Here is a 72089-nt window from a genome sequence, read left to right as displayed (position 1 = left end):
GTCGTTGAGCTGCAGGACTCCACATATAAACAGTGTACGAACAAAGTATAATGCAATTTATTGCTAATGTTTAATACCACTTAATGTTAACACGACACTAAGAAACCTGCACATGTTCATTGTCAGAAAAACAAGAATATGAATTTGCTAATAATTATAACAATGTAATTAACCCAATGTCCTTTCTTTTCATCTGGGCAAGTTAACAACTTTTTCACATGGTCAGGTTCAGTAACTTCACCAAACTAATGGTGTCATTAATATCCACTTTCAAACAAGCTTTCCAGCCAATCAGCGGAGAAAAAAAACCAAACGATTAATTCAAAAGTTGTCAATGATAATCACAAAATTCTTTGTGTCTGAGTTTTTGCCTTGAAAGGCTGACAGATAACCTTAAATGATGACACGATAAGCAAAATAAAAGCTAGATAAATAAGGCGCGTAGAAAGTGGCATCAGTGTTGTTCAACTACAGTACGTAATGAATTATTAGCAGTGGTTCTGGATTACTGAAGCAGATAAAACAATTTCCATGTACATTAAGTTATTCTAACTGGTATTCCAGATCATCTGTTAATAATGAGGGATTCAAATATTGTAGCTGGATTTCAGCAGTAATACAAGCTGACAGTGGTAATACAACAACAACAGCTTGTGGCATGTATATAGCCCCCCTCACACAGTGTAGCATCCCAGAGCACGTTATACACGGTAATCTTTCGTATAAATCCTGTGGAGTTGAGGTACAGATAAACCATGATCTTATAGAATGGTGGAACAGGATCGAAGGGCTGAATGGTCTCCTCCTGTTCCTGTGTTTCTACTCTGCACCATAGGAAAGGCGTCATATCTCAATTGACCCACGGAAGACTGCGGTGACATTTCTGTATAGGAAAAAAATAGGGTGAAATTTGCAGTGATTCATAAAATGTGATCATTATCGAAAACATTAGGAAACACCACAAATGTATCCCCTAACAAGAATGGTTTACTAAACAAAAGGCCAGAGGTTTACTAACAGTCAGAGGTTTGATACATTCTTCCAATTACTTTTCCACAATCAACATTCGGGTCGTAAAGTATAAGGTTTTGTGGATGAAATGCAGTAGAAATCAGGAGTGTTTCTTCAAATTTGTTGCCCCAACGGTGCTCAATATCCCACTTGTTAATGAAACAAATATCACGCACTGGAATCCAACTATTACTGAGTTCTTTGTTCAAGATTAGTTGAATTAATAATAGTAATAGTAATTATCCTTGCATTTGATATAACGCCTTATCATGTTGTCGAGACGTCTCAAAGCTCTTCACAGGATACACTGTACAGTCAATTGCTGTACATTTTGTGGGCAAAATGTAGCAGCCAATTGCGCACACAAGTGTCCCACAAACGATCGTGGATTGAATGACTAAATTACATCCTGTGAAGTGCATTGAGACGTCCTCCCGACGTGAAAGACATTCTAACTAAATATAAGGATTATTATCAGGATTGAAACAGTGCCTTAGTGTGGAGGGCTTTGTTATCCCTGGACGCTGTGACCCACATTTCATTCAAAGGAAAGATATTTTGTAAAGTGAGAAAAGAAAGAATGCAAAGGACAGAAAGATTGAAAAGGTTTGTATATCATAGCATGAGCAGGTGCTGAACAACACCAGCGACGTGGCACTTTCATTACCTCTAGTCCGTCCTGGTTGAACGTACAATTATTTAAAATATAATCAATCTGATACAGTAAAACTCGCACAAGTCAGATCTGTATAAAAGTCTATAAGTCGTACATCTGCTCAAGAGTTGAAATTCTCTGCAGGTTTGGCCATGTACAAGCCATGTACTGCATATTCATTTCAGAATCAATGGGGTGAGAAACACGATAATTGGCGAAAATGGTGGTCTAACCAGTCAATAATTAAGTCAAGCTGGTGTCCTGTGAAGCCCACATTCAGTTGTTGGGTGAACGTGGAACATCCACAGCTGCCAACAACAATGATGGCTGCCAATGGCTTTGGGCTGACTGTGCACTCAATCGCTCTGCCAAAACCGTAGCCCGGCTCCACTGGAGCCAACGTCACAGTCAATCCAGAGTCTACACAGGAGCCATTGCAGTAACGTCATCATAGCTTTCAAAAGGGAATTGGACAGGTGTTTGAAAAGGAGAAACTTGCAGGGCTATGGGGTAAGAGCAGGAGAGTGGGACTAGTTGGTTGGTCTTTCAAAACGCCAGCACAGGCACAATGGGCCAAATGACCTCCTTCTGTGCTGTGAGATTCTATGATTCTATGATACTTACTTATCACTGGTGATGATTAATGATTATAATAATCCTTGCATTTGATGCAACGCCCTATCACGTCTTCGAGACGTCTCAAAGTGCTTTACAGAATACAATGTGAAGAGATTTGACTGTGTATTTTGTGGGCAAAACCCGGCAGCCAATTGAGCACAGCAGCGTCTCACAAACAGTCGTGGATTGAGTGACCAAATTATTTTTTCTTGAAGAGATTATTACCCCGAAAAAAGCGAACCGTGAATCAACTCACAACCACGTTCCTACTTACTGCTGGTAAACAGAGGCGTGTGGAGTAGGGAAACTTGCCCAAGATTTCGCCCCCTGCCCGGGAATTGAACCCAGGTCCTCTCGCTTGCGAGGCGAGTGCTCTAACCGCTAAGATACAGGACCCCACAATATGAGGTACGAAGCACTGAACAAAATTCTCTGTAGCACTTACTTTATACTGGATTACATCTGGGAATGTTTACCTCAGGGCATCTGTCGTGCTTAATACTGTAGCTACAGAAAAGGAAATGGGGAGGTTAGTCTGTAACTAAAGCAACTTTATAAATCTTTACACAAACTATTAGAGTGAAGCATGTACTTCCCTCTAAGTAACAGTAGTAATAATAATAATCCTTACATTTCGTCTACTTGTAGCACCTTTCACGTCAGGAGAATAACTCAAAGTGCTTCACAGTATGTACTGTAAGCAGAGTAACTATATTTTGTGGTTGAACGCCAATATCCTTAATGTCTTACTTACTGAAGATTGACCTTAATTCTGCTCTGCTTGTTAAAGTAAATAACAAGCTATTTGTTCTCAGACAAGGCTGGTATTCTGTGCTTACACTACATTTAGGGCAAGATGTAACAGATAAATCACACTCCACTGAACTGGAGTGTCCCTTAAATTGACTTGAGTAATTGTCAGAGGCGGCATTATCAGACTTGCATATTGTAATGTTGTTTACTGGAGCAGCAGCAGAAACTATTTTATTGTTGAGTAAGTTAATTTCCCACTTGCGGTAACTTGATATTGCCAAAGCCCAAATTCCACATGGAGATGAGAAAATATTACATGTTTTTTGATCAGTGGCATTATTCAAATCAGGTTGAAGGCAGGGAGATTATTCTCCACTAGTGTGTTAATTTACCAATCCTAGTTGTATACGTATGCTGTTTCACCTGTAGCAGTAAGTAGGAACACGGTTGTTAGTTGATTGGTGAATCGCTTTACCTGGGGGTAATAATCCCTTCAAATATAAATAAATAAATAAAGAGATAAAACTAATAATTCGGTCAGTCAACCCACGACTGTTTGTGGGACAGACGCTGCTGTGCGCAATTGGCTGCTATGTTTCGGCCACAAAATATACAGTCAATTCACTTTGCAGTGTATCCTGTGAAGCGCTTTGAGATGTCTCGAAGACGTGGTAAGGCACTGTATCAAATGCAAGGATTATTATTATTATACGATGGTATTTACAATATGAAATGCACCAAGTTAGTTAAGTTTATCACTAAGCGGAGAACAACGTGAGCCGTTTTCAAGAACAGGAAAATTAACTGACGAGTTCAGAGTCCACCTTCATTCCTGCTCGTGTTTCTCAAATGATTCCTGGACAGTATATCAAGAGTTCAACAAGACGCGTAGTTAATTTGCAGCATGTTTGAAACAAAAAAATGTCCTCTATCTGGGCTCTCTGTAAACACACACTGATTCCAAAATGAGGTTCAGATTGTCTTCATCTGGTAGGCTTTAAACCCTGTTTTCAGGGATCTTAGTTTATTTGAAGCGGTTCCAGAAAGAGCTGGAGTAATTTGGAAATCCTGTCCTATTCCCATTGTCTCTATTGGAAATTATATGGAATATTAATTTCAGAGGTTTTTAACAGCTAGGAAGTATCGTATTTGCCTGTGCCTTTAGACTTCACCTTGTTATACATCGTGGAAAAAGCAGAAAGAATTGAACAGGAAGGAAGGATTTAAATACAGGAAGCCTCGGGGAAGTTTCTCAGCATTTTCCTTTTGCTCCTGAAACTAGACAATGGAATAGTGGCCCATCTGACAGCCCTAACACTGAAAATCCTCACTGAACAATAGAGCAAAGGCTGGCAAACACAACACTCGCTTTTAGCTACTCAAGCACAATTCTGTGTGAACCCAAATAAGGCCAAACTTGCCAAAACTCTACACGATTTTGATTTATCGCACATTATTCTCGCTCTCATTTCCCGCAGTATTAATCGTGTAGTCGTCATGCTCTCTCATTTACTGCGGTACCGGACATTTAGATTCTGAACTTTTAAAAATCCTAAGAGATCACTGTATTTAAAACAAACCATTTTTTTTTCTTTGGTTGAGGGCAAACCTTGATATAAGCTGTGCAAGAAATGGATCTATAGGCACATTATTGCATTTGGGCTTGTAATAAGTGTAGCCTTATAATAATAATAATAATAATCCTTGCATTTGATATAGCGCCTTATCATGTCGCTGAGACGTCTCAAAGCGCTTCACAGAATATACTGTAAAGTGGAGTGATTGTATATTTTGTGGGCGAAACTTTCACTTGATTCTATATTTTAAAAAGCCTAAAAGTAATCTTTTTTCTCTACGGCAGATTAAATGTGATTGTGTTGTTCAAGCAATTTAATAGCTATTGAATTTAGTGCAGCCCGGAGGCTAGGGGAAAAAAATCTGATTGCCATAGCGGATATAATAATATTAATGATAATAATAATAATCTTTGCATTTGATATAGCGCCTCATCATGTCTTCAAAACCTCTCAAAGCGCTTCACAGAATATACTTTAAAGTGAATTGACTGTGTTTTGTGGGCGAAACGCACATTAAACAAGACCTTAAATAATCTGTTGACTAGTTATTGATATACGTTGTATGTTAACATGTGGTCCTTCTGTTTAGGAGTCGTCAAACAAATCAACGATCAGTCCCTTCTGTTTGAAACATAGAAAGATAGGAACAGGAGGAGGCCATTCAAACCCTCAAGCCTGTTCCTCCATTCTATAAGATCACGGCTGCTCTGTACCTCAACTAATTACCTTACTTTGCCCCATAATCCCTCGATATCCTGACCTAACAAATATCTACCCACCTCAGTCGGAAGCAGTTTGGTGTCATAAGCACTTCTTTGTTATTATTGTTACTGAACTTCATCGCAGATTCTTGAGCTTATTTTCTCGTACGTTTAACTTTTGTTTAACTGTTTTTTATGCGAAAAAAAATGAAATCACTTGGATTAATTTGAATAAGCGAGTCGTGGGTAAAAGAAAAGCAGTTTTACTTACATATGTTACGAATCAGCCTTCAAGGTACTGGATTCCAGTGCTCGGTCTGGGAATCAGACAGTAACGCATACTCTACAATTGTACTGCTTGTCTCAGACTGCACCCTAGGGAGTCTTGAGCTCCGATTGCTGAGAAACAGACAGCATTGAGTTCATATGTAATGGCTCCACAGCTCAAAAAGTGGGATAAAAATAGCCAGAGTATTTATGAGGTCTGTACATCTTACATTCATTTCTTTCTAAGAAATAGAAAAGAGCAGAACTTCAGTTCCATGAATCACTGAGGATTTTGGGGCGCTTTAATGTACCTTATGTCTATGCATACCAGTGATCTGATGTTGAATGATCTTGTGCAGTTGCCTGTTCTCTCTCCAGCATTTTGTTGCTTGATACTGGAGTCCTGTGGCTCAGTGGTTAGAGCACTCGCCTCACAAGCGAGAGGACCCCGGTTTGATTCCCGGGCAGGGCGAAACGTTAGGCAAGTTTCCTCACTCCACACGCCTCTGTTCACCCAGCAGTAAGTAGGAACCCGGTTATTAGTCATTTGGCAGATCGCTTTTCCAGGGAAAATAATCCCTTCAAAAAAAAAATTGGTCACTCAATCTGTGGCTTTGTGGGGACGCTGCTGTGCCACATTCTGTCCGCAAAATATAATCAATTCACCTTACAATATATTCTGCGAAGCACTTTGAGACGTCTCGAAGACGTGGATAAGGCGCCATATCACATACAAGGATTATTATTATTACTGTACCTTATTTTTCTTTGATACTGAGCTGTGGATTCGGTACAGTAATACTAACTGTAAGTAATTGACAATTCAATCGGCGCACAGAGACAGGAAATTTGCAATTGTTAGTATTGGCGTAGGGAAAGTGCCCAAGAAGTGTACATTGGGGTGTTAGACGTGTTTGCCCTCACAAAATAAATTCATAATTTGTGTCGCCAACACAAGTGAGCTGGAGGAAGTACTTTACTGAAGAGAACAAACGTTTCCTGAAGGGAAAGCAAACTATAGGGCAAGAAACAGCCGATGCGATTGCCTACGAATACAGTCACTACACTTGACGGGAGTTAACAGGACAGAAATGAACACCAATAGATAGTCAACACAGCACCAGGAAAGCAGCAAAGTACTCGTTCCTGTTGTGGGAACAACAGGATTCTCGTTTTGCAAGAGAACAAGCCAGAGGTTGGGAACAATCTGGCTCTCACCCATTGCTAAAGCAATCCTTCCTGCCAATGCCAGGAACTTCAGGCACGAATGTCTCTGATGTAAGTTCACATCACACCAACCCTGCTGTGCGCAATTGGCTGCTGCATTTCAGCCCACAGTTCACTTTGTAGTGTATTCTGTGAAGCGCTTTGAAACCTCTCAACTATGTGATAAGCCACAGATATCAAATGCCAGGATTATTATTATAACCCTGCAAACCAATAATAATAATAATAATCCTGACAATAATCCTTCCATTTGATGTAGCGCTTTACCGCATCTTCGAGACGTCTCAAAACGTTTCACAGAATATACTGTAAAGTCCAGTGACTGTATATTTTGTCGGTGAAACGTAGCAGCCAATTGCGCACAGCAGCGTCCCACAAACAGTTGTGGATTGAGTGGCTAAATTGTTATTGTTATTGATTTTTTATAATCACCTAACTCTGTCATTCATAAATTATAAAGAATTAGGCTTCAGATCACACGCTTATTTCAAAAGGTGTGTGTGTGTGTGTCTATTTTACATTTGATTTCCCCTCTCCTCTGAGTAATTTGATTGTCTGTGAGACTGATTGGAATATAATTATGAGTCCTGGCAGTGAAATGCTGTGAGGGAGGAAACAAGATTCTGTCCATTCCACAAAGCTTTCAATCAGGACCGTAAAAGAAACATAAACACCAGATTTTGGATGTTCTGCGCATATGTGAGTTGTCTGTTTAATACCATTAAACATTTCTGTCAATGTGCTATGTGAGAGCTTTCACAGGTCTTGAGAATGAGCCCAGTGCAATATACCCCTGACCTGTGTGTCCTGTGACTTGCTGGTTAGATTCCAGCAGTTACCCCAATGCACACTCTAAGGCCTCCAAGCCTTGGTTCTTGCCAACCTGCGCCTAATACTTTCCGGAATTAGGTAAGCAGGATATGTCCCCCAGGCAGAGAGAGAGAGAGAGAGAGAGAGAGCGTTCCAACGATTGTAAAGAGCTCCAATTCCATTCCAACAATCTATCTCTGGGATTTCACTGCCTATTTTGTGACATTATTGCTCTATTACCGATTTCTCCTCCTCACTCAGCCATCTTATTGATATTGGTCCTCGACCATTCAAACATTTGTGCTGACAAGGCTTTTAGAGCATTTATTTCCTCTTAAGTTTCTTCCCTTCTGACAGCACAATCCCGCAATCCCTCCTTCAGCAGATCGCTTTTCTGGTGGTAATAATCCCTTCAAAGAAGTAATAAGAATTTGGTGACTCGTAAATAAGGAAACTTCGGGCTTTATATTATTAGATTTGGTCTTTATATTCTTACTTTTTTATTTTATAATAATTCAGTCACTCCGTCCACGACTGTTTGTGGGACAGACACCGCTGTGCGCAATTGGCTGCCGCGTTTCACCCACAAAATATACAGTCACTTCACTTTACAGAGTATTCTGTGAAGCGCTTTGAGACATCTTGAAGACGTGATAAGGCTCTGTATCAAATGCAAGCATTATTATTATTACTACTGTAAAGATAGTTTGTGTTCTCTATTAAAAGGGCCGAGACTATCCAAATCCTATGTTAATAAAATAAATGCTTTACTCAGTGTTAGTTCATTGGTTTTGGGAAGGATGCTATCCTATGCTGACACCTCGTGGACAAAAGATTGTACACCATCTTGTACTGAGATCGGAAGTGCTGTATTTTGACCACAAAGTTGGCTTTGTATTCTGCTCCCCTTTGGGTGCTGACCTGATTTCTACTACTTGGAATTTTCCTCTGATGTTTATTTGTGGGTGGCAAATGTTTTCACGGCAGGATCCAAACCGATTTGGCTACTTATTCAAGGGCATTTTGATTGACGCGAGTTTAGAAATACTGAAGTCTAAAAATAAGGACTTGGGCTATCTTTCTTGCGATTTTAGATAATTAGGTCATAATTTTTTGGCATTTCTTAACGGGATTCCTTCATAAGGAATTCAGTCAGAACGTTTGTGAAAGTAGATCGCACCAAGTGATGTCCTCCTGACGTGAAAGGCGCTATTAAAATGTAATTTGTTGTTATTGTTGTTATTGTTGTTGTTGTTTCCGCAGATCAGCATGACACATTACCAGAAATAGCCCCAATTTGAGCCACTCAGTTTCCTTATAATAATAATCCTTGCATTTGATATAGCGCCTCATCATATCACTGAGACGTCTCCAAGCACTTCCCAGAATATACTGTAAAGTGTATTATTTTGCCGGTGAAACGCAGCAGCCAATTGCGCACAGCAGCGTCCCCACAAACAGTCATGGATTGAGTGACCAAATTGTTTAAAGAAATTATTAAGAAAACCCATTAAGAAATACCGCAAATTAGACTCCACCCGTATTGGCATAGGATAACTACAGCCAATTTGCGACTGAGAAGGTGCGTGACTAATGTTAGAAAGTGGAGGATGGTGGAGAGGATTAATGACACCCACAAAATTGGGTTTGTTGATCTATTATTTATTCATAATTTTTTTGTGTGTGTGTCCCAATGAAGCTACGTTACCACAAGGGGGCACTTTGACAACATGAAACTAACAGTGAACCCTCAAGAATCTAATAAATATAAGTTTGAGCAACACAGAATCGACGTTTAGTGACTGCGAGCTGATTATAAATTACACACATCCCCCCCATCGCCCTCCTTCCTGCTTGCAGTCAATTCCCCTCATCCCCTCCGCTTCCCCATCGGCAGCCGTGCCCTCAGCCACCATGTCCTAAACGTTACACAGCGCCCTTCACATGGGGCAGTGTCCCGGAGCGCTTGACAGTGGCAGAGTCTGATCCCAAGCCGGGCGGGGGGGGGAGAGGGAGGGCGGGGGGAGGTGACCGGAAGAACGACCAAAAAAGAAGGTCTTTAGGCGAGATTTGAAAGCGGGGAGGAAGGGAGGGAGGGAGGGAGTGGGTGGAGAGGGCAAGTCACAGGGATTGAGAGTTCCAGAGTTTCGGGGTGTAGAGGCTGAAGGCGCTGCCGCTGATGATGGAGCGGAGGGGATGAGGGACAGGCAGGAGGCCGGAGCCAGAATACGGGGCAAGACTGGTCTCATTTAAACGTCATTTATCAATTCAGCTTCAAAACTGTGCACGTTGAGCCAAAATGGTGTGTGTTGTTCCATTGAGTTTGGAGCTACACCCACTACCAGGAAACATCAGCCCCAATGTCATGTACCTTTTAAAAAAGATCCTTGTCTAATCTGCTATCATTGAACACTGACATGTGAGCGACTAAAATACTTACAGTCCCGAAATATAGTTAAAAAAAGCCATGCAGATGAATTTTATTTATTAATCTATTTAATTAACTTTGATTAACACAAGTTATTTGATTAATTTAGGTTAATCAAAACTGGAAAGAAACAGGATTAATCATTTGAAGCATTTATTTCAGAAGCACAATGGCTCCTGCAAAGAATGAGTACATTCAGTCCTCGGACATATATTAGGAACATTACGAAATCAATGACTGCTTTTAGAAAGAGTGGAAGGAGACTCTGTGAACTATAAATGTTTGGAAAGAGGGCTGTGTGGTTGTCATATTGTTCAGATTTATTACTTGTGTAGAAGCTGACATGGGAACAGGATCAAAATGTCAGGGAATGCAATTTGATCTGTTTGTTTTATTTGATCTGTTTGTTTTAAGACACAAACGTTCTCAATGATATGAACTGCAACTAAAACGGTGCAGAAATGTCAGCCTGAAATATTGTGGGGTCCTGGAGCATATTGGTTAGAGCGCTCGCCTCGCAAGAGAGAGGACCTGGGTTCGATTCCTGGGCAAGTTGCCTTACTCCACCCACCTCTGTTTATTAAGCATTAAGTAGGAACCTGGTTGTTAGTCAATTGGCAGATTGCTTTTCCAAAGATAATAATCCCATCAAAAAATTTTATTTTTTAAAAGTAATAATTTGGTCATTCAATCCACGTTTGTTTGTGGGACACTGCTGTGTGCAATTGGCTGCATTTTGAGAAGTCTCAAAGACGTGATATGATGCTCTATCAAATGCAAGAATTATTATTGTTATTATAAATGGCCAGTTCCGCACCAAGATGTTTTCCATCACTTTTATGACTTTCCCAGTACAGCATTTCCCCTCCATGTGAAATCAAATACTAGCAAGGGCGTTGTTCGGGAAATAATAAATGACTCGTGTGTGCAGAACCCTAGTATTTTCCACATCAAAAATGTTAAACTCAATAAATTGGGTAAACGGTGAAACAATAACAATAATCTGTATGTTCGATGCAGCACTTTTTGACGTGGAGAATACATCTCAAAGGCCCTTACAGGGTTTAAGTGGAGCGATTGCAGGCAAACTCCGACAGCTTGCAAATAAATCAGCAAACAGATCAGTATTTCTTTCTCAGCTTGTCTGTTGCCTCTGATCCCTTGCGTTCGTTCGGCTGAGGCCTTTTCTCCTCCCAGCTGATATCAGAGGCAGAACTCTTGTCATTTTTGAGAAGTCCATTTTTTAACCTGTGGTTAAAGCTCACATATCAGTGGCGTGGAGCGTAAAAACTACCTGTCAATATTTCTCCACTCACAAGTCCACAAAGTCAGATAGCTCTATTCAGGATTCCGCTTAGCTTTCAAGGCTTGAGATTCCACCTCGTCTCAGCCTACGAGACCATTTTACCTTCGAATTTGAGATGATGATAATCATAATAATAATCCCAACATTTGACGTAACGCCTGCTCAGTCCATTGAGACGTCTCAAATCGCTTCACAGGATAAACTGTGAACAGATCTACACAGAAGAGTACACAATTCTTAAATTCAGCTTCAGTTTGTCAATAGGTTTTCCACAGTTATTCAAACAGAGGTTCTTTTTAATCAAGACTACATTTAAGAATTTTCTATAAGTTTTTCCACAATCTGACACTTTAAGGCAAAATGGATTGTAAGCTGAGACTGGATGGCATTTTGACTTTAGCAGAGACCCAAAGGACATATTTATGTTTCACGGTTTCTGTTTCTCATATTTCACTAAACATCTTCAATTTCTCTATTTGGTTGTCAAGGAAACTGAATCAATATTTCCTGCCCTGAATTAAAGCAATTATCCACTTTTCCGAGTACAGTGCTTACAATTGTTTAATGGATGTAATATAATCATAAATAAATGTTTAAAAATCTGTAATGAATAGCAAAAGACAGCTCAGATATCCTTTGTAGGCATTCGCATTTATTGATCTCGAAAAATCTTTAGGGTGTCGAGGTCTGAACAAGATATTTTGAATATAAAATAATAATAATAATCCTTGCATTTAATACAGCGCCTCATCACGTCTTCGCGACGTCGCAAAGCACTTCACAGAATATACTGTAAAGTGAACTGACTGTGTATTTTGTGGATGAATATGATGTGATCAGTTACACAGATTTATTCGGGGGGAGAAAACATATACATTATGTGATGTGATAATTCTCATCAGTGATATTTAAGACATTGAATTTTCACGTTACACACATATACAGAAAGTCGTACTGAAGGGACATTTTAATACAGAATTATTTATTTGTCCAGTAGAGACCGTGGGCTGAGCAGCCCCTTTCAGTAGTGAGTTACCCTGGAGCTCAGCTAAAGGAGGAAGTGGTTTCTTTAATAGTTGAATTTTCAGCCCAGAATTAACACTGTGGTAGAACTGCATCACATCCACTCCCAAATAGCACAGCGCTAACATACACTAACGGCTGATTTCACATGGTGCTCGTAGTTATAGCACAAAACTGTCAAAATGAGTCTTATTGGAGTCCTGCAGCATATTGCTTACACCACTCGCCTCTTGAACTTTGTAATAACTGGCTACGATGTATTTACTCTCCCACGGTGGGACGTCAGATACCAACAACACAACAATTTGCATTTATACAGCGCCCTTCGGGCCGGACGGCGTCTTGGAACACTTGACAATGCCGGAGCCCGACGTTGAGCCAGGGGAAGGGGGGGGTGGAAGGTGACCGAAGGCGCGGTCGAGGAAGAGTATGGTCTTCAAGCGGCGCAAACTGAAGATGGAGGGGGAGAAGGTGGGGTGGGGGGGCGCGAGGCGGAGGGAGTGAGGGAGAGAGTTCGACAGATTCGGGGCGTAGTGGCTGAAAGCACAGTTATCAACTGAAAGACAACTCAATCCTGGACATAACCTGATGTCAGTGACATACGCAGCCGTGGAATGATTTTTTTCTGAATTATAACCGACAGTGTTGTTGGTCTTGGATATTAGGAAAATTGCTCTTTTATTAATCCTCCTGATCCGGGAGTGTTCTCTCCTATTTAACCGTCTGAATGCTGTTATCTGCACTGTTGCTGTTATCTGATTAAACGAAAAACTGGCTTTTCAGCAGCTGATGATTTAATTCTGAGCTGTTTCTTTTTTCAGCTGATCAGCACATGTTGGCCTGGAGTTTGGTAAATTGAATAATACTCCAGTTACTGTCTGTCTTTAACAGTACCGTTTGCAGTCAATCAGCACTTAAAATGCTTGGTGAATTGCAGGATTAGCCAGAATGAATTGAATCAGAGCTTTCATCCTGATACCACACTGATCAGAGCAGCTCAATCTGCACCCAGCAATTGGAAGTGGAGTGAACGTGCAAGGTCCCATGTTGGGGCTTTGAGCTCACAGAGTCTCGGCTCACACTCCAGCTCACTGTTGCTGCTCAGACTACATTACCCATGAGGGCTTTAGCTTAGAGACTTAAGGTTTGTGAATATTGTGCAACTAAGACAATATTACACCCACAAAATATACAGTCAATTCATTTTACATTTCATTGAAGCGGTTTGAGACATCTCGAAGACGTGTTAAGGCGCTGTATCAATTGCAAGGATTATTATTTCCGTTTCCAATCTCCAAAACTAATTTTATATTAAGGATTTTTTTGTGTGTAAAAGCTGACTCTGAAAGTTACGGTGAGGTACATTTTCGTTGTTAATGTGGCATTTTATATTTCTCGAAACATGAGAAGCTCGGAGAATATGACCTGTGGTATTTCACACATGATAGGTGAAGCGAGGCGGGTTGATCAGCCATAGCATGGCTCGGTTCCTTCCCAAAGCTAAGAGAACAGTCACAAAAGCCGACAGAGTCAGGAGTAGAACAGTAGCATATTGGCTGATAATTTAAGATGTTCTATACTTTTTATACTTCCTAATTAACCTGGATTAAACATTTCTTGCAGTTGGGTTGCCTGTGAACTGCAGGATGGGGCAATGAGTCAGCCCCTAGGTATGTCTTGTTTTTGAATTTATCGCAGCAGCAGCAATAATAATAATAGTTTGTGAAAATATTACACATCGTGACATTGTGCATCTTGCCTTTTAAAGAAGACAAGCGTTTTATTCCAAGTAACACGTTGTGTAACATTCGCAGCGAAAGTTTCACTTGGTAACTTTGTGCAGAATTTTTACTCGGTCAGGCGAGAGTTAAAATAAATTTTTAATTGAATAGCGCATTGTGATGTTATACAGAGGCTTTCCAGCGCGTACATAAATAATAGGTTACAACATGATTAGTTGCTGCGCTTGAAGTAACATAGAAACCACATAGAACACAGTAGTACCACAGTTATTCTGCACGCTTGGGTCAAAAGGTATACTTTTTGGGACTGCATCAATGACAAACATTGATCATTTAAGACCACAATGGATTTGAGTGGGGAATCATAGGAGATAGCTTTGTATACCAATCTATAATATAATGTGTCAATGCTCCATTAACTTCAATTACATGAATACAACTGAGTCCTTACAAACAACCAAATCTCAAAATGTTATCAGCTGATGACATCTGGAGATAATTATAATAATAATAATAATCCTCGCATTTGATACAGCGCCTTATCACATCTTCGGGACATCTCAAAGCGCTTCACAAAATGTACTGTAAAGTGAATTGACTGTGCAAAACACCAAAGCAAAGTGGAAAGCAGAATAAATCTGCAATGCTTACGTCTGAAATAACCCCTAGGGTGTAATCCATGGCCTCTGTTTCAGGATGCTTGGGGACAGACTGTATCCTGTTGGCACAATATTAGTATTTAGGAAGTTCCAAGTCGGATATCATCAGCAACTGTGTGAAACGCACCGGCTCGAAAATAAATAAAAAAATCAATTCACATTTTGTTAATTTTATTTTTAATTTTAACTCTTAAAAATTCTATTATAATCGTAATATCGCTCAGCCCACTACGTCCATGTTCATTCATTCCCCTGTTGGGAAACTTACAGCATTGATGATGTGTGCTCATAATAGTATTTTTCCCTCTTAGGGAAGGGAAAATGTATCTTTAAGTGAACCGCTCATCCACTGAACGCAAGCAATCATGAGCGTGTGTGTAAAATGTGGAGTTCTTATCACAAACTTATGGTGTCGCGGTTTGGAAACAATTCATACTTACAACAATGTTTTTCAGGATTCTGTCCACACACACTATGTATTAGAAGCAAATCCCTATTTTCTTTTTCTCTTTCTGAGAAGTGTAATTGAATTTCTGCTCCCCAGGAGCCTTGCTATAAGCTATTTATACTCCCCCTGTTTGCTGGGGCTGTCTGATTGTGCAGTTGATATCGAAGTGCTTTAGATTGCAGCTATCAGTTCTTTTTATTCTTCTTTACTGAGGCCGTTTCATTGAGAAGAGCATCGTTAGCCTCATTTTTTTAACCTCATTCCTAGATTCCCCAGGTGTGTGAACCTGACTCAGTCGGTAGCACTCTGGCCTCTGAGTCACAAGGTTGTGGGTTCAAGCCCCAGGTCGGGACTTGGAATCACACAGTCTAAGCTGACGTTCCAATGCAGCGCTGGTGTGTGTGTGTGTGTGTGTGCTGCGTTGTTGGATGAGACGTTAAACTAAGGTTCCATCTACCTGTTCAAGTGGACATTAGAGATCCCAATGGTACAATTCAAAAAACGCAAGCAGTTTTCTTTACGGTGTCCTGGCCATCAATCCTCCTAATAAAATTGCTCATTGACTTCATGGCTGTTTGGGACATTGCTGGGCACAAACTCTTTGCCCATAAAATACAACAACAACAACAACAAGATTCCATTTATTGAGCGCCTTTCACGTTGGGAGGACGTCCCAAGGCGCTGTACAGTTGGGTCAGGACCCGAGCAAGGGGGAAATGGTCAGGGTGAGGGGAGGGAAGGGAGGGAGCGAGGAGGGGTAGAGAGTCGAGAGGGGAGCTGAAGGCTGAAGGTCAAAGAGAAAGGTCTTGAGACCGGCCTTGAAGGAGGAAAGGGAGGAAGCGGCGAAGGCACTGGGGATAGAGTTCCAGAGCCTAAGGGGCTGAGAGGCTGAAGACCACCGATGGTGGGGCGGTTGGGGCGGGGGATGTGGAGCAGACCGGAGCCAGAGGAACGGAGGGTACGGGCAGGTAGGTAGGGGGATAGTAGGTCAGAGAGGTAGGAGGAAGCGAGGCCATGAATGATGCTTCAGAGGATGAGAGAAAGATGTGTGCTGTGCTTTAATATTGCAATCCTTCAGTCCCTCCAAGGCATTTTTGCTGATGTCGTTCTGTTTGACTTCTACTGTAATCTTCTCTCTGTCTACAAATCCCTTCACACCCTGGCACCGCCCTCCCTCTCTGACCTGCTTTCTCCCCACTCCACTACCCGCTGCCTCCGCTCGGCTGGCTCTGGCCTCCTGCTTCTCCCCTCCTGCTCCACTATCGGTGGCCGTGCTTCCAGCCACTAGGCCCCGAAGCTTTGGAACTCTCTCCCCCGGGTCCCTCTACCGTGCCCCCTCCTTCCCTTCTTTTAAATCACAACTGAAGACCCTCCTCTTTTACCGTCCTTACTGTCACTTCCTCCCTCTCTCCCCCAGCTCGGCATCAGGCTCCGCCATGATTAAGCGCTCCAAGACGCTATATAAATGCAAGTTGTTGTTGTTCTCCTGCAACAATGTGCTCTCGACCTCTGGTGCCAAACAAATTGAGTAATTTATTGTAATTTACTTTGTTTTGTTATTTCTCTGGTGGCTTCCATTCCTGATGTAATGAGACACAGGCATAAGGTGTCTCTGGGGCCCAATGCACAGAGAAGGAACTGATCATTGGATTTTCCGAACTATACAGTTTAATGTTGATGTATTGTTACCTACTAAGCCATTGGGGGGAAGTCCTTTACTTTTATTTCTTTTAATAACACAGCAAATGTTTATTATTATTGTTTCCATTCACTTGTTATTGGACATAGGCCGTTAATCCATCTTATGTAATGTAAGAATTTACATAGTCTAGGTGGGGTTTGGTGCAGAAGACAAGTTTATATTGATGTTAAACAAGCTACTTACATTCCTATCACATTATAACTGTATGCAAAACAGAAAACACTCACAACCTCTTTGAGGCATTTACTACAACAAGAGTTAGAGAGGTTTTTTTTTTGCATTTTAACAGCTCTTTGTTGGTCTCCCTTAGATCATTGATTAAATAGCAGCCCAGCTATCTCTCTTTAATATTGGTTTATTGCAGAACGCAATTAAAGATGATCTGGTCCATATTAACATAATGCTTTTCCAGACAATCTCACTCATTCAGGTTACTATTAGCAGTGAAAGCAGTGATGAGTCATGTCTGTTGCCAGTAAAACGACAAACCCTTTCTTTACATGTTAACATTGCTACAGGCGATTTTTTTTTCAACTAACCAGTAATCACAACTGTCAATTTCCCCTTCATTATGTTTGACATTGTGGAATTTCAAAAGCATGGGCTCCGTCTTTCCTTTTGTTCTCTTGCTCCTATCCCAGACACGCAGAAAGTTGAGTCATTTGAACTTTTAGCTTTTAGTGAATCAATCCTTTGATTCACAGAAATGTTTCTTTTGATCGGTAAATCTGGAGTTAGCTGTGTACTTTTGACCTAGCTTTAAGTTTGAAAACTGTGAATAAATAACTAATAATAATAATCCTTGCATTTGATACGGCGTCTCATCATATCTTTGAGACACCTCAAAGCGCTTCACAGGATACACTGTTAAGTGAATTGACTGTATATTTTGAGGGTGAAACGCAGCAGCCAATTGTGCACAGCGGCGTCCCACACACAGCCGTGGACTTTTTCTTGAAGGAATTATTACCCCCAGAAAAGCGATCCACCAATCGACTAACAACCGGGTTCCTACTTACTGCTGGTAAATGGAGGTGTGTGTGTGGAATAAGGAAACTTACCCAACGTTTCGCCTGCCCGGGAATCGAACCCAAGCCCTCTCGCTAGTGCTCTAACCACTGAGCTACAGGACTCCGCAGGGCAATCTAACAACGATTACGGTTTTTTCTAAGTAGCCTTTTAGTCAATTGAAACAGCAGTAAAGAAACCGTTGCCATTTATCATGAATGCCATGTGTAACACGACACGTGAAGCCAGTTATTATTTATTACGTGCACACTTTCTGTTTTGCACAGAGCCATTCGAGTATCATTTGTAATTCTAGTCTTTCACGCTTTCATGTTATCTGTCAGCTAAACTGTCTGCTTTGATAAATACTTTATCTAAATCAAGTGCAGGGAAGAATAAAGGTCTCATACCGACATTGTAAGGAAATTCTTCACACTGTAACTACTTTGCAAATACCTGTAATTACCATTTAATAAGTTGCGAGTCAGGAATTCCAAGATAACCATTTACATAAAGAAACTACTCTAGGAAACAGCAGTGTTTGTAGAAAATAATAGGCATATCAATAAAATATAATGGCAGAAAGTGATAGTCGGTATCACATGGCACCTAATCTATTGCTCAGTTGCCAAATTAGTCAAAATTAATTCTAACATAGTATAAACTATATGAATAATACCAGTATTTTGTCACATTACCAAGGTATCTCTGTTGCTCTCTGTGTAAAATGATGGGATGTCTTAACGAGAGATAGTGGAACACTAACTCTTATGCTATGGATTAACTAAGTTTGTAAAATAAATAACCTGATGTATTTTGTTTAGCACTTCACTAACATGGAGCCCAGAAAGCAGAGGTCGGATGGAAGGCTGTTACTGCCACAACAATCAAAGTCCATGTGTGTCACTGGTCCATTTTGCCCGCATGTTACCAAGGCAACATCCTCAACCTTCCTGGACCTGTTATCCAAGTGAGTAACTCTTCTGTTGGAATTCAGTTCACATTGCTATGGCAGGAGATTGAGAAATGTTTAGACTATTGATGCACAAAGAAACTGGAGGCTAGTGAAGAGATACGAACTTAAAGAGAACGTGTCTAATTTACTCAGGACTGTACATTATTGCTAAATCAGCAAAACACTGAATCACATTTCTTTTGACTTTCCATGGGTTTGTAAAGTAAATGTCAGAGTATCAGCCTATCTACCCGTTATCGTGGCAAACAGGATTGTTATTTTGAAGCAATAAGATCCTTATTTTCGGAGGTTTTACATTTTGAAAGATGATACGAATCATTTATTTTTCTTCAAGGAATGTTACCACTTTTGAACCAAAATGTCTTTTTATACTGAATACAAAACAAGCATATTTTGTTGCTGTCAAATTCCCAACATGTTTCTCCCCCTGTTTCCTAAACCAATTCATCATTTTCATTTATAGGCAGCCCATCATATAATAATCTGAAAATAAGGATCTTTGCATGTGATACAGGACCTTCAAAATATCATCAAAACATCTCAATGCGCTTTGCGGGCTTCGCTGTAAAGTGAAGTGACTGCATTTTGCAGATGAATGTGGCAGCCAATTTGCACACAGCAATGTCCTCAAAACAGCCCTGAAGCGAATGACAATTGTAACTAGGAGATTCTTGGCTGGGACATTGGGAGAAACCCATTGGGATCTTTAACACCCACCTGAACAGACAGATTTTCATTGGTTTTAATAATTGCCTTTTAGCTTTCACGAACACTGCAGAATAAATCGGGCGGTGGTTGGGGGGGAAGTGGGGGGGGGGTCGGTGGGAGGGAAATGAGATGAGTGACATGATAAATCATGTCCTATTTTCATTCCCTTCCCCCATGTTTCTTTAATTCCGGATCAGATCACTAACATATTAGGAGGTGTGAAGGTTCGTGTGGAGTACTAACACCAGTATATGATTGAATGAGCTGAGCATAACATCACACTTTATTCCAAGTGCGACGTAATATAGTCCTAGACTGTAGTCCTGAGTCATTCATCCCTGACCTATGAGATGATGTCGATTTGAGTGTGCGATGTCAATTAGAAACCTGCAGAGAATATTATCCAGAAAGCTCTGTGATCACAGCAGCACTGACTTGCTATTGGCTTATTGTTTTATAACAAGGGATTACTGTGTACGCAGGAATGTACCACCGTGGTGATAAGCTATGACACAACTTGTTATGATTTAATATTTTAGGAGTATTTCCAGGATTGGTGCAATCAGAATTTCAAAGGAGTGTTTGGGGCGAGGAGAATGATCATTTTATCAGTCGTGTGTGAAATTCTCCGTCTCACGGTTCTTGAAAAGAAACAGTTTCTCAAAGTTGTGATGTGTGAATGATACGTAAATGATACATCCTGCGGGTTTAGTATTAAAAATACTAAATATATATATATCTTAGCACATAGCTATCCCTCTTTAAACTATCCCCACACCTCAAAATAGGAATAGTGTACAAAGAGACAACATCCTGACAATGTTTGGGGCATCAATCCCACAGACAGAACTTGTGGAGACATTCGAGCTATGTACCAGGCCAGACACAAGCATCATTTTTGTCCATCCTGACCTTGCTTCTTTGGAGGATACATAACTGATGGTGTGGTTCATTAAACTGTATTTATAACAAGAGTTAACTTGACTGCATTGCCAAGCAGTGTCACAAGAGCAATGTGCTATTTCAGTTTGGTTCATAAACGGTATAAGTATCACAAACCAACGGCAGGAGTTATGTTGGTAATTTACATCATGTTCAGATTTACTGACTCCTCCCAATGCTAATTTTAAGGCAATTTTGAATAGTAAGATATGTAAATGAAAACAGGGGAACTGACTGAAGCAGTAGTTTGGGTGATGGATCATGCACTAAAGCCTTCATACAGGAAATATAGCTATTTAATGTGTCTTTCTGATTCAAAATACTGAAGGCTGGGACTTCAGATTATACCATCCCCATTGGTATCTCACAAGTGGTGTGAAACAATACAACTTAATACACATTTACATTTATATAATGCCTTTCAAGTGGGGTTAGCCTTGTGGGCAGAGTAAGACTCTTGCTGTATGTACCATATGTAAGAGAAACAAGACCATTTAGTCAGAAAGAATATTCTGGATAAATGTTACTTCCGAGTGTTTATTTTTCAAAAAAGGATAGAGAGCAACATATAGACAGTTTTCAACATTCTCCAAATAAATGAGAAAGGGAGACAGTATTTTTTTTCAAAAAGTCAAATGATACACTGGAAGTTCACACACTGACATGAATAAGTGCAGATGTTTCACAAGAGCCGGCTATTTCTGAGATGTTCAGCTTCTTATGCAATGTGGCAGTGAGCTGACATATTTTTGGGGTGAGGTGGGTGTCTGACACAAGCAGAAACCCATCACCGTTGCTTAAGAGTCTCCAAACCAAGCTGAGAATTCCTCCCAGGCATTTCTCAGAGATAGATTGTGAGCTACACAAGCAAGCTCAACTGCACAAATGATCTATTTATTTTCTTCTCTGTTGGTTAAATTATCTGAGAAATGAGGAAGGAAGTAAACACCCAGTGAATTGATGGATTTTTAAGTGTTATCTGACTGTTTCCCAACATAAAGTCTGACAGAATGAATAAATAAACTATTCACAACTTGCGGGGCATGAGATCAATTTATGAGTCCCAGATGCACTGAATACGCAAGTGAGAAAGATTGTAAAGTATCATGGAGAAAGGCGTTTGGAACACTCCCTTCACAAAGATCATAAACATCTGCTTAATGACTATTCCATCTCCGATTTGATATCCTGTGCACTTAACAGAAAACCACAAAAATTTGTTCAGATGTTTATAGATTTCAGATAGCCATCCCACTGAAATGAATTACAGAATACAGAGCTACGAACAAAAGGCAAAACGCTGCAGATGCTGAAAATCTGAAATAAAAAACAGAAGTGGCCAGAAACCCTCAGCAGGTCAGGCAGCATCTATGGAGAGAGGAAAGTGAGTTAATGTTTCAGGTCCATAGCCTGTCGTCAGAACACAGCTATGAAGCTACACTCAACCTGATAGCACGAGCAACAAAATTAGTCCAGCCTCAAAGGAATCAGCTGTTCTGTAGATTATAATATATATTTATTTCATATAATAATAACATTTATTTATTTCTGAACCAAAACATATAATTCAAACTCATTCTGTCTAGACAGATGGTAGCACTTTGTGATTTGTGATTAGAATTCCCATTTGAAAAGAGAGGTGGTGTCGAGGTGTCCTGAGCAGTGTTGCCGTTCACTTCATTGGCTGTTTGTGAGACATCGTTGTGCGCAGATTGGCTTTTTAATGGCTTAATGCACAGGGAAGATGGGAACATTGGGGATGTCTCAATACTTAACTATTGATCTAAGCACCCACATAGATCCACCCACACCCTCTGTGCAGCTCGTTCCTTAATCCACTTGAGCACCCTGCCAAACAATGACCCCCGTCAATAAGTAATGTTCCTCATGAACTGAACTATAGTTGGCTCGCACTGTACGTACTTTCAAGCACTAGGTAATGGGTAATGTTGCATAATCTGAGCAAGTGTAAATCTTATAGAGTAAAAAAGAGAATCTCGTTTACAGTATTAAACGTAGCTTCAGAGCTTGCTGTTGGCCTCAGTAACATGTCGAGAGCCACAGGCCAACAATTGTAAGAGAAAGAACCAAAACACTGACATTTACTGGCGTTCAGTTTAACAAAAGTAACCCCTTAAGGGGAATAAGGAAGATATAACAATAACACTGGAAGAGAATAGTTAAGGCCTTGGACAACTCAGGCTCCAGAAAAGAGGACAGTTTAAGGAGATGAAGGCAATTATAATGATTCATTATTTTATGTAAAAGATTTCCTTTTTTTTCATTCATGGACTTTAAAGGTTGTTAATAATGCTTCATTCTACAATGGCTGGTGTGGCTGGCAGGCCATACGTTAACCCATTGTTTGCAATAACCTGTTTTCGCAGGAAAATATAATGTTTGCTTGTTTATAACTGTGTTTGGAAATGAAAGGTATAAAAATACTCTATGCACTTGGGACCCACTACCCTGTGGTTTATATGTATAAATAGCCTATGTATTGAGCATGAATTACCTGGATACGGTGGTGGAGTCAGTGTCTGACACTGTTCTCAATACTGACACCCATGAAACCAGGTCAAATATCAAGGCTTGTAGATCATGGAATTTCACCGAGGTTTGCTTGGTGGGTCAGTCTGAATACCAGTGTGCCACACAGTGACATAGCATTGCTACTGAGAATTATCCCCGACACCTGCAGGTAGACAGTTTGATCAAGGATTTCCAAATATAAATGCAACCAAAGGTGGATTGTTCAGCCACCCTCCTACCCTCTACCCTCCCTGTCATGCACCCCTCCTGATCCCACCCCCCAGGTTCAGTGGTTTGGGATGTCCTCCTGAAGTGAAACCCCACAAACAGTCGTAGATTGAGTGACCAAATTGTTATTATTATTTTGGGGGGCAGGGATTAAGAAAGCAATCCGCCAATCGACTAACAGCTGGGTTCCTACTTACTGCTAGGTAAACAGAGATATTTTGCTCTCTGTGTTATACAGTTTATGTGTAGAATGACAGTGTTACTTTATTTTCATATTCAGAGCATTTGTGCTATTACAGATAAAATACGATAGAAAATTACATTGCTATAGATATATTCATTGGACATCAGCCCTACTGAATCATTAAGGAATATATTTCTAATCCACGTTTATTCCTTCAATCTCATTGACTTGAGAAATGATACGTCACAGGGATTTGACGTACTGTAAACTAAGCCTATAGTGATAGCTGAAGTACACAGTCGTTGGGCTGTTGCTTTCCCTGAAGCCTCATAAATAATGCATTGTCCTGAGAAGGATATTGTAGATTTTGTATCCTTGAGCTATCAGATGTGTGTCAGCCCAACATGGTGACTGCTCATTAGTTTAATGAGACCCAGAAAGTAAAGTGCTTCCTTTACTTCTTTCCAATTTTCCTAGATACCAGAATGCTGGGACTACATCAGAAGCTGCTGCTGACACATCAGGAAAGCATTTGGTGGTAAGATAAGACTATTTGCATTAAACAAAAAAAATGTGTTTTTGATGACAGAATATGGTTATCCATTGCGACAGTTCAAATTCAAGTAAATTTCACTAAAATAAATTCCTGGATGCCACATGTTGTCATCAGATTAAATCATTTGTGTGTTTGAAAACAACTTTAGTTTATTAAAACTTTATACCGGCTCACAATAATTTATGAGCATCTTGGCAGAGTGATTTGCTTAAACAATATATGTGGATATTTATGTATGCAAAGTGATTCCTTTTGTTTAATGCAATCATGGTTATTCATATATTAAACCGGTAATTAAAGTTTGTAGCTGTAATACTTTATCACAGAATATGATCGTGTTCAGAAACAGTACGAAATTGATATTCTATCTTTGATGTAATGCAAAACAAATGCCACTGAAAGTTGCCCTGAGGTTATTTATGGTGCATTCACAATAGGAACCAGTGGTGTGTGGAAAAATACACCAAGTCCTTCGTGAGTCTTGTGAGCGTGTATAAGTGGTGGGGTTAATATCCCAAATCATTGCTTCAAAGGTGCCTTACCCTTGTGTTAGTTCTTAGACATTTTAGTTCTTGTGGAAAGCTCCAGTTTGCACCAAAGCAGTACAAGTGATGTTACGCAGAAAGGTATTTAATTGGCTATCAATGTAATGGTTTACAGTAAGTGTTCTTATCCATATCGGGCTGCCTCCTGACTGTAAGGCACCATATTTACTGTAAACTCTGAAAAAAAATAATCAGCTTGTTTTGAGGCATGGAAAAAAACGAGAGTTGCCAATTGGTGAAGGAAATGGGTGGTAACAGGCGATAACAAGTTTTATCTTTGAAACGCTGATGTATGGGGGAAGCTTTTCATACTGTTTTTTCCCCAATATTTACTTAAGTAAGAGTTGGTTTCCACAGGGTAGCCATTACATAGCGTATTGTTTTTTCCATATAAGGAAGTGATGAGAATTTACTCTGTTCCTGACCTGGTTTCCTGTTTGCTGGGAATTTCTCCCCGGAGTTCAGCCAGTGCTATTGACTGAAGGTCAGCTGTTTGTCTAATATTTGCTGAAGAAAGGAAAACTGAGGCAATGTCTTTTTGCAGTGACTGTAGTTCCCGCATGATCAGGGGCTTGTTGGCTGGACTTTAAATAAACTCGTGTTGAACTGATTGTTTTTTTTAAGAGAAAATGTGGTTCAGCCACAAATGGGATCCATTTTTATAAACACATACTTTCCTTCTGACTGTCCCGATTGTGTGCCATATGTTTAAATTTTTGCATCTCCTGATTTGCAGGGAAGCGAGGCATTGGCTGAGTGCCTGATCAAGAAGGGTTCGTTGAGCCTTCTGAAGAAGAAGTGGGAGTCTTGTGATCTTGCTACATCGCCAACAACAAGGACTTTGCTCAGAAGCAAGTCCTACAAGTTTTTGCCTCATTGCTCTGCCAGTAATGTGAAGTTACCACTGAGTAAATCAACTCAAACCAGGCTCTGCCACAGTACTCGTCAGTCTTCACCTCACTTCAACAACGGCCTGAAGTCCACAAACATCCAGAGCTTCCACGTTAGCCACAGTACCAGCAGTAACATCAATACCCGAGCTAGAATTACTGTGGTAAGTTCACCAGAAACCACCCCTGTTGTGAGACAGTCCAAGGCTGTTATTTGTACCAGAATGGAAAGTGAGTTGGAAACCCAAACCGTTGGAAGCGAAAGGCTGGGAAAGAAGGACATTTCAGCTTCGCCCACATCCCTGCACGAAATGGAAACGAACGGGAATGAAATTGTCAGGGAAGACCTGGAGGCTGGCCGGAAGATTGAACGATTTGTGATCCCACTCGCCAATCTGAAGATGATGTTTGAGATGTCAGACACGGCCTTAACTCCTGTGCAAGTGAGGAACAGCAATAAGGTAACACATTACATGCATTATCGTAAAGAACTGTTTGTTTGGCAGTAATAATAATAATAAAATAATAATAATCCTTGCGTTTGATATAGTGCCTTATCACATCTTCTAGACATCTCCAAGTGCTTCACAGAATCTATTGTAAAGTGAATTGACTGTGTATTTTGGGGGTGAAACGCAAAATATATAGCACTAGAAGGAAAACTTGATAAGGCAATATATAAATAGTATTTTCACCAAAGTATCAAACGATTTTCATGCCAAATGGGTGGCAATAGAATCAGAAATTTGAAAAAATTCAGAAAAATCAAAGAATTGAGTCACGGAATTTACTCTTACAGCTAAACCGCTGCTATGTTCTTTATACCTCAGATACCCATTGCTGAACAGTTATATACAATACCAATAATCCTCGCATTTGATATAGAGCCTTACCACACCTTTGAGACTATTCTGTAAAGTGAATTGACTGTATATTTTGTGGGCAAGAGATATAGGAAGCGGTAAAGTAATAATAATAATCCTTGCATTTGATACAGAGCCTTAACACGTCTTTATGATGTCTCAAAGTGCTTCACAGGATACACTATATATATACAGTATAAATAATGGGAAGTACTGTATTTTCCAACATAAAAAATACTGAAACGTTAGCAGATTGTGGCCTAATATTTTTTTTGAAAGAAGGTAGCTGATTGTAGCAGGTAGTTGATTCTAAGCGACATCAATGTGGTGTAAACTGAGCTCACAAGTAACCTTCACTAACCTCTGAGAGATCAAAGAGAAGGCTCGTCAGTCTCTGACTTTTGAAAAACTTTGGGTGATTTATTTTTCAATACAATTGAAATCCGAGCTGGGTGCAGATATTTTGCGCCGACAAATATCTGTTATCTCTTTATTTTATGGACGTCTTTATTGCTTTTCTCCCTCCCCCAATGGGAGCCTGTCCATTCCTCTCTACCGTTGCTCAGCTCACATAGCAATGTCAGACAGTTTTCAGGCCACAATTTTGATGACTTGAAGGATGAGGTCAATGTTGCTCCCTGGCTTCTTGCCAATAGAGGTCACAGAGAGATGTGAGAAGCATTGCTTCCCCCTTTTTCACATTTTATTCTGCTCAAAAAATTATTCAGGTTAACCCAGCGAATGTTACTGTTGTGCGATTGGAAGTCTGAGAACAATTATCATTCAAATGACAAGGCCTGCAATTTAGATCCACCAGGCCCCTGATGTGACTGTGCCTGTTCCAACTCAGATTGATAATCATTCGGCTAACTTTGATATATTGCTGTTGTGAGAAATGTAAAACCAGTCCCTTCTCCTCGCTCCCTCCCTCGCCTCCTTCAAGGCCCGGCTCAAGACCCTTCTCTTCGACTCCTCCTACCCCCTATCCTGCCCGGCCTCCACCCCTCCTGATCCCAACCCCCAGTTCGAGCCCAAATCTCTGGGTGTCCAGTGCCTTGGCACGTCCTTCTGACGTGAAAGGTGCCGTGTAAATTTGTTGTTGTTGTTCATTTCATTTAAAGGTTTTTTTTTACACAGTGTTATGGTTTTATGAACAACGTGAATGCAGAGACCATTACAGTTGGGAAATAGCACAAACTGGTAGCGGGAAGCATAAGTAACTGACATGCGACTCATTGCATCTCAGCTCCCACTTTCCCAGGAGGAAAATCAAAGCCATTTCCTGTGCTTAATCTTGTCCTGTCTACAGCAACTTGTATAATCTGTACCAGCAATGCCAAAGTCCCACTTTAACTAAGCACGGTTTTTAATGTTTTACAAACTCTCGGTGAAAGGAAGCGATCATTTAGTTCCCCCACCAGGCATTTTTTTCTTAAGAAAATGTTAATACAAGAGGATAGATTGCTTACCCTGTAGCTTAGTGATTGGAGCACTTGCCTCGCAAGCGAGAGGATCTGGGTTTGATTCCCGGGCAGGGTGAAACGTTGGGCAAGTTTCCTTACTCCACACGCCTCTGTTTACCAGCAGTAAGTAGGACCCGGTTGATTGACGGATCGCTTTTCCAAGTGTAATAATCCCTTCAAAAAATAATAGTAATAATTTTGTCACTTAATTCACGGCTGTGTGTGGGACGCTGCTGTGAGCAATCGGCTGCCACATTTCACCCATAAAACATAGTCAATTCACTTTACAGTATGTCCTGTGAAGCGCTTTGAGATGTGCAGGGACTGGAGAAAAGGCAGGTAAATGGGACCCAATGGATTGCTCTTTCAAATAGCTAGTGATGGAGGAATGACCTTCTTCGGTCCTGCCAATGTCTATGTTGGATACTCTATCCTGCACGTATGGCCACTTTAGCTGGTGTAGGAATGTGAGTGTGCTCCAGTCTGTGAAGACAGTGAGATGACCTGTTAGATGACCTCCCTCTGCGATTGGTGATATCATGTGACAAAAGTTTCAGATTAACAGGCATAGGTGTTATAGCTCAGCAATCAAGCGTGTCTTTCTCTGGGCCTTTTCTACTTCTTATCAAACAGCACAGACTGGCATTTGGTATGAGAATTCAGAACCAGGGCTACCTGCGAGGTCAGCTACACAGTCTCAAAGCGCTTCACAGGATACACTGTAAAGTGCAGTGATTGTGTACTTTGTGGGCAAAACAAATCATCACTGAAGGAATCTGAACATTCAGCATTCATTGTAGGAAACTGCTTTAGCCCTTTTTTTAAAAAGAAAACAATGCTGGAAAAGAATGCTTATTAAATGATTTTATTTTAAACCAGTGAAAAGAAGCATTGTTCATTTTGTACTGTAGTTATGAGAAGAACCAGCAGATGATGGGGTGGGTGTGGGTGTTTACTTGGAACTAAACTTCTTGCTTGACCTCAGATATGCTCAGGTCCACAAAACAGGCTTTAAGGCATCAGGTAACTGAAACCTCAACCAGTTCTTGTACAATTGTGTGTATTTGCAGCATAAATGCCGGTGAGCAAACTGTCTATATGATCATTTTATACAAGTGGGCTTCTAAAGAATATATCGCATGTTAAACCCTTATACAACAGTGGATGATGTTCTTTTAATCTATTACTCTTAAATTCTACCAGACACAGTTTTTTAGTCGACTGTGTGGCTTACCCTGTTTTTATCATTGGGTTTTAATCACACAGATAAAGATCTTCAAAGGCCCGTGCTTACTGTGCAGAAAGTCTAAAAGAAAGTGGCTGCTTACAGCTGAGTGTTTTATGAAATGCAGGTTCAGCAAATTTTACCTTTTCTTTGTTCAGTCATGAATTGTTCATTGATGTATTTAATCACTCATACGGGGTGCATTTGATCAGATTAGTTGCTATATATATGTATATGTATACACACACACAGTATTTCCCCAATTACAATGCTAAGTTGCAGTTATATGTTGGAAATGTACTTAGTTGTACATTCTATCAGCAGAACATTAAATGTAAATGGTGAGTTTTTGACAAAAATGCATTCTGCTCCTCTTTGGCTGCAGCAACAGCTGCCAGACTACGCTCAATGGTCTTGCAATAGTAGAGTTATAATCATTTCCAGGGCAAGTTACATGACAAGATCCAGAGCAAGATCTGGGAAAGTAATTTCGATCATACTCATTCGTGCCTATGTTTTGCTGAATAATACAAAACCTTCCAGATACCCTTCTTTGTGATAATGTGGTAGCATTTTGCTGGCTAAACGCTTTTGATGATTTTAAAGGTAAGGCTTTTGTGCGATGCCTCCTCAAAGGAAAGGCTTGGGGCTGACATATGGTACTGGTTATTTAAAGGAGAAGAGAAAACAATCAACAGCATGAGGCAAGTTGATGTGGCCACACATGATGTGTGAGGTCTAGCCCGTTAATTACAAGAGCCCCAAGTAAGATTGGGTACTAACCATACCCCAGGTAAGGGAATTATTGATAGGGAAGTCAAGACAGATCATTGAGGGGCATCTCCTCATAGGGAGGCCACTCATCCTGTTCCACCAGCTAAACCCATTTCCTGTCTGTCGCACACGCACACCCCACTTTACTCCTCGAGCAGATCTCCATTATCGATTGGCGGAGTGCTTTCCGTGGGTAATAATCCTTCCCTTTGGTCTCTCAGTCCACGACTGTTTGTGGGACGCCGCTGTGCGCAATTGGCTGTCGCGTTTCACCCACAAAATACACAATCGCTCCATTTTACAGTGTATCCCGTGAAGCGCTTTGAGACGTCTCGAAGACGTGATAAGGCCCTATATCAAATGCAAGGATTATTATTATAGCTAATTCAAGTCAGCCACTGACACATTGCTTGAATTGAGTCAGACCCTTCTGGGCTGGGAAAGTTTGTACAGCCTGTGGGGTGGGCCTTAAAAGGAAGGGATTCAATTGATGAATCACATCCTTGCAACCAACTTGTTCCTGTAAATTTGCTGTAACCTAACCTTGAGATGAAGACTCTTGGTTCCAAGCAAATGCAAGGCTGTTCTTTATTACTGTATTGTTTTTCCAGGAACTATTAGGGAAAGAATCCAGAAATGACCTTGTTTTAAACAATTAGATAGAGTTTAATAAAGCAACTGGCTAAAATGTCCAGCTACTCACTGCTGCCAAATATTAATAAAAGTCACTGGAGCCCCTCAGTACATTTTAGTTCATCATGTTTATCTAAGTCAAATACTATTACGTTCCTTTGCCTAACTGTTAACTCGATTCTGTTGTAATACATAATCTATTAGCTCAAAGAATACTGTTTATTTTAGTGAGGAAATTAAAGGGGTATTTCAAATGTGCTCTAAATGTGTGTCAGCTTGGGTCAGTGATAGCATTCACCTCTGAGTCAGAAGGTGTGGGTTCAAGCCGCAGGTCGGGACTTGGAATCACATAGTCTAAGCTGACACTCCAATGAGGTGCTCGAGAGTGTGTTGTATTGTCAGAGGTTCCATTCTACAGAATAATAATAATAATCCTGGCATTTGATACAGTGTCTTATCACATCCTCAAGACGTCTCAAAGCGCTTCACAAAATATACTGTAAAGTAAATTGACTGTATATTTTGTGGGCGAAACGCGGCAGCCAATTGCGCACAGCAGCGTCACACAAACAGTCGTGGATTGAGTGACCAAATTGTTATTTTAATTATTTTTTTAAAGAGATTATCACACCCGGGAAAAGCGATTCGCCAATCGACTAACAACTGGGTCCCTACTTACTGCTAGGTAAACAGAATAATCTATCGCAGTATTTTCTCCTCTTTATGATTTTAAAAAAACCTTGCATTTGATATAGGGCTCATACACTTCAAAATGCATCCTCAGAATGCCTTGATGTGAGGGCAGAAAGCGGTGGTTTTAGTCTGGAGAGTCTCCAATGCTGCTTTCTGTAAATTAAGGCGAGGATCGGGATCAAATTAGTGTAAATCAAGTGGATTCCGTTTCATAATTGAGCCGTTGCAGCTGCAGCTAAAATTGTTTTCAGCCGGTAGTGCATTAAAATAGCTTTTTTTAAAAAAAAATATAGTAATGCTTCAACATTAAGTTAAATTCTTCATTTAGGTACAGTTTATAGTCAGACTGTAGCTGGGTGTTGGCACGGTGATGGTTTATGAGAGAGCATCATGTTTTACCAGCACAAAGCAGCTACGACAGAAACACAAAGTGCCTCCACAGCACATTGCGAAATGTCAAACCACTAAGTGTGTGTATATCAGCCTTTGATCACCCTACTCCATTCAGGATTACTTTAAGGCAACTTGATGCAAACATTTTCGAGCAGGCCACTCTATTTACTGATCGCTGAAGCCCTTAGTGACACGACTATAATTTCAATATTATTACATCAAATGTTGTTAAGTTATTAGTTCATTGGACTCCGGCTGCTCCATGTCTCCCGCCCGAGCCGCCCTACGATCGGTGGCCGGGCCTTCAGCCTCTCTGCCCCTACACTCTGGAACTCCATCCCACTGTCCCTTCCCCTCGCTTCCTCCCTCGCCTCCTTCAAGGCCGGTCTCAAGACCCTTCTCTTTGACTGTGCGTTTGGTCTCCCTCCCACCTCTCTGCCTTCCCTCAGCCCTATACCACCCCTCCCCCAATGCTCGGGCCCCGACACCTGACTGTTCAGCGCTTTGGGACGTCCTCCCGACGTGAAAGGCGCTCTATACATGTCATTTTGTTGTTGTTGTTGTAGTTTGCATTAGTTTGTATTGCTGTAAGATTCCATAAAAAGATGCACAAGACGTGGAGTCCTGTAACTCAGTGGTTAGAGCACTCGCTTTGCAAGCGAGAGACCTGAGTTCAATTCCAGGCAGAGGGCGAAACCTTGGGCAAGTTTCCTTACTCCACACAGAGCCTAATAATATTCCCTCCAAAACCAAAAACAATAATAAATTGGTCATTTTCAATCTACGACTGTTTGTGGGACATTGCTGTGCGCAATTGGCTGCCGCGTTCGCCCACAAATATACAGTCAATTCACTTTACAGTATGTTCTGTGAAGAGCTTTGGGACGTCCTCCCGACGTGAAAAGCGCTATATCAAAATGCAAGGATTAAGACGGTATTGAACAGCGAAGCTTGCATCCCATTGATAACAACATGTCAACATAGCCCTGAAAAGTCTCTACATAAGAAAGGGAAAAACATGCTGTTTTTAAAAGCAATCTTACTGATTGTGACATTAATAATAATAATAATATTCCTTGCATTTTAAATAGCACCTTATTATTTCTTCAAGACATCTCAAATCTCTTCACAGACTGTACAGTAAAGTCAATTGACTGTGTATTTTGCAGGCGAAATGCACATTAAGTAAGGTGTTAAATAATCTGTTGACTAGTTATTTGTAGACTTTGCGTTGTTATTAAAGTTGTTTAATTGAATCTTCCCCTTTTGCAACTAGCACACTCCCTCATTAAAGCCCGTCATGTCAGTCACAGGCATCTATACCTGTGAGGGTAGGTGCGGGAGAGAGTTCTGTCTTTAACTGCTAACCCAGGGCTTTGAGCTGAACATTAATTAGTTCTCTCCATCAAACATTTATGACTTGGCAATTGCCTGCAATTTGTACTAACTCTTTTTCACTTACTCTTTCCGTATCCACTATTTGCTTCACCTTTGTTTTCACCATGTTCTGTCCTCCCATAACTTTCACCACACGCAGAGCAACAAACTGACATCCTTCAAGCATCATAATTCAATTTCAATCCCAACACAAATAGGCTGATTAAGGAAGCTTAAATGCTAATTCTGGAATGAGGTGATGCATTGTAATGGCTACATACGCCATATATTTCTTATGGCTTCTCATTTCACTTTCACACATCAGCTGGCGCTCAGAGGAAGTGCTTATGCAAACGTCGAGCTTTCAACGTATTTTTGACATCTTTCTTCAGTCTTTCCTGTTACTCAATTACGTTTATAATTCAATAAGCTCAATGTGAAAACTATGTGACGAAATCATTGGAAGCCAACTTAGGTTGATAAAGTTTAACAAAAGCTTTCTGTCGCTTTACCAATGTCATACTTTTCATTGTGTTATGTTGCATTCAAGAAAAATAATAATAATCCTTGCATTTGATACAGCGCCTTATCACGTCTTCGAGACGTCTCAAAGCCCTTCACAGAATATACTGTAAAATAATTTGACTGTATATTTTGTGAGCGAAACGTGGCAGCCAATTGCGCACAGTAATTGGTAGCATCTAATGTATGGTGCAGAGTGTTGGGGGCAGACTTGTACATATAGGGTGGGAGCCAAATATTAGGCCAACCAGCCTGGGGCATAATGCATGGAGTAACCTGGAAAAGCTCATTATTGGATGTTACCATGAAACCAGTGTTTAGTGTTGGATAATTGGAGCCATTTAGTTAAACTGACCTGTAGTTTCTCTGTAATTATTCCCAATATAGTTGCAGATCAAGTGAAGAGCAATGGAAACAACAATGCATTCAGCCTGCTAATTAATTGCAATCTGTGAAGTGGACAGAGATATAAATAAAATGCTCGCCTTGTCCACCCACACCTAGCCACTGAGTGTGAAAATATTTTTAGCCAGGACTGTCTATTGAGTGGTTACAGTGTGTGGTGCTGCTGTTCTGTTCATGTTTCTTGTAAAACAGCAGTTTAGGAAGGAAACTTTCTTTTTACACTCAGTTCAATCTGACTACTGTGTTCCATTGGGTTGTTCTTAATTGTGGCTGTTAGTGTGTTCTTTGTGGAGTCGCGTAGCTCAGTGGTTAGCTGAGTGTTTGCCTCGCAAGCGAGAGGACCTGGGTTCGATTCCCAGCAGTGTGAAACCTTAGGCAAGTTTCTGTTTACCTAGCGGTAAGTAGGAACCCGGGTGCTAGTTGATTGGCAGAATGCTTTCCGGGGGTAATAATCCCTTCCAAAAAAAATGTGGTAACACTGCTGGGTGCAACTGGCTGCACATTTTGCCACATCACATCATTGAGACGTCTCAAAGCGCTTCACAGAATATATTCTAAAGTGTAGTGACTGTGTATTTTGTGGGTGAAACCCAGCAGCTAATTGCGCGCAGCAATTGTAAGAAAGGAATAGAGGGAGTCCTCTTTGACACAGCCTGGCCATTTATATTCATATTTAATACTGAAGGAATTTTTCAATTTCAATCACAATTTACCGTGTGGTAGAAAACTCCATGGGCAGAAAAATAGTGACATTCTGCCACTTGGTATTCCACACTGTGGCTTTGAATTAATGCTGAATGTTTGAGGTGTGGATTATTGTGTTCCATTACGCACACTGACGTCTTGCTTTAACAACAACAACAACAACTTCGATTTATATAGCGCCCTCCACGCTGGAAGGGGTTTCAGAGCTCTTTACAGTAACAGATACAGTTAATGCTCCTGTGTCAATGTAACATGGTACACAGTGGCTCTGGCAGAGAGGAGGTCAATATTGTCCAATTCACTGGCCTTAATGGCTTTGTGTTGACCTGAGACTAACAATACAAAATGGACTGTTTCTTTGCTAAAATTAAATGGGCAACAAGACTCGGACAAAACATACGTATGAGCTTCGTAGATCGCTGTAAACACTACCTACATAAAATGCATCTCATGAATCTGCAAATGGTTCAATGAATAAAATTCCTGGGGTCGGTAGCAACAACAACTTACATTTCTATAGAGCCTCACAAACATAGTTAATGAGATTTGAGCTTTAATGTACAACAAGTTTTCATGAATATTGTGCCTTTCGCATCGAGAGGATGTCTTGGAGTGTTCCACAAACATAACAGTAAACAGAGAATTATTTGGAAGGAAAATTGTACAGATGTACCATTTTGATAAATTTTGTTTCAGCGCTTTGAGTACTTTTCAGTACCTTTAGTACTTATACCTTCCCTATGTATTTTTCCTGTGAAGATCATCCAATGATTTCATTCAAAAATTAAGACTCAAGCACACAATTCTTTAATCAAATGATTGTAAATCACACATCAAATATATCATGATTAGTCCAACAAATGCTTTCAAGGAAATGTACGATGACCTTTTGCGATAATAATAATAATAATAAACCTTGCATTTGATACATCGCCTTATCACGTCTTCGAGATGTTTGAAAGGGCTTCACAGGATATACTGTAAAGTGAATTGACTGTTTTTTTGAGGGCGAAACAGGCCATTGTAGGTAAACAACAGGAACGTACTTGTCAACAGAAAAGGGTTTGGGCAATTACGTTTCAGCTCAGTGGCTGAAACATATATATATTACAGCAAACCTTGTGTTAATATGAAAGCTCTGCCAATATCTCTGTGTAATGTTCACCAGCACATGACCATGCAGTTACCATGGAAAATATACCTCGATGCAGAAAGCACATTTTGTTTTGCAAATGAGATTTTGTAAAATATAACAAGCTAATAATTTGCATAGGTATGAAAGGTATTGGACATTTGTCAGGTTCTGAACAGGGTGACTGTTAATACTTTGCAGTGTAGGTTACAATCAGCTTTGTACACTCAAACCGAACATTTAAATCTTAAAGTAAAGTAACTTTTGCGTTGGGATCCTCCAATGAACCATTCAAATAAAAAAAACAACTATTTACATATTTGTTGAAATGAAAAACTATTGAATGGCTTCTTACAAAGCGCATTGTTAAGGTATAAAATACACAGGCTAGCTCAAAGATTTCTCTGTTGATTTGATACTGAGAGGGAGTGATTGCAGCTTTTCCAGGCAAGCTATCAGCCATTGATTGATTTTCAGGCCTGCCAGAGAAATTGTGTGCAGAGAAGGTTTCGGAAATCAGTTGATGTGGAGAGATAAACATTGGTACATACGGTGTGTGTGTCACTCGCTCCCTCATTCTCTCTTACTCTCTCTCTCTCTCTCTCCCTCTCTGCCCTTCTCCGCTCTCGCTCCCCACTTCCCTAAGGCTGGTCGCCAGCATGTTTGTTTCCATGACTAACTAATCCATTTGGTAACGTGGGTGAAAGTGAGAGAACTGCACAAACACCAGGACGCAGATTATGGGGCTGAGTGAGAACTCTTGGTTTGAGAAAAGTTCGTGCAAACCTTGTCGCTGGAGGATAAAGGGATTGGGGTGTTCATTGAGGAATCCTGCACATTTTACCCCATTTTTTTTTAAAAAAAAGACCTAATTCTTAAGCAACTTGTAGGACTTTTTAAGCAAATTCCTGACTTGCCCCGAAACTCTGTAACACTCTCCCTCCACCCCGCCCCTTCCTTCCCCGACTTCAGATCACGCCTGAAGACCTTCCTCTTTGACCGTGCCTATGGTCACCTCCCCCGGCCTGGTGTCATGCTCTGCCACTGGCAAGTGCTCTGGGACGCTATCCTGCGTGAGGGGAGCTATATCAAATGCAAGGATTATTATTATTACAGTGAGAAGCACAAACTGCTAACGTGTGTTTGAAATTTTAAAAAAATATATACTCATTACATCTAGGAGCAATTCGCCCACAAAATACACGGTCACTACACTTTGCAATATGTTCTGTGATGCGCTTTGAGACGCTATATCAAATGCAAGTAGTAGTATTCTTCGTATTATTAAGCATGTTTAAGGAAGCAGTAACGTGCTCTAAGCTTCCACCCCGTGCGCGAAAGGTCTTATATATAAATGCAAGTTGTTGTTTAGTTCTGTTCCAGTAAACCCATTTGCAGTAGTCGTTTAAGGAGTGAGCGTTTATCGATGAGTTCGTGCTGAGCTGGTTGCTAACCAACATCTGAACAATGGCCTTGTGCTAATCTACCTTGCACTGTACACCACACCTGATGCCTTTTGTTTATCAGGTGATGTCATTGTTCCTGTTTTATATTTTAAAAAAACCTCAGCCTGTGCTGGAAAAGTTGTTGAAATTGTCAGGTCGTGTGTGGCGGCTAAGTGTGGCTATTCTCTATGTGTTACTGTATGATCAGTTTCGCTGATAAGGGCTGAAGCAGCAGAAACTGCACGAGGAAAACCACAGATGTTTCCAAATAGCCATTAGCATTGCAGACTTTTTTTCTCTCTCTCTCTCCCTTTGTCCTGTTACAGGAACTGAGAGGTAGAAGTTCGATCTCGCCACCGTCCAAGCAGCAGCTTAAAACTCCTCCGGGCGACTTGTCCAGAGTTCCAGATCGTGCAGTTAGCAGGGAACCTGAAACTTCTATGACCATGGAAGGCAAACAGTCAAACAACATCAAGGGTAAGTGCTGTAATATTTAAACTAGTTTAGATCCCTCTACTGTATTGTCAGCTCAGCTTTACTGCTAGACTGTGTTCATTTACCAAAGCAAATATTAATGTTTATTCCTTTGTAAAAGTCAGGACCCGAGTGTTTTTAGTACATTCTTAGAAGATACCATGAAATTGAAGATGTTTTGCGTGTTGTTTCATTTAATGTGTGTTCCTGTTTTCCTTCTACTGTGTCTGTCCCTAGCTCCCACTGCCCCTAGCCCCTCACCCAACTACCCAGCCAGGTTTTTCCAATAGGATGTATTTGCTGCCTTTTCCTTCCTCCAAGGAAATACCTCAAGGTTCATCCCTTCCCCCAATATATGGGAACTGGGCTTAACATAGTTCGTGGGAAAGATGAACTAAGAATAAATACATCTTATTCTGTGCTAAACATATCATTTGTTATAGAATTCTCAGCAAGTTCCTTATCACAATAAAATTTGGCATCAGTAGTCCACACAGGTTCCTCCGACTGACCAGAACTAATCGTTTGTAACTAAAAGAGAAATCAGTAAATTGTATAAGGTTGTGGTTCAGTATCCTGGGGAGAGCTATTTCCCAACACTGTAGGCAGACGGACATCTGCTTCCATCCATTACTAACCATTGGAGAGCAAAGCAGCTGTTGCTTAAGCTTCGCATCTCCAACTGGTGGAACCATCGCTCAGTGGGAAGGGATGTGTGCCTGAGCTGCAGACAGGAAGATGGTGGGAATGCTCTCACACATTTCACGGTGAGCTTATGTTGCTCACCAGGAAGCTCGCAGGGAGATCCTGGTACCTACCATCCACCTAGTGAGGCTCTGTGGGGGTGGGGGGGTTGGGGGAGAAGGGGTAAGTGGAGGCTCCTTGGAGTTGAACTGGTAGGGTAGAGTGGTCCTGGCTGATAAGCACAACCCACACTCTGGGCCCCCCCCCAAGCCTTGGCTCTCGCCAACCTATGCCTAATACTTTCCGGAATTAGGTAAGCAGGAGGCGTCCCTCCAGGGAAAGAGAGAGAGAGAGAGAGAGAGAGGGAGCGCATTCCATTCCAACACTCTCTCACTGGGATTTCCATGTGTAGGTGGGAGGCGGGGAATTCTCAGCTTAGTTTGGAGACCCTTAAGCAACGGTGAATGGTTTCTGTGTGACCCAGCCGACCAAAAAAAAAGGATGTCTGCTGACTGTGCTGTGTGTGTTGGAATAGTTATGTGATTAGCAAACCAGGGGTTATGGATTTTGAACATTTCCCTCTTGGATTGCATCTAATATAGATGGAGAGATCGTGGTTAAATAAAGTTTTATTTCTTAAAACGCTGCCTATGTGAAACTGTTTCACTTATAGTTTGAACCGTTTGCGTGTGACAAGTGGAATGATCATTTATACGGCTCTAACACACAGGTGTTGAAGTTGCTCTAAACCGTTGACCATTTAAGGGCAAACAAAGTTGACCCAGTCGGTCGGTTTCATTTAGTTTTAGTTTTGAGTGTCCGAGGGAGTGCTGAGGGTTTAATGTCCTGCTGAGAGAGAATGTGAACCAGGGCTGGAATGTTCCTCAGATCATCTCCAGGTATTTGAGACGAGAGGTCCTGTGTTTAAATATAATGTGGTATTTGAGTAATGACGGAAAGTCCATTTTCTACCTAATCTGGCATCACATGTTAGCAGAGTAAATATTCCCGCCCACGCTTCTCAAAGATAGCCACTTGTTTTTCCATTTTTTTGGATAACAATAATCCCTGATTGTCCAGCGCCTTGGGATGTCCTCCCGACGTGAAAGGCGCTGTGTAAATGTCATTTGTTGTCATGGTAACAAACTGCTGACGTGTCAAGAGCGGCGTTAATGCTGTAACATTAGCACAATCCTCATTAAAATAAATCCGTTAATTCTGTTCTCTTTGCGTTTCCTTATTTGATGCACTCCATGTTCTGGTTGCTGACCCGGGCAGGTTTATCCCGAGACACTGGTAATGATAGACCAGTCCGTCTGCCTGTCAGCAGGACGTGACAAGGTAGACTAATCAGTGGCTAGGATTCTGTACACTCTGCTCCTCTTAACCTTGCTATCCCAAACCCTTTAATAACTAATGTATTATTCTTTATGTTCAGTATAACACTGCTTTCTAAACAGTTCCTTTATATAAAATGTACATTTTTACATTAGAAAGAGTTATGCTTTTGTTTTGCTCTTTATATGGACCCTACTCAATATTTAATATGCCAGATATGGATTTTTTTTCTAATGCTATGGAATAGATAATAATAATAATCTTTGCATTTGATATAACGCCGTATCACGTCTTCGAGACGCCTCAAAGTGCTTCAACGAATACACTGTAAAGTGAAACAAAAACAGAAGTCGCTGGCAACACTCAGCACTGTTCCCAGAGATTTCTGTTTTTTGTTTCAGATTTCCATCATCTGCAGTATTTTGCTTTTTGTTTATACTGTCAAGTGAATTGACGATAATTCACTGTAGAATTGTAGATAATTCTCAATAAAAGAGCTGGTAATATTGAATGAATAATTATTAATCCTCTTGTGTAAATGTTCCTCACACGTCCAGACCTGGAATTGTCTCACAGTGACAATCTGCAGAGACAGGCGTTGCTGGCTTCAAACCAGTTGAACCCCCGCAAGTGAACCTGAAACTGCACATGCTTTACACAAACTCCAGCGAGCGATTTTTCATGGCTCTAATCTAATCTCAGGGTTCAGGTGATTGTTGTAGCCTCGGGCTAGTTACAGCTACACTGGCTTCAGAGATCCCTTATTCCACACAAGATTTTTGAGTTTGTTTAACTCCACATTGTTTATTACTTTGAGGCAATATCCGGACACTGGCTACCTATTGTATTGCACAGCTTAGACAGATTTTGAGAAAACTCCACTACAGTGGGCACATTCCATTGTGATTAGCACTTGCTCAAATTCCCTTTTTCTCAATGGCAAGAAACCTTTCGACATGATAGACGTGGCAATATGATCTGGTTACGTTTACCCCTGGATTGCATGTGAAACTCAAGCTTGCATCCCATTATCCTAAGGGCACTTCCACGCCAGAGTGTAATGTATATGGCGTGTGTGGGGAGGGGGAGGGAGGGAGAATGACCATAAAAGTCTAGGCTTTCATAGAGAAATCTTTCATAGATTTCTTAGTGAAGAACACTGATCGATGAATGTGTAACGTCTGGTTAGCTACAGTATATTGTAAGCTTCCACTGACTGAAGCAGAGAGAAAGAAATCCTGTTGGAGATTTGTAGAAGTCAAATAACCAAAGCTTCAAACTCTAGCGTGTGTGTGAACTCATTTCTGATTTCTCTAATATGGCACCTATTGACTGTAGAAATGGCAATATAAAAACAGGTAAGACTTTGGTTCGCTCTCCATCAAACTTATTGTCATCTTTAGCCTTTTTGTCTCTATAATTCCATGGTTTTATTTTCCTATTAGTGCAGAAATCTCTTTAGTGATATTTTGTTTGACAAAAAAGAAATCTCTGAATAAATTAGATTCTCCTTCAAAGATAATAATAATAATAGTAATCCTTGCATTTGATATAGCGCCTTATCATGTCTTTGGGACGTCTCAAAGCGCTTCGCAGGATATACTGAAAAGTGGAGTGACTGTATGCATTGTGAGTGAAACACGGGAACCAATTACGCACAGGAGCGTCCCACGAACAGTCATGGATTGAGTGACCAAATTCCACCAATGGACTAACTGCCATGTTCCTACTTGCTGCTCAATAAACCGAGTGTGTGGAGTAAGGAAACTTGCCTGATAGAGGTGTATTAGGGAAAGGGGATATGGTACCAACTGGGAGATGATGTCATCCACTTTAGCCTCCGTGTTGAGCAGCTCCTAAGGCTAGTCACAGGATGCACAGTATTTTAGTTCCATTTTCTCATGGAGTCTGGAGTGAGGATGTTTGAAGTGTTAGGCACGACAAGTGTCTGGGTGTTTGATTTGGCTAACTTTATGGCCCATCAAACGGTAAAGAAGCCTGTAATTTCTATGAACTCCAGAGAAATTGTAGAGGGCATGGCAATTTTTTTTAAAAAATGAAAGGCAGCTGTACGCTGTGTAAAAAGTGGTCCATTTCCCCGTTTGAAAGTTGTTTAATTATGAATAGAGAACACTCAGCGAGTGAGCTAACCCTTTCTGGTCTTTGATCACTTGCCTAATGTAAGCCACAGATCAATATGTTCTAAGTATTCATTGCATTTAAATTAAGGTCTGATTTGCAATCACTGACTGACGCCAAGTTGAAAAGTGAAATTGGTCTGTGGAACCTCTTTCTAATTTAGCTGATTTCTACAATCTTGACTTGTAGAGCATTACTCAATACCCTGTAATACGAGGGATTGATAATTATAGTGTGAGCTTTACCTAATGGCTTCTCCTTATAACATGGTGATCGCTTTGATTGGTTTAACAGGTGTTAAAGACACGCAAAGGGCAGCGTGAGTGAGTGAGTGAATCTGTCTGTCTGTCTGTCGTGCGAAGTAGGTTTGTAGCTCGAGTGATGAACCGGACACAGGGATCTATAGGCCTCACCTCCTAAAAATAGCCAGATCCATCCCTTTGCGAGAGGCTAAAATAAAATCAGCTGTCACCGTGCAGTCTGAGAGGAGTGAGGACGAGACAGGGCTGACTGGAGCTGGACTCCAGCAAAGAGCTGCCACGAAGAGGGATTTTCACTTGAGCTGGACACAAGGCAGAAACCCGCTGGCACGGGATTAAAGGGACAGCTTTTCTACATTAGCTGCTACTTTGCAAAATCTTATTGAATTAAAGGGGTAAGTATGGTGCATTATAGTAATAGTGAGTATACATACACGTGGGATTTACACTGTAGACTGTTGGGCATGGATGCAAACTGCTTTTCTCTTTCTAAACCAATCCTTTATCTGAAAGGTATGTTTTCATAAATGGGAGAATTATGTTTTTACTTTGCGCTTTATATGGAATTGAAGTAAACCGCACTTAATATTTAATATGCCAGACACGGATTTTTTTTAATACTACAGGGTAGATAATAATAATAATAATCCTTGCATTTGATGTAGCTCCTTATCACGTCTTTGAGACAAATTAAAGCCCTTCACGGAATATACTGTAAAGTGTAGTGACTATATATTTTGTAGGCGAAACGCCCACGTAGTACTCACCTCCTCTGCAAATCCTATGTGCACTGCCTGCAGGGTATGAAATAGCATCTATCTTCTGGGCCTGTGTGTATTTTGCTGTGAAGCCATGTGTATGGGGTACACCCACAATCTGTGTTGACTTCATCTCTTCACTCCCTTTTTGTCTCAGGAGAAGTAACTTAATTCCCTTTAGCATGTCTTCTGATTGCTATGCCTGAGATTCGGAACTCCTCAGGGAACCCTGCTCTAATCTCTGCCCATTCTGAAGTGTAAGAAATGCTCTAACTTAATGCACCATTTGACACGACGAGTTGTGTTTAAGATATCCGACCATTTCTTTTTTGGTCAACAATTTTTTGACCCTTTGCTCAAGTAGGTGAATATTGCGATCTGAAACCCAGGGGATGTTTGGTTAAAGTGGATAATTTGTTGTGTATTTATATACCATTGGTTAAGGTGAGGTCATGTGGTGACATAGAAAAAGTAATGGTTAGAAGCAGTTGCAAATGTCTTTTCTTGATCTTATAATTCTGCAGATATCCCAAGGTCTCCCGAGACTGTATGAAAAAGGCTTCCAGGGAGCAGTCTCTCCATCTTGTCCAATAATCCTGTTGACCTCTGGCTCTCCTATCTTTATTCGCGGAGAATCACTTTGCCAATAAAGCAACTACTACAATCTTAGTTCCTGTAGAGTAGTGGTTAGCGTGCTCGCCTCACAAGGTTCAATGCTGAGGCAGGGCAAAACCTTAGGCACGTTTCCTTATTCCACACGCCTCGGTCAACTTAGCAGTCAGTGAGAACCCCGTTGTTAGTCAATTGTCAGCTCGTTTTATGGGGGTAATAATCCCTTCAAAAAAAAATGGTTAATCAATTCACGACTGTTTGTGGGACGCTGCTCTGCGCAATTGGCTGCCGTGTTTCACCCACAAAATACAGTCAATCCACTTTACAGTATATTGTGTGAAGTGATGTGAGACATCTCAACGACGTGATAAGGCGCTATATCAAATGCAAGGATAATATTCTGTGTGTGTCAAAGTAATGCTTATCACATCATGTGAAGTGTTTGAGGTGAATCTTACACTGTGAAACAACAGCATTCATATTTGCCTTTGTTAGCTGTTAAACCTTGTTGTTGGTGATGGAGTGGTTGGTTGAGCTAGAATTAATTATTTTAAATAATCCCTAATTATTTAAACTGTAATTTTTGTGATTTGATTATTATAGTGTAGTAATATCTCTCGTGGAACATAGCGTTGGTGATTTGATCCTCATCAGCTTTTAACTTGGAGTAAGAGTGTTAAATATCCATTGAGACATCTGCCTTCTGTTATGTACAGTTCTCCTGACTTTAAGGTGGATTTGCGCGATGTGAAAGTTAACGGAGGTAGAAAGGATTCTAACGCTCTTATGTTTTTGTAAAGCTGGGGTGGCTGGCTGGTGCTGTAAATCAGTATCCTGAATTAGTTCAGATCTCACTTGACATTGTGATAACTTCACTTTCCACTGATATCTGAGCCCTTGACTGCAAGCAGCTCCCCAATGTGTCATTAAATACTTCAGATGTGTTCTGGTAGATTGCCAGATAAAAGAAAATTGGATAAATTATCTTTGAGCTAGAAAACGTTAGCAAACCTCCATCAAATATAAGAAGTGCTTTTTTTATTAACTGCTCGAGTAAGATTAAAATCTCTCTTTTTTATATAAAGTGAAATGGTGACTGGAGTGACCTAGTTTATTTTAAGAGGTTGCTCTGCAAGTATCTGATCTAGTAGCATAAACCTGATAGGTTTGCAATAGCATGCTGGTCAGAACTGGAGGAACTCATAAGAGGGAGCGGTTAAGAGTTTTAAAAGGAACATGTGGTGATCAGATGGTTGTCTTTGTCAGCTCACAGGCGTCTCGCCAACGTATGGAATGTGGGTAACGAACCCAACAAAGTATTGTTCCAAATATGCACATCATTTTTTTAAAAACAGACGGTGAAAAGCGATTGCTGTTTTTAGTGGAATCGGCCGGTTCAGTCATCTCTCTTGTCGAGATCGATAGACTGCTCCATGAATGGTGACTCATTTGGTCCCAATTAAAGTCAGCACTTTCATCAACAACAACTAGCATTTACACAGTGACCCTCAGGCAGGGCAGCGTCCCAGAGCGCTTGACAGTGGTGGAGCACGCCACCCAGCCGGGGGGGAGGGAGGTGGGAGGTGACCGTAGGCACTGGTCGTAGAGGAAGATCTTCAGGCGTGATCTGAAGACGGGGAAGGAAGGCGCAAGGCGGAGGGTTCCAGAGATTCGGGGTGTAGGGTTGAAAGCGCGGCCACTTTCAGAAGAGAAAGAGGAAGATCAAGAGGTGTGAATGATTTTTTTAAGTGATTGAACTGAAGCTGTGGTAGAAGCATGAAGAGGAGACGTCTCGCCCACAGGGGGGAGAAGGGGATGGAGGCTTGTGTGGTGTACAGGCACCAGCACAGACTAGTCGAACTGAATAGGCCTTTCCATGCTTTAATATTCTATAGATAATTATATGGTTTGCTGTTTGTGGGCATGATGACTTCTGTGGACTAACACCTCACAAGTTGCCAGTTGCAACTGTCACACATTTAATAGCACTTATTTAAAAATTCCATTTCACAGACCTCTCACAAGAGGCTTTAGAGTAAATACGTTTGCATAAAGGTAAACTTGTACTGGTGTGGCTAACAATCTGTCTGTCAGCCAATCAAAAGATTGACCATTTCAGTGCTGGAACTGGATTGAGGGGTCACAGCTGAAAAGCTAGGATTACAGTCCTTTTGGTGAAGTTTGGAATCTCTCCCGTAAATGATTCTAACACCACGCTATAGTCTACTTGGGCTGTGAAAATCAGCTGTTCCGCTATTGAAGTCTCTCCCCTCCCTGTGTAAGAAGCTATCTTGGTTCATTTTAGTTTTTTTTCTCTCAGCTGAAACCTTGAGCCTTTTTTATTTTGTGGCTTTTCGCCCCCACAAAATATACGGTCGATTCACTTGACAGTTTATTCTGTGAAGCGCTTTGAGACGTCTCTCAATGAATGTGATAAGGTGCTGTATCAAATGCTATTTTTATTATTATTATTATTACTACATCGTTTTTAAACCTTTTAACCAATTTAAAGACTGCTCTTTGCTACTGAATTGTTAGGACATTTTTTAAACTGACATAGAATTTGTGAATAGCAAATCACCACCCAAATCTCAAAATATTGTATGATTTCAGCACAATTCCTAAAGAGAACATGGAAACAAGTGGTTGCTATGTGCTGCAAAAATGTCTTACTTACTTACAATTGTGCATTACTGCCATCTAGTTGTCTGGACAGTATAAATCACCTTAAAGGCCCTTTGTACCAAAACTGTACATTCTGTAATACGAATGTTTTGGGTCTGTAATTATTGGAATCTAGGTGTAATTACTGTATATGGAAACGCTGGGCAAGTTTCCGTACTCCACTCGCCTCTGTTTATCTAGTGGAACCCGGTTGTTGGTTGATTGGCAAATCACTTTTCCGGGGGCAATAATCCCCTTTTTTTTAAAAATAATTTGGTCACTTAATCCCCAACTGTTTGTGGGACGCTGCTGTGCGCAATTGGCTGTCGGGTTTTACCCACAAAAAAACAAAACCGATTCACTGAGCGTGTGAGTGTGTGAGTGTTTGAGTGTGTGTGTCCCAAGTAATAGTAGTGCGGTAATAGTAACTGGACCCATTCCATAATGATTAATCCCCACAGCAGGTGAATTTCGCCACAAAATATACAGTCACTACACTTTACAGCGTATCCTGTGAAGCGCTTTGAGGCGTCTCACAGACATGGTAAGGCTCTATATGTCAATATATATTTGCTAAATTTCCTTCCAAGACTAGCCAGGAAAATAGGGTCCTGGGTAACAGACAGCAGCAATTGGAAAACAGATGAAACCTTGAACAGTTTTTTTCCAAATTGCTGCCAGGCTTGTTAATGAGACACCATTATAAAATGGTTCAGCTATAACACCGCTATTATAACTATCTCTCTCTCCCACACAGCTGCCCCCACATCTGATGAGCCAGGCACAGCTCTCTCTGCACCTCTAGATATCCAGGAGAACATCTCACTGAAGGAGAGAATGGCGATGTATCAAGCGGCTGTGTCTAAGAAGGAAAGCGGCAACTCTTCTGGTCTTGTAAGTAACAATTTTATTTATTTAGTTGTTATTACATTAAGTGTGGATCTACTTAAGCTTTCTCGTATTTAACATAGAAACACAGCATGTACAATATTTAGCCTTCAGTGAGTGTACCATCCAGGGCTGCTTTAATATCGATAGACACAGCCATTGTGTAACAGGAGCGGAGTGTCAGTTCTTGCATTTTATCTCTGTTTTTATCTCAGCATTTCAGCGCTTGTGTATCTTGGTATTAATGTGAAGTTCCTGTGCTTTCTCACCCCCACTCTCCCTCTCTCGATCAAGAATGCTTGTGTGTCATTGCTTTACTCTCCTCTTATGCTAGGATTCCAACCCTCTGAATAGCTTTTTTTGCTGCAGATTAATTGAGATTACCTCGTGTGTCTACTTTCTGATGACAATCCAGCTCTTTCTACTAAAATAACCGATTTAACCAAACTCACAGCTCGGCTGGCCAGGATGGCTCAATATGATGATCTCTCGCTCTCTGAGTTGCAATCCCAATATATCACAATAGATCAATGTAGGATGTCGTTCTTCACAAATTAAAGTACATTGTGTGAGGGATGCGTTAGAGTTCTGTCTTTTCACTGCTAGGAAATGGGGTTTAGCTTTACCTCCAACCATGGATGATGATTACATTCTGACATTCTGTCGTGTAAATGCCCTAAACAAATTGAGGTTGGGTAGTTTTTGAGCATGAGACCCCCAGTACACACCAACGCATACGCTGATGGAAATCACAGGAACCACTTGGCTTACAATGATCGACATAAATGCAAGAAATGAAAATGACAAACTGATTTGCCTGTGATAGTCCAGCTGCCAGGAATTATCAGTGTGTGCTTGCATACGAACTTGGTTCTTGCAGGGTATGGTACAGATGTACCTCACTTTTATCGTCTGTTAGTGGGGTTTTTTTCCGAGATGTTGAATAGTGTTACCTATAAATTGCAAATGATATGAAAGAAAGAAATGTGTGGTGCCAGAAGCAGTGTAGGTTACTTGTGGCGTATGTAATCATTATAAATAGGTGTTGACCTTATAGTCACCTTACAATAAAACAAACTTGTTGAAGCTTACATGGCCTTGTAGTTTGTTGACAGGTGCCAGTCTGTGGGCTAAGTTTAACTGAGTGATGGGGTATATATTTTTGCTCTGGAGTTTGCTGTATGCAAACTGTACATTGAGCAATGGAGTGCAATTGGTTTGACCAGCCATTGGAGATGGCTCATGACTTGTACACTGAATTAATGTTATTGCCTCATGCGGAGGTGATTTCATCAGTGTTGGTGGGGCTATTTTATGAAATAGTCCCTTCCCCATTTGAGTATGTATCAATTACATAACATTTTTATTAATAATAATCCTTACTATTGCTATATCGTTTTATCACGTCTTCAAGATGTCTCAAAGGGCTTCACAGGATATACTGTAAGGTGTAGTGACTGTGTAGTTTGGGGGTGAAATGGTAAATAAATAAATATTTAAATAAACACTAAAGTCAACAAAAAAAAGCTCTCGATAATATGCAAAAATTAGGAAAAGATCTTTCAGCAGCTGTACAAAAAAAAATGCAAAGGTTTTCATGTGCACTGAAGTCTTGTAGCCTGAACTGTAAAGGGAGTTTAAACAGCAGGGAGATAGGTAAGTGATTAGCCAGGTAGCAATACCAACAGAGGAAATGCACCTGATCAAAGGTCTGCTTCTGACTTTTACAGGGAATTCTGGATTTGTGTGTGAAAGATCCTCTAATTGAAAATGTAAGGCTTCAGATTGGTGAAGCATTTCAGACCTTATCAAAACGGTTCTCATGTTGTCACTTTTCTGGGGGATTCTTACAATCTCTGTGAGCTACCATCGTTATCTGAGAAAAAAGGAACATCTTTTCCCTCAAGTGTCGGCGTTAGGAATTCAAGTGAAATATTGAGTAGATTTGATGTAGGAAGAAAGCTTCTGCCTCCAGAATGTGGTTGCACCTAACCTCTGAAGAGTATTCCCTAGTGCACCATTTCCATTTCTCACATTAAATCCATTTATCATCTCTTTAAATCAGAATGCTAGTTTGTGTCATGTCCTGTGAACTTCCTCCCACTAGGACCAGGTTGGATACTGTCCACGACCAGATTCAATTTAATTGGGATTCTTACAGATGGCAAATAACACTGAGAACGGACCAGGAAAATGTACTGAATGATGTTTGGCATCTCATCGTGCACACTTATCCAAAAAGTGGTGGGTCAGAGAACCCCAAATATACAGTCACTACACTTTACAGTCTATTCTGTGAAGCGCTTTCACAGCTTGTGAAAGATGTAATAAGATGCTATTTCAATTGCAAGGACTATATTATTATCCATCTATCCATTTATCCGTCTGTCCGTCTGTCCGTCTGTCTGTCTGTCTGTCTGTCTGTCTGTCTGTCTGTCTGTCTATTATTATAGTATTTGTTTACACTACTCCTGTGCTTCTGTCAATGTTAAGCTAAGTAAACAGTTAACTAAGTAAGCGTTGTGTATTGATTGTACCGGTTTGGATTTTGTTAATAATCAAATTTTGATGGTGTAAATGGGGGAATGTCTACGATACTTTCTCACTCCATCTTTTGTCAGCCTTATAACCGTAGAACGAGAGTCTAGTTCTTGATTCATGCCACCACTCAGTGTCGCTGACAGCCTCTATGCTTTCTATGTGAAAGGCGCTATATCAAATGCAAGGATTATTATGTATCGTTATCCTCAGGGGGGCTATTTTGTCATCAGAATGTATGTATGAGTTAATTTCATTCCATTGCATTCTTAGTATGCAGCCTGACCATCTACCTCGCATCCCAATGAATGTCTTGTACAGCTGTCATTTGTCAGTCTGACTGCCACATCAATCACTGACTCTGAACAGATGATTACGAAACATCAGAGATTAAAATGGGGTTCCCTCATTGGAACCATCAGCAGACATTATGAATCCATAAAGAGAACTGTGTCTGCCTTTTATATCACAGGATTTCTGGATTGTGATGGTGTTACTGGGTGACCGAGAATTCTTCTGGTGTCTCTAAAATGCATGATCAGAACGGCTTGAAGAGTGATGACATTTTACGTTTTATCACTTTCACAAATACATTAGCTGGTGAATGAGTTCTTTGTTGCCATTGGAATTGGGTGTAAAACTCAGGAAGTTGTAAATAAACATTTATGTGCGGGGGACAGGTGGGGGGCGGCGGGGAAGAAGAGAGAGAGAGAAGGTTTAAATGATTTTAATCTGAATTGGTGGGGTTTAACTCGTATGATTCCGTCCATCAGTCCATTAAATTAGTTCTTTTTCAAATTGTGGCCTCGCCCCCACCCACAAAGCTAATTTAGTGCTTTGTGCAGTTGAATTTTCTGTTCCTGGTGCCAAGTTTGTCATTACCTCATCTGAGAAATTCTAATTTGGATGAACCAAAATAACCTTTTGTATCCCGTTCCACAAATCATTCTCTGTTCTTCGCTAGTGACCTTCATAGAAATTAATTAATAACAGTTTGTTGGATTTGCACAGGGGTGGCCGAACATTTAGATTCCCAGGATTTAACAGCATTCGCGTCTGGATCGAGGTAATATTCTTAACATTACTTGGTCATGTTCTTAGGCTCCAGAGGAAGAGGCTTGCACGCTGCCCGGAGGCCTGGCGAGTGTGAAGAAACAGTTTGAATCACAAGAGATCACAGCCTCACACAGCACGGTTACCCAGTACCATTACCAGCAACGATCTGTACAGGTAATTACCTTCTGTTATGAGATCCTTGACATCCACACACTGACATTGATGTCTCCCTCACTGACCCCCCCTGAACCGGTGGCTGACGAAAACCAATATCACAAGGTGTAGGAAATAATTGGCATTTCCAAGAAATGGTTTCCAAAGTCCAAGACGCGAGTTGGTTTTGGTCCAATTTTTTTTTGAAAGTTCTGAATCTTAGTTGAAATTAGTTTAGTTTCAATTCAGTTTCCGGCGCTCTGGGACGCTACCCAGCCTGAGGGGTGGGGGCATTAATAAATGCAAGTTGTTGTTGTTAACCCCAGAGTCACTTAACCCCAGAGTGTAAGATGCCCCTAATGCTGAAAGAGCACAGCAACAACTTGCATTTATATAGCACCCTTCACGCAGGGTAGTGTCGCATTAGAGGGTACAAGGTGCAGGAAAGCAGTGAGACCAGTTTGAGTTAGGATTGAGACTTTCCTAAAATAAACACCTGTTTCTTTTCTGAGAGAGAGGAACACGAGAGTTTGAGTATAAAATTTCAGTAAAATAAACAATTGAGAGTAATCTGGATTAGATTGTCAACGCACAATAGACCCAAGGGAAGGTTGTGTGTCCTCCCTGTACCTGTTCACACCCACCCTCTGGTGGTTAATGAGGGGGAAGCCTTTGCCTTGTTTTATAAGGTTGAAGTTGATGCAATGAGGGGTGAAGTAAAGATCTAAAGAGGAAATTGATAGCCATAATAACATTCCTTTCGAGATTTGTGCTTAAATATGGATTACGATCCTAGTGAGGGACTTTTTCTAGTAACCAAAAATGGGTAACTCAAGCCTTAGGAATTTTGCTATAAGCCCCAATTTGGCATTAGGTGCATCGAGTTTCTTTACTTCAAAATGACTATTATTTGATTTCACCATGATCCCCTACAAAATACACAGTCACTGTACTTTACAGTATATCCTATCTTCAGCTCAACGTGCGCAAAACTGAGGCCCTCCTGATTGGCTCGCGTCAGCGCCTCCGCACCTCAGGCACTGACAGCATCAGCGTCCAAGGCTGCACTCTCCACCTCTCAAAGCCATCAGGAACCTCGGGGTTCTGGTCCACCCTGAGCTGTCCTTTCTTCCTCACATCCGCGCCACAACTGGCACCGCCTTCCATCACCTCCGAAACATCGCCAGACTACGGCACTACCTCACCCCTCACGTGGCTGAAACTCTGATCCACGCCTTTATCACCTCAAGGCCGGACTATGGGAACTCTCTCCTCGCCGGCCTTCCCGGCCCTCCCTCCACACTGCAGGTCATTCAGAACTCTGCAGCTCGTGTACTGTCCCGCACCAGACACTGCAACCACATCACTCCCACCCTCGCCCTCACCCTCGCCCTCGCTCTCACCCTCGCCCTCGCCCTGACCCTCACCCTCGCTCGCCTCCACTGGCTCCCCATCCCCCAGAGGATCGAATTCAAGATCCTCATCCTCACCTACAAGGCCATTCACGGCCTCGCTCCCTCCTACCTCTCTGACCTACTATCCCCCTACCTACCTGCCCGTACCCTCCGTTCCTCTGGCTCCGGTCTGCTCCACATCCCCCGCCCCAACCGCCCGACCATCGGTGGCCTTCAGCCTCTCAGCCCCGAGGCTCTGGAACTCTATCCCCAGTGCCTTCGCCGCTTCCTCCCTTTCCTCCTTCAAGGCCGGTCTCAAGACCTTTCTCTTTGACCGTACCTTCAGCTCCACTCTCGACTCTCTACCCTCTCCTCGCTCCCTCCCTTCCCTCCCCTCACCCTGACCATTTCCCTCCAATGCTCGGGTCCCAACCCAACTGTCCAGCGCCTTGGGACGTCCTTCCGACATGAAAGGCGCTCTATAAATGCAATCTTGTTATTGTGGTATGAACTGCTTTCTTTGAGATGTCCTCCTGAGGTAAAGGGCACTATATCAAACACATGATTATTATCTACAGTAGAAATTTCAGATTGGTGGAAAATATATCCATTTGTTTGAGTCGTAAATAGAACGGCTAAATACAATCAGTTGGTCATGTTACATTTTAATCAGCAAAATATATGATGGATGTGACAAAATGAGCTGCTCTGATGCATGTTATTTAGTACATTATTGAGTTTCAAGTGGCTCTGTACCTGAAACACTGTGGTGTTACCTTTAACATTTGGATTATCATTAATTTAGATTTCGTTATTCAGACACTGGTCTTTAGAACAATCTAGATCCTTTCATCAGATAAGGATTTGTTTTTCTCTCGGTCATGCAGTTGAATGAGGAACAGCAAGAGCTTCTCGAAGGATTAGAATAAATCAACACATAACAGTGCCTCACACACAGAAAAAACATGCTTACCTGTTTGCTTATATAACACCCTAAATCCACAGGGTTTAAATTGCAGGGATGTGAAAATGTCTGGCCTGATGCAGAAGATAATCTTTTTGGGTCTTCCTGTGCATGTCTTTTAGAATTCAATGTGCAATTATATTTATTTAGCTTCCCCAATATTTATTATTTTCCACTTTGACCTTGGTGTGTATTTGTGATCATGACGTGGAGTAAATAATATTTAGACGATGCTATGAATAAGGCCCTCGAAGCTTTGCTTGCTTCAGTGTCTTGTGTTACCCTATTTTAGGAGATGACGAGCGCCAGTGAGGTTCAAGTAAATAGCAGCATTAGGACAACCGAACAGGAAAATGGACCACCACTGAACAAACAGCTCGAAGCTTACCAGATGGAAACGGTAATGAACATAGCGCAATGACAACCTCAGCTAGGGGCTTTTTTAATTCATTCTTGTAAAGTTTTCATGAGATCACAAGAGTGGGTCATGTGGAGAAGTTCCCTTCATAAAACATAAGAATTTGCTAGGCGGAAGAAGACCAAGGTCCATCTAGTTGGCCTTCCACCTTCCTGGCAGTTGTTTGACATGTTGTGTCCCAAACTATACACTGTATCTCCAGATATTATTTTCTGGAGGAATATCCAGGAATTAATTCATTTTCCAATCCTATTGATGTCCCAACTGAGCTATTTCTCAATTTGTTTTTTTACTCAAAGTCTTTTCTGAATTATGTTATATAAGACAAAGCCGTAATATCTAGATCTTCGGTCTAAAAATCTGATGTTTTCATTGCTGATGTTTTTTGCTTTGGGTTCTGAGTAAAACTATTGGGGTCAGAAATACTTTGTCTGAGTTTGAGCAACTGATGTCAGCAAATTCACTGAATGTATTTGTGAAATAGAAATATTTGATGTTTGTGTCACTTTATTAATGAGGTACACATATAAAAACCCCTGATACCTATTACATATGATTCTCATACATTTGACATACTTTTCCTGAATATTATTACATGAAATCACAGTAATAAATTATTGTAATTTTGCAGGCGTCTGTTATTGAACAGAATACTCATCAGTCAAGCAGAACTGCCAATTTTGTAGATAAAGGTGAGAGCTTTCATTCTGTTGCATGTGCTGGAACCACAGCAGTATTCATATTATAGTGTTCAGACCAAATTGCCTTTCAGCTTCAAACTATTGTACGATGCCATTATCCAGTGGAGTCCTATAGTTTAGTGGTTAGAGCACTCGCCTCGCAAGCGAGAGGACCCGGGTTTGATTCCTGGGTCAGGCCGAAACGTTGGGCAAGTTTCCTTACTCCACACGCCTCTGTTTACCAGCAGTAAGTAGGAACCCAGTTGTTAGTTGATTGGTGGATCGCTTCGAGACATCTCAAAGCGCTTCACAGAATATACTGTAAAGTGAATTGACTGTATATTTTGCGGGCAGCCAATTGCGCACAGCAGTGTCCCACAAACAGTAGTGGATTGAAGTGACCAATTTATGATTATTATGATGCACACCATCACCACTCCCTCCTTTCTCTACAACCCCACACCCTTTATTCCAAGAAACGATCAGATGTAATGAATTGTCTATGTTTGTACTTCGATAGCGGATGTGATGATTGAAGATGAAATGCCTAAAATCTCGACTCAGATGTTAAAACAGCAGTTTGAAAAATCAACCCAGCCTAGCCCTGTTAAGTCTATTCCCACCAAACAGACCAAGGTATGTATTAGTGTGGTGTTGATTGTGATAAGGTATTGATGTGGTATTGATGTGATAAGGTATTGGTGTGGTATTGATGCGATAAAGTATTGGTGTGGTATTGATTGTGTGGACAGTGAACAGCAATTGCCTTTTGGGTTTGCTGATTGTGTCAACATTCGTTTCTTATCTGTAAAACATAACTAACAGAAATATAGATTTGAGTGAGTGTGTGTGTGTGACTTTCTAACATTGTGTTGTGCTTACCTCTAATTCTTTAATGTCTCTTCTCTCTGCTGCATATCATCTTCTCTTCCATTTCCTGCTATCTTCCAAATATATATATCTATATGTCTCTTGTCCTCACTTTCCCCCCTTTTTCAAAACGTTTTTGGTTTTGTCGTCGGTCCTAAATCATACAATTAGGTATAAAAAGAACCATTGTGACAAGGGGAATGTTTTGAAGAAAATGGAAAGGTAAGAAATCATTCTCCACTACATGGTGCCTGTAATTATCACTTCCTTCACATAAATAGGCACAATTGTAACATCTGCAGCAGTAGAAGCAACTTTAAAGATCAAATTAACGCTACAAAACCCGTCCGTCCTTTGGTATTTTGTTTGAAATAATGCCTTGAGTGTCCAGATAGACTGCTTGGTGGAATAGCCCATTGAAGATGCTGTGTTGAAAATTGTTGCATGAAGACATTTCCTTGCTGCATGCTGAGGAACCAAAGTCGAAAGAATGTGCGACAAAGTCCAACATGATTCTTGACTTTTCCATTAAGACAGAGAATAACTTACAGCAGCACCTCGTTGTGTCCAGTTCAGTGAGAGAAGGCCGGATTTCTGAAGATGCCTCATTAAAGCATGTAAATGTTGTAGCTCCTGTCACTGTTCCCGTCTCTGCCAATTCCAGTCACTGTGGAAGCATAGAAGAATTCCCTCCTCCCCCTCCAGAACTGCTGAAGATCCCATCAGAGATGACGACCTATTTTTCCCAATCTCCTGAACCACCCCCCTCTCCGAACAATCCAGTCATTCCTAAGGAACTCTATTCCAAGCAAAGGAATCTCTACGAACTGAAACGTTTGTACAAACACATCAACCCGGAGATGAGGAGGAACTTGGAAAAAGACTTCATAGAAGAGATCAGTGAGATTGTGACTAATGAAACGAAAGTGAACGATGTAGTGGGAGATGTTCAACAGGCAAAGTATGCATTTGAGCACACTGGACACAGCCCCCAGAAATGTGTGAGCCCGGAACGGGAATATCTGGAGTGGGATGAGATCCTTAAGGGTGAAGTGCAATCCATGCGCTGGATGTTTGAGACTCAACCACTGGATTCCATCAAGGACGAGGCTCCCGATCAATACAACTGCAGATCTGTCTCACAGCAAGAAATGATTGCGGGCGGGGATGTCAAGTACACCGCCTGGATGTTTGAGACGCAAGCCATTGATACACTTGGTACAGGCTCTTCTGATTCTACAGAAGTCAGTATTAAAGTGCCCGAGTTAGCAAGAGGAGATGTCCGCACTGCTACTTGGCTGTTTGAAACGCAACCTCTCGATTCCATGAATAAAATTTATCAAGAGGAAGACCAGGCGCTGGCCGAGAAAGACATCACCGCTGGCGATGTCAAAACCGCACGGTATTTGTTTGAAACTCAGCCACTCGATATTCTAGGACACTTGGATTCAGTGGATGAAACAAATTTCCTGCATCTGAGAACTGAAGTGGAGGAAATCAAGGGAGACGTGAAGAAAACAACCAGGTTGTTTGAAACTCAGCCGCTCTACGTCATCCAAGATCAGTCCGGTCAGGTCCTGGAGATCAAAACTGTCAGCAGAGAGGAGACTGAACGAGGAGATGTGAGGACCGCACGTTGGCTGTTTGAGACACAGCCTCTGGGGATGATCAACAAAGACATCTCACAGGTAAAAGTGGTGCGTGGTATCTCCATGGCGGAAGTTAATCAAGGTGGCGTGAATCGAGCTAAATGGTTGTTTGAAACGCAGACTTTAGACAGTATCAAAGAGCAATCCGAAACAGAAAGTTCTGTTCAATATAAAGAAGAAATCCAGGGCGCTGATGTTCGCAGACAGTGTTGGGCGTTTGAAACCCGACCACTCGACTCCCTGAAAGATAACGATGAGGCAGAACCTTTGGAAACTAAGGAGATAATGGGAGGTGACGTACAGTCCACAAAGCACTTGTTTGAGACTGTCCGCATGGATGTTCTAACAGACCGCCCAGAGGTAGGGAAACTGAAGCCAGTGATTGCGTCTGAGGAAGAAAAAGGGGATGTCAGACACCAAACCTGGGTCTTTGAGACTCAAGCCCTTGAAATGATTGGGGAAGAAAAGGAGAAATATGCAACAATACAGCTCGAGAAAATCAATAAGGGCGGTGTTAGCAATTATACACAGATCTTTGAAACCATGAATTTAAGTGGCATTGATGAATCTAAAAAGATCCAAGTGGAGGGTGTGACCAGCGGTGCCGTGAAGTCGAACAAAACTCTGTTTGAAACGACTCCTCTCTACGCCGTTCAGGATAGCGCTGGCCACTATCATGAGGTCAAGACCGTGCGGAGAGAGGAAATTGTGAGGGGGGACGTGCGAACGTGCAGGTGGATGTTTGAGACCAAACCGATCGATCAGTTCGACGAGAGTATGGAAAAGTTTCAAATCATCAAGGGCATCTCGAAAGAAGAGATACAATCTGGGGACGTCAAGACTGCCAAATGGCTCTTCGAAACCCAACCTCTCGACGCTATCAAGTATTTCAGCAACGTTGAGGATGAAAGTAGTGCCACACAGCAGAGCGATATTGTCCGCGGAGATGTACAGACATGCAGGTGGCTGTTTGAGACACAGCCGATAGACGCTCTTTATGAAAAAGCAGAAATGAAGAGTGAAGTAGATGAGGTCCAGAGAGGTGATGTGAAAACCTGTACTTGGCTATTTGAAACTCAGCCACTGGATACCATAAAGGACAACTCAGAGACCGTTATCACAGTGCGGACAGTACAGCAGGAGGATATTCAGGGAAGGGACGTGAGGATGGCCCGCTTTCTGTTTGAGACTGAACCTCTGGCTAGGATCCAGGGGAAGGAAAAGGAAGCGTTCAGACGGGTGACCGAGATAGATGTTCAGTCCGGGGATGTGTCGCGTAAGAAATGGATCTTTGAGAACCAGTCTCTAGATTTGATCAGTTCCGGTTCGGACCGGGTGCTGAGAGAGATCCGAACCACCAAAGCAGAAGATATTCAGAAAGGCAACGTTCTCAACTGCACATGGCTTTTTGAAAACCATCCCATCGATGCCATCAAAGAAAGCTGTGAAGAGCAGGATATCATGCGCACAGTCACTGATGTGCAAGGGGGAGATGTTGGTAAGGGACGTTTTATTTTCGAGACTTATTCTCTGGATCAGATTAGATCAGAGGAATCGTCAGAAAGCACTGACCTCAAACAGTTCAATGTGGAACAAATCGAAAAGGGAGACGTGAAAAACTACACCATGCTGTTCGAAACTCAACCGCTGTACGCCATCAAAGATAAGGAAGGGTATTATCACGAGGTCACCACTGTTCGGAAGGAGGAGGTGATTAGCGGAGACGTGCGAGGGACCAGGTGGCTGTTCGAAACCAAACCACTCGATTCGATCAAAGAAACCGATGAGGTTTACGTTATCAAAGCAGTGACACAGGAGGATATTCAGAAAGGAGATGTCACTTCTGCACGATGGAGGTTCGAGACGCAGCCACTAGACGAAATCGCGGATCACGAAAAAGTTGTCGTCAAAACGATTTCCGACATCCGAGGTGGCGATGTGAAATCCAACACCCAACTGTTTGAGTCTGATCTGGATCAAAGGTACATTAGGACAGTGAGCGTGAGTGAAATCCAGCAAGGTAATGTGAGGACCGCGACATGGCTTTTCGAAACGCGCACCATCGATGAGCTCAAGGGCGAAGACTGTGAGTATAACGAGATCAAAACGGTCGGGAGAGAGGACGTCCAGAGAGGAGATGTCAGGCAGGCAATCTGGCTTTTTGAAAAACAACCATTGGACTCGATACAGGAAACAGACGAAACCAATACAAGAGTAATCCGCGAGGAAATTCCACCAGCGGATGTCAAGACAACCACCTGGCTCTTTGAAACCACACCTTTACATCAATTCAACGAGAGCTCAGTGGAAAGGACAGAAATAATAGGGAAAAGTATTTCACAAACGCTCAAGTCACTGTATGACTGTAACATTGTCCAGTCTCAAGGAGTCCTGATTGAAGCCGATGAGATTGGAGATGTCCGAATGGCCAAATATAAGCTCCTGAATCAAACCTCCCCTGAGATACAGAGAGAAGAGATTGTCCGAGGGGATCTCCGAAAGATCATGATGGAATTGCTGGCCAACAAGGAATCCACAGAGAGAGGGATTAAAGTGGGTCAGGATGAAAAAGGCAACGTTCATTTGACCACGACACAGCTTCTGAACAGCTCAACCGACATTAATGTGGAAAAGGAAGAAATAATCAGTTGTGATATTCAACAGATTATCAACAGCCTTTTGAATGATGACGTCTCTGCCAAAAAAGGGATTCTAATTCAAGAGAGTGAGAAGGGCGATGTCAGGATGACCATTTATTCCCTTCTTAACCAAAGTAGCGAGACCAACATTCAACAAGATGAAGTTCTAGGAGGTGATGTACAAACTGCCATTGATAACCTGTTAGCCACTTCCCAGGGCAGTAAGATGGCACGCAGAGCTGTAATCGATGACACTGAGAGAGGTAATGTTCAGTTCTACACCACCTGCATAGAGTCTGGAGCTTTAGACTATCTCAAACTTCTCCAGCAAAGTTCTGACGAAAGCTTTGTGTGCCAGGATGAGTCCAAAGAAATAATCCACGGGGATGTGGAGGGAGCCAAGAAAATGCTTCAACAACAGCAAATTCAAGTCGAACGCATGGTGGCCGAGTCTGAGATTGTACCCGGTGATGTTCACAATACATTGATTACTTTTATGTCTGAGCAGAAAAATGATTCTGCCCGTGTGGGCCGAGAATCTATTATAGGAGGTGATTTAAGAGCCACTTTGGACTCGCTCAGTCAGGCCGTAAACAAACCTGCGGTGGTGGAAAAGGAGGCCATTGTACCAGGTAATCTATCTGCGACTTTCAGATCTCTGGAAGAAGCAAGATATCAACTCAAAGATCTTGAAAAACCTGAAGTTGTTTCAGGGGATGTGAGAGGGACCCTGGAATCTCTGGAGAAGTCAGTCAATACCAGGGCAGAAGTGCACAGAGAGGAAGTCATGCCAGGTGACCTCCAGAACACTTTAAAATCCTTGAGAGAAGCACAAAGCTCAACGAAGGAGATTGAGAAAGCTACGGTCGTAACTGGCGACCTTCAGGCAACAATGCAAACGTTACTGGAGACGGCGGCTGAGAGGAAAGTCGCACCACGTCAGGTGAGCAACAGAGGAAACGTCAAAGCTATGATGCAGAGTTTACTGGAGCCCCAACAACAACAACAACGACAACAACACACAGTTCAATACCAAGACAGTTCAGAAGGCGTTCAAAGCACCATTAAAACTCTGCTGCAAGGCGAGGAACAGATATCCTTTGCAAATGATGTCGCTTCTGAAGGAGATTTGCAAGTTTCCAGAAAGTTCCCTGCAGCAAATAAAGATCAAAGGAAGATAGAGATTGTAAGAGATGTTAAAGAAACTGTACAGACAATGAGTGCTGAACAACATGAGCAACAAGTTCATATGAAAGCGGCTGATTCCGTCGTCAGGAGCCATCGTGAGAAACTCCAATGTCTCTCAAATGCCAAAGAACAACAACAACAACAACAACAACAAAATAACGTGTTTGGAGCCATAAAGAGAGATGGAAAGAAAACCGTGAACATATCTGAAGACTGTCACGTCCGGGTGCCGTGTAAGCAGAGTGGTGCTTCAAGTACTCAAGTTATCAAACAACAAACTACAACAGCCAGGGCTTCGACTGATAAATACACTGTGCACAGAACACAAGAGACCTCTGGTGTAGGTAACCCCCAAAAGGTGACACAGCAGGTTCCAGTCTCAAGGAGAAATGCTAAACCTATTGAAACACCCCAAACTGAGGTCAATACTACAGCCGATCCAATCCTTACACAAATGACTATAGTTCAAACCATTCAAAACCCAGTCACTGCTCCACAACATTCACAGATAGCAACCCAAGTAATCCAGACTTCCCTGTCTCAGTCAACCCAGGAGCATAGTATCAAACGCAAGCAGGAAACACTAAGTATGAAAGAGTCCAATACAAGTCTAGAGAACTACAGCAAGTTTATACATAAAAATCCTATTCCTAGCATGTTCCTACCTGGAGCTGCTTCATTGGAGAGATCTAATCTACCTGCAAACAAGATTGACATTAAAACTCATAATCCAGGAAAGAAAGGAATAAGCCAGGTAAAAATGGACAAGAACAGAAGTCTAACTGACCTTAATTTCCCGCTCCCCCCACCACCCCCGCCACCTGCTCTGCAGCCCTCAGACACTGACCTTCCTCTCCTTCCTCTTCCTCCTCCACCATCAAATCTAGACTTTGAAAGGCAGATGTTTGCTTCTCCTCAACCATCCCTGACGTTAGTTCAGAACAATCAAGAGACGCATGAAAGCGACCACCTTCTGTCTACAATAAGGACTATTGACCACAAGTCCACAGCGGGTTGTCTCACTCCATCTCATTCACATTCTGAATTAGATTTATTGCCATTGCCCCAAACATCACCCCCTCCCCCACCACCTCCTCCTCCTCAATTACCTTGTACAGGAAGAAAATTGCTAGATAAACCCATAAAGTTCCACCCTTTGCAAACCAGCCCAAAATGTGAGCCTATTAAACCCATTGAGCAACGGAAGCCTAAAGTATTACGTGGGCTTCCTGTTTTGAAGCCAACGACTCAACCAATGGATGAAACTTCTGCACAACCCAAGGTTCCAGAGCAGAGACATCACAATGTTGCGCAAGAGAAACAAGTCAAACCATCACAGCCAGAACAACCAGAGATCCAGCCTTCAAAACGCCCATCTCCTATCCCATCTTCATCCCATGAAGCAGTAATCAGACCCATTCCCAAACTCGCACAGCAACGAGAAACTCCATCCTCTCCCGTCCCTCCTCCTCCTCCTCCTCCTGTTAAAGCTTTTGTGCCATCGAAGAGGCTTCCCTCACCCAAACCAGACAAACCAATAGTGACACCCAAACCTTACGTCAGGAGGTTTAAAACTCCTTTAATGATCGCTGAAGAAAGATACCGAAAAGAGAGAGAGGAGATGGAGAAAACTAATGTGGCTAAAGTTCCTCAGCCCATAACTGCATGCAGAGCAGTGAGGAATGTCTCAGAAGGTTCAGTTAAAGAGATGCCGGAAGGTCTTGTAAAGGATTTTACAGAGAAACCTTCAACGTCTGTGATTAGCAGCTCAGCTGTGGATCATATAGTTTCCACCCCTTACCAGGCCACAGGAAAACCCCTCACGTGTGGTGCAGTGCCTTGGGTTCCTCCTGAACAAACAGGATCTGCTGTGGAAGAGCCACAGATTGATCATAAGCCTGTGGGGTCTGTACTTGCAGAGCATCAAGCTTATTCCAAACAGGCAGCACACACACTGGACGAGGTCCAGATTTCTGTGAAGCCCAAAGTCTATTCTGCTGCAAGGCAGGACGTTTCTGCAACAACAACATCAAGAACAATTTCTTCCCAGTCCACAGTGGTATCTGCTTCAGAGCAATTACAGCACATCCTGCAATCTTCTTCAGAAGCAATGAGTAGCAACCAGCAGATCTTGAATGCATTTAAAGACTCGAGGAAAGATATTGTTTCAGGCAGCGTGAAACCAACACAGCAGCAGGGAAGGGATCAAATAGAAACAGACAAAAAGACAAAAATTGGACAATCCGGCCCACTAAAAACCCAGTCAGGGCCTCTGCCGAAATTTAAAGTCAAAACTATTGAGCGACCAAAGTCGGAGCAAATGATACAAGCAAATAAAGAAAATGTCCTCGCACATACACGTCAGCAACATCAAACTACCAGCCACGCAGAAACTAACGTACAAGAGAGAAGTGTTAAACAGTTTGAACAAAGGGAGCGTGTGGCTGTGGTCACACAAGAGCAACGTAACACTGCAGTTCATCAATCCCACCTGACGGAAGCTCAAACAGCGGCGACTGAAGCCACAGACCGGAAGGTTGAAAAGACGCCTGCTTCACAAACACTTGGGTTGAGCTCAGCTGCACAAAGTCACATGAAAATCAAGGGAGTCCATCTGGCAGATCAGCCATCGTATTCAGGCCATTTTAAAGAATCGGGGAGAATACAGCAAAGGGAAAAGGGAGCAATATCCAAAGAGGCAAAGACTGAAAAGGCCCAGAAACATTATGTTAAGCCTCGGAAGGAAACCTATCCGATGGTTCAAGGAGAGCAACTTAACGCAGGCTTAGCACACTTGGCAGGAAGGTCAAAGGGCTTAAGTGAGCAGGTCCATGTGGGAAAGCAAGTCAACTGGAACCAAACAATGGTCAGGGAAAGTCAGGTAGAACATAAAACTGAACAACGGGAATGCTTTCAGGCAGAGGAGCAAGTGAGTTATGCGAGAGAAGCAAGTGGTAAATCCGGCCTGGTCCCTACACCTGTCAAACAGGTGCAACAGGCAAACAAAGAGAGTGTGAATCTAAAGCTATCTGACAAAGGCAAGGCCAAACCAGCTCAAGTGGAAGTTGGCGAGTGCTACCGGAAGCGTGAGGAATTGCAATACATTTTATTCCGAGTGAAAGAGTTTGAAAAGGAGAATGACTACGTGGATTTCAATGCAGTGAAGGCGTTTCTGGAGAGAGTTCCTGAATGGTTAACACACTGGGACGGGAGGGACCCAAGGGAAGTGGTCAAAGAAAAGAATCTGCAAATAGTAAAACAAGAACTAGCGGCTATTAAACAGGAAGCCATCGCCAAGCTGATACAGTGCGATGATTTGATCCAGAAAGGTCTGATGTCACTCTCTGGTGTCAAACCTGCCAGAGAAACGTATGGACCTTCACAGAAGATATCCAGGATAAGCATTGGATCTTCTAAACTGGACAAACAAGGGAAAAATCAAGTTTCGCAAGAACAAATCGACGTAAGTAAGAAAGAGCAGTGGCGTGAGGTCAGAGTCACTGAGCCTAGAGCCCAGTCTCCAGCCAAGAGAATGCCATCGCCTTCGCCCTCCTACATCACCATCGAGTCCACGGCAAGACGCACAGAGTCTCCGCTGAGACCTTCTCCCTCTCCGTCACCTTTTCAGAAAGAGTGCAGCCCCCCACCCCCACTGGCCCGAGACTCCACCCCCACCCCTCCCTTACCCCCCCGTAGGGCAGACACGCCAACCTCCAGAATCCGCACGAACTCCACCTCGCCCTCTCCTCCCAGAGGGAAACGTGCCGACCAGCTGGCCAAGCTGAAAGACACCACAGCCAAGCTGTCGCAAGGCGTCTCACAATCCGTGCAGTCTGTACACGTTCACGTGGCGGAGAAGAGGTCAGAGATTGTTTCCTCGCCCGCCACTCTTCGACGTCAGCTAAAGGTTGACACTCCAGTGGCAGACATATCATCTAAACCAGCTTCCCCTGTCATGTCCGTCACGGTTAAAGATAGAACAGACAAGTTTGAAGAGGTCAAAAGAACAGAAGAAAACCAAATCTTTGTGCGTAGGGATGTCTCAGATATTTCTCAGGGTTTGGGCTTTGACACGAACGAGGCAGGATTGGCGACAAGCAAACAAAGTGACCACAAGCCCAAGGTAGATCTCTCGGAATTAGTTCATAGGTTTGAAAGCCCAGATCCAACCACTTACTTTAGAAAAGAACCCATCTTAATCACTGAAAGGCTGGGCAGTGATAGTGAAGATGAAATCCTTGAGAAGACCGGTATCGTTGAAGAAATCCCAACGCTTGATGTCAAGTCTGTCAGGACGGTGTTTGAAAGTTCCGGACGAACCACAAGTCCTGTGAAGCAGGGAAAGTTCCTGAGGGATTGCAAGGTTCCCTTGAGCAAATCTCCTCAACCCGGCCACAGACTCAATAAAGATGCGAGTCGGGGGAAGTCGGTGAAATCGTCCGCATATTCTGAAGGAATCAGTCAGCAGGTGGTAGGGGTGGAGGAACGATGTGCTGTTGGGAGTACAGTCACCAGCTCAAGATCCAGCACTTGTTGTTCTGAACGTTTGCAGGCGTTGACTCTCGCCACGCGCCACCGGCTTACGAAGACGTCATTTCTGGACAAATCTTTGACATTTCGGCCGACGACTCGCCAGAGGAATTGTTGAAGAATTTCCAAAAGACTTGGCAAGAGAGCGAGCGCGTCTTCAGGAGTCTCGGCTACGAAATCTCAGAAACCAACGAGATCGGCTGGCAAAGTGACCAGCTTCAGGAACGTGGGTCGCTGATCGGTAATTCTGCACGGACAGCCTGGTGTGTGGAAACTAGAGAAATAATGTGAATAACTTAACCGTATAATAGAGGTCAAAACTCACTGAGCTAACATCAAGCTATTTTCTGCTTCTCCGATTTGCTTCTTTCTTCTATTCTTAATGCTACTTGCCTTGCTGTGAGTGTGATGATTGGTACTACTATTGAACCGTAGAGATTTCATAGACACTCGTGTTGTGGTAATAAATTAAAGCTTTGTCGTGGATAATAGTGTGATATAATTACTACACTCGCCTGTAAGACTTCAACTCAAACGAAATTCATATAGCAGAGTGTTGCATCTGGAGGATGTGTAATCAATGAGTTATTGAATTCCTGTGGCCACATAATGTACAAGTGACATAGGCTTAAGTGATTCACTTTCCATTTGGTCTTCCCTAATGTTTGTTTGTTTTGCGTCTCTCGGTGGTTTTGTTTTTGGAATGTTTTTGTCAGGTCCTGTAGTGGAACAAGATGGAATGGTTGATGGGTTACTGCTGCTATGGTCCACGCAAGATCATTGTGTTCATTTTGAGACCCAACAACCAAAGCTCTTGAACAATTAAACTAGAGAGAAAGATAAAGGTTTGCAATGAAGCTACGATCTAGTAGAATGTTGGAATAGGCTTTGGGGGCTGAATGGTCTCCTCCTGTTCCTATGTTCCTAGAGAATAAAATTCTGAGCCCAACTTTCATTGAGGAGAGGAGTGAGCATGTTTTATTAAAGAAAATAAGTTTTATGTTATTAGGTTTTCAAACACAGAGGGATAGATAAGGTAGGTGTAATCAGATTATTTAACTTGGACTTTGGGCACTTATAAAAAGGGCATGGGAGTAAGCTTAATGAAAAATTGTATGATATTTTGTGGTTTATTACTATTTTTGAACTAACATTGTGCCAGTATTTATCTGACTTGTTTTATTAACATTTAGTGAGCCTTGAGCCTTTTCACAATGAAAAAACTATTTGCCTGGGATATTTTGCATCTTGTTTCATTCATCAACATCCTAAGAGTAATAATAATCTTTTCATTTGATATAGAGCCTTATCATGTGTTCGAGTCGTCTCAAAGCACTTTGCAGGGTATACTGTAAAATGAATTGACTGTATATTTTGTGGGCGAAATGTGGCAGCCAATTGTGCATAAATAATGAACAACTTTTCTGGCTAGCTACATCCTTCAGTAGACTTGTAAAGCAAAAGTGGTTTCAAAGTCTGTTTAATGAAGGGAAGCATGGAGATATTTGCATGAATTCAGAAATTGTCAAGTTAATGGTGTAGAAGTTCCCCTTTCCAAAACGCGTGGAATAAGAATAAAAATTAAAACACTTTCCTCCTGTGTTAGATAATCCAGCTTCCAGCCAAGGAGACATGCACGGCTTGTCAAAAGACGGTATATCCCATGGAATACCTGGCAGCAGACAAGCACATCTTTCATAAGTCCTGTTTTCGTTGCCATCACTGTAACAGTAAGCTAAGGTAAGAGCTGTTCCTTCTCATCTCCAGGGTTCCACAGGTAATTGAAGTGGTTTTCTACAACGACAAATGACATTTACACGGCACCTCTCACGTCAGGACTTCCCAAGGCGCTGGACAGTCAGGGATTTGGACCCGAGCTGGGAGTTGGGATGGAGGGGTGGAGGGCAGGGATGGTGGGGGTAGAAGGGTGACCGAAGGTGCGGTCAAAGAGGAGGGTCTTGAGACGTGCCTTGAAGAAGGCAAAGGAGAAAGCGAGGCAAAGGGACTGTGGGATGTAGTTCCAAAACATGGGACCACAGAGGCTGAAGGCCCGATCGCTGATGATGGGGCGGACCGGGCGTGGGACATGAAGCAGGCTGCAGCCCGCTGAGTGGAGAGGTTGATATGGCTATTCAATTTTGTTTTCTGGCCTTTCTACACCTCTCAGTATTGGTTGAATCCAATTTTTCCATTGTGTGAATATTGCAAATTCTCCTGTTTGGAAAATGGAAGTCACACCTTATGCATTGCATTGGTGTTTGTGAACATTTGTGACAAATTGTGCCAGTGGGCATAGGCTTTCTCTTCTGCACTAAATAATTCACACACACCATAGAAGAATCAATAGGTAGGAGTTAGACTTCCAATGTTTGTTTACAGTACTTTAATAGTGAAAGTCAAGTTAAATTAGAAAGCAACATCATCTTGAGAAGGTTAAGTATGGTTTAGAAATGGCTGTTGGGTATGTTTAATTCAGTTCCACAAATACAACTTGGACAATTTGTCTAATTTAACTTGAAATATATTTAACTCAACAGCTGAGAATTCATCCACTATGAATCTGGTTTGTGCAATAGGTCAGTGAGCACACAAATATTGGGGCTTGCTGTTGCTTACTTTGTAAATGACATAAATTGGAATATATTGGGATTGCAGGAGAGTTACATTGAAATGTACCTTTTCTATTTTCTCCAGTCTTGGCAGTTATGCTTCGCTTCACGGACAGATGTACTGTAAACCTCATTTTAAACAGCTCTTCAAGTCTAAAGGTAACTACGATGAAGGTTTTGGACACAAGCCACTCAAAGACGTCTGGTTGAATAACAGTCAGAATATTTCTCCTGACATTAATGAAGAAAACCCGTACAATACAAGCAGCATAAATTACACGAGTGAGATGCTTGAGGAAACTAACAACAGCCCTGAGAATGATCAGTTGGTTCCTGAATATACTTCTGGGGATACGGAGGAACACCTTGAAAATTCACCTGATCAGGTCAAGAAGACTGCAGACATCAGCAAATTAACCATCACGTGGCCTCCCAGCTTTGAGTCGCCTAAAAAGCCTTTCAGTATTGAAGAGGATGTGAAAGTATTGAAACCAAAATGGCCTCCGGAAGATTCCGCTCAACAGACCAGCGAGTTGGATTCCAGATCTCACAAAGCTGTATCATTGAAAGACACACATGAACGACCTCTGGAGTCATCTGATGCTCCACAAGCGCAGGGCAAACAGGAAACTGGGGACAAAGAAGGCTCTTGGCACATTGAAAACGTGAAGAGTGTAAGTGAAGGCAGTAAGGCAGAGAGTGGAGTCAATGGTGAAGAGGATGTGAAGGTGGAACTGAGTAGCGAGGAAACTCCAGATGCAATTAATGCTAATGGAACGAATGTTGTGTTTAATGAAGAGGGAGGGATGGATGAAGACGTCGATAAAGGTAAACAGGATGAGCCTCTAGAGCAGGATATCGGTGATGAAGAAGCTGCAAATCTGGGAGAGTTCAATTCCAATAACAACAATAATGTGGATGTGCAACAAGATGAACTGGGGCAGCGATTAAACTTCCCGTTTGAAATCCCCTCAGCTCAGGGTTTCCTCCCAGCTGAAGCCGAGGAGAAACAGACGGCAAAACCAGAGCAAGTTCTGGAGGAGCAATTAGGAGACCATGTCGCAAGTGATCTGGTCATTCTAATGGATACACCAGGTTCAGGCTTCTCCGATACTAACCATTTGGTAACTAGTTCTAAACAGGGTCTCAATTTATTTGATCCATTTGGAGAGGACTATTTGACCGCAATTAAACAACCTGAAGAGAAAACCATGAGTCTCCTTGATGAGATCTTTGGAATGAGTAATGAATGCCAGCCTCTAACCGCTAAGAATTCAAGGGAGGATAACTTCATGGGCTTTAGTCAGACAGAATCTTCAGGGAAGCAGCCAAACAGCAATGCAAAGCATTCAACTTCCTTTCTGGTTGACCTTTTGGATACTAGTACAGAACCAAGCAGAGCTGCACCAGAGGGTAATAACTTGACTCTTGATATTCTTGGCTCCTGGCATGAGGCAGATCCAGTAATTGACAGCAGCCTTGCAGAAACCCAACCTGAGCCACTCACAGTTGAGGAACAGATCAAGAGAAACCGATGGTATGATGATGAAGGTGATGATTAATGCATAGAAAATCTGAAGGTTTTACATATTAATGTGGGTTGATTTTTTTTTAGAAAAATTTGTGTCTTGTGCATTTATTTTGATTTTTGGTCAATTAGTTATGTTAAGTCTTGGCCAGCTTTTTATATACATATACATCATATATATATATATAAAACCTTTATTACTCTGCTTCATTATCTGACTTCAGTAACGAATAAGGGTGCACGTTCACAGAGCGATGACTCATATGGAAATTTTGATACAACAATGGGAATCGATGGGCCTTATGCTACGTTTTATATTTTACAATCTTATCAAGTTTTTAAGGTGGATGGAGTTATCTCTATTAATGTATAAATCATTGTAACATTTAGCAACGCACCTGGAGTGCAGGCAAGGAATGCTCTTATTTTAAAATGTTGTCATTTATCCATTGAGCTGTTGCTCATGATTGACAGAATGGTTATACTGTACAACTGTGCATAATTCTTTGAAATCGCACACAGATTTAATTACATTAAGATTTAGTTACATGCGCATCAGAAGAAGCCATATTGTTTAGCAGCATTTAGATTGATGACTTTAAACCAGTTTGAAACTGGTCACTCTACATGTAGTCGCGTGTTTCTGCTTCTTTATATGTCTTTGGGTTCTTCATTATTACCAAGTTGTAACCTTGCGTTTGAGGCTGATTTTTACGCATAATAAAAAGCTATATTCACAAATGTGTGTTCCCATTATTTGAAATAATCTGTTTTGAGCCCTGTTCTCTGGAATTCCATCCCGGATCCCCTCTCCCTCCCCCCCCCCCCCCCCCCCAACCTTCAAAGCCCACAGATGTTGCATAGGTTATAAATAATTCAATGTCACTGAACAGTCTGTTTGATCCTTTCATTTTTCCAAATAAAGCAATAGATTTTGTTTGTTGAGAAGATTGTGGAGGAAGTCCATAGAAAGTTGATGACCTCATGTATTTTCTGTGCTCATTTTCTGACAACTAACAGCATCTCATCTGATTCCCATAATAATAATAATAATTAATAATCCTTGCATTTCATGCAGCGCCTTCTCACATCTTCGAGACGCCTCTAAACGCTTCACAGAATATACTGTAAAGTGAATTGAATGTATATGTTGTAACTCTATGTATAAAGCATTCAATTGCATGAATTTAAGCTATGGTTCATTATCTAAGCTCACATTTCTTCGTATTTTTAAATGATTGAAAGATTTCACAAAAAAATCATTCTATATGTGTGTGTGTTTATTAACCTATAAAAGCTGGGGTGTGTTCCTGCAGTTGACCCAAAATGTAGACACCCCTGAGCCTGAATCCCGTCGCCATGTCTCTAGGAAATGTTACCACATATTTAACCTCAGTTCATAAATAATTTGCTTTCAGATTCTTATAAGGAATATTCTACTCAGCATTGTCATACAGAAAAGGTTAAAACATGTAGCAACACTGATGAACCCAAATTTCGTGATTCGACTAAACATTCTGTCTCGTATGCGTTTGGAATCCAAAATGTCTCTTTAATTACAGTCCTGGACCTCTCTGGTACTCACTCAGTAGTGAAGAGCCCATCGACTGCATGTTCTATGCCCCCAAGAGTTTAAGATGAAGCTGCAGAATCTTTGGTATGTAATTTGCTTCTTTTGGCTCCGTACACCGTCACCATAGTTACCAGTGCAAATAAATCTCACAGTTCAGGCGAGAAACAATAGAGGTATTACGTTTCTACTTGATCTCTAGGCTTTCTCTTTTTCGGTAATAATAATAATAATAATAATCCTTGCGTTCGATACAGCGCCTTAGCATGTCTTCGAGACGTCTCAATGCGCTTCATAGAATATACTGTAAAGTGCAGTGAGTGTATATTTTGTGGGTAAAACGTGGCAGCCGATTGCACACAACAGTCATGGATTGAGTGACCAAATGGTGGGATTATTACCCCCAGAAAAGCGATCTGACAATCGTCTAACAATTGGGTTCCTACTTACTGCTAAACAAAGGAAACGGAGGAAAGCGAGGCGAGTGCTCTAACCACTTTTTATATATGACTACACTGATTAGTTATATATTAGTTATACATTTTCTATTGTATGTCAAAGAGCTTCTTTATAATACGATTGGCATTTATGATCTCTGATATGAGCGTCATTATCTAGTTATTCAGTGCAAGAGAACAGTTATATAACACTCTCTTTGTTAACGATGTTATGCCTCCAATATTGCAAACATTTTACAGGGAGCTATTTGCCTATTGAGCCACATGCTTTTGTGGGTTTCACAGCTGACAGCTAATACAACTTTAATAGCAACTTCTATTATTTTTACATAAAGATATTTTCAGTGGTTTTCTACTTGACAGCAGCTACAATTCTGCTCTGAAATATATTATAATAATATATAATATCTGCAGGTACACAAAGGGATATCTCCTGCTGTGAGCAAATACTCTGAACCTGTTACACAAGGGAAGGAAATCAGTTCACAAAAACTCTTAAATTTGGATGAGAACAGATAGTCGTTCTAAAAAAAATTCCACAACTGCTTGTTGTCAGCTGCTGCTGCGTTTCACCCACAAAATATACAGTCACTACACTTTACGGTATATTCTGTGAAGCGCTTTGAGACGTCTCGAAGACGCTACATCAAATGCAAGGATTATTATTATCTTGTTTTCATTTGTTTTAAGCCGACAACTTGTGCTTAGATACACAGATACAATACATCATATTGCTCTATCAAATATTTTTGTCGAAAAGTGTCACAAACACAGAACGTTTAGTGGTCTGTGTAAAATAATTAAAGCCCTGATAAACATTTTGTTTTGTTCACTTGTGTTGAATTGAACCGTATTTCTATATTGGTACAAACGATCAATGGTTGTGAAAGTAAGTAAAGGCA

At 41.6% G+C, this 72089-nt stretch overlaps 1 protein-coding gene across 1 annotated transcript; it reads left to right on the top strand.

Moving 5' to 3' along the window:
- The first annotated feature begins 24002 nt into the window (after window positions 1-24002).
- xirp2b (xin actin binding repeat containing 2b) lies at window positions 24003-66756 on the top strand. The gene is given in 11 exon segments (XM_042336567.1): window positions 24003-24043; window positions 25343-25957; window positions 37453-37603; window positions 46813-46949; window positions 50583-50711; window positions 53341-53448; window positions 54098-54158; window positions 54667-54782; window positions 55550-65048; window positions 65051-65263; window positions 66629-66756. Coding segments are annotated over 10 exon segments (10746 nt in total). The 5' UTR covers window positions 24003-24043; window positions 25343-25720; the 3' UTR covers window positions 66724-66756.
- Window positions 66757-72089: the final 5333 nt, after the last annotated feature.

Source organism: Callorhinchus milii, unplaced genomic scaffold (genome assembly GCF_018977255.1).
Source record: "Callorhinchus milii isolate IMCB2004 unplaced genomic scaffold, IMCB_Cmil_1.0 Scaffold6, whole genome shotgun sequence".
Classification (NCBI taxonomy): domain Eukaryota; kingdom Metazoa; phylum Chordata; class Chondrichthyes; order Chimaeriformes; family Callorhinchidae; genus Callorhinchus; species Callorhinchus milii.
Note: the sequence above shows the minus strand (reverse complement) of the source record. Positions and strands in the feature narration are given on the sequence as shown.